The 72089-nt window shown below is 40.9% G+C and overlaps 2 protein-coding genes and 1 long non-coding RNA gene across 4 annotated transcripts in view; 1 reads left to right on the top strand and 2 right to left on the bottom strand.

Moving 5' to 3' along the window:
* LOC135565331 (uncharacterized) overlaps positions 1–2131 on the top strand; it is a 3694-nt gene extending 1563 nt beyond the window's left edge. For both annotated transcript variants that reach the window (XR_010461538.1, XR_010461537.1), the window contains exon 2: positions 1–2131. This exon is cut by the window's left edge and continues 289 nt beyond it. This is a non-coding gene — a long non-coding RNA (uncharacterized LOC135565331).
* A 32553-nt stretch (positions 2132–34684) lies between these two features.
* On the bottom strand, positions 34685–39966 carry LOC135565330 (gastrula zinc finger protein XlCGF17.1-like). Its single transcript, XM_065011766.1, has 2 exons — positions 39401–39966; positions 34685–37201 (listed from the first exon to the last, which is right to left on the bottom strand). Exons 1-2 carry the CDS (start codon positions 39666–39668, stop codon positions 36396–36398), a joined length of 1074 nt encoding a protein of 357 aa, XP_064867838.1. The 5' UTR covers positions 39669–39966; the 3' UTR covers positions 34685–36395.
* Positions 39967–49666: 9700 nt separating this feature from the next.
* Positions 49667–69935, bottom strand: LOC135565329 (gastrula zinc finger protein XlCGF17.1-like). Its single transcript, XM_065011765.1, has 2 exons — positions 69436–69935; positions 49667–53275 (listed from the first exon to the last, which is right to left on the bottom strand). The coding sequence occupies exons 1-2, from the start codon at positions 69701–69703 to the stop codon at positions 52389–52391; spliced, it is 1155 nt and encodes a 384-aa protein (XP_064867837.1). The 5' UTR covers positions 69704–69935; the 3' UTR covers positions 49667–52388.
* Between the last annotated feature and the right edge of the window lie 2154 nt (positions 69936–72089).

Raw genomic sequence — 72089 nt, 5'->3', positions numbered from 1 at the left:
GAGAGGGTGGGGCTTCACATGGAAGCTGTTCGTCTGAGCTGTCTTATCGTGGGTGACATATTCCTGATACAGCACGTCCTACTTGAGTATGCGGAGAGTGGTAATTTGACCCATGGTTTAGACGATGAGGATTTTGTTCCAAAATAAGCATAAGATCCCTAGATCTGGGTAGACAGGAAGTTAGAGTAGAGGTTGGGAAGGATCTCTCAATGGCGTTTTATGTAGACCAAAATGGGGTCTCTAACTACATGGCAGTCTAGGACTCTGAGCCATTATGGCATATATCGGTGCAGGTTCCCATATTGATCGTGGACACAGGTCATAGCTCATTTGGAGAGAGAGGGCTATATGAATCCACTCACCCAGTATGGAAGAAGGTAGAGTATAGTGAAGGTGAGAGTTTTTGATTGTAATCAGGAGAGAGGGATGTAATTGCATAAAGATACGCCTAACCCTTTAAACAGAAATGAAGGAGGATCTAGGGTTGTGGTATGGATATGACCAGGTCTTGGTCGACACCCTAGTACGGTTCTGGGTAGAGGAGTTTAGGCCGGTATGGTAAAGCTGTTCACGAAAGCAGGAATGCCAGATAATGACAGTTGTATTGATTTGCACTATTTATATCCCCAGGTTCCCCTTAAATCAAGACTTCCTCCCTTTACAGTGACCGGAGGAGATTATTACCGTTTGGCCCGGTACAGTACTCTTGGGAAATGATGTCAGGGCGAGGTTTTACCGACAGATTGGACAGGATTATGCTCCATTGTACATTTGAGAATGCATTTCACACTCATTCAACACCAAGACATGAAGTATAGCCAGATGGGAGAAAAGAGCTACTCCATCCGGGTCTCTTATTGACAAAGTATACATTGATAACATTGGGGTTCCACGGACGAGGACTGGATTAATTATATTTATTATAATCAACAGCGCTTTAACAATTATACCAGAGATGCTATTAAAGGTTTTGCAGAACAGACTGAAGCAACCAGCCGGATGGCTTGGCAGAATATAATTGCATTAGATATGTTAATGGCTGAAAAGGGAGAAGTATGCGTGATTATCGGGACCATGTTTGTGCTTACATCCCAAATAACACAGCTCCGGACGAATCAGTGCCCGAAGCCTCAGCTGGTTTGACCACCCTGGCTCACGGTTTGGCAGAAAACTCTGGGGTGGATACTTCTCTGACTAATTGGGTTTGATAGTATGTTCAGAAAATGGGAAAAAATATTATGATCACTGTATTATGGGCTACATTCACCTGTGTGACTGTTTAGTTTTATGGGGCTGTTGTCTAATTCCCTGTGTATGAGGCCTTATTTCCAGGACTCTGGAGAAATCTATGACAATAGATGGTGAGGTACCAGGGGATTCCAGGTTCAGACCCGCGGAGTGCTGATTGTATGTCTACAGGACAAGTGGACGAATCTGGATCCTTCAGTTGCTGGGAATTTATGTTTGAAGAGACCATTTTTGATGTTTAGGGAGGCTAGGTTGCATCCCATCTCAATATTAGACAGTTTTTTTATGAAGATTGTAACGAAAATCCTGATAAGAAGAGTTATGATTCTGATGTAGGCCTGAGAAACAGTTATGGCGAATGCAAGTATGGGGTTATGTTTAGGTGATGTTTTGATGACAAGAAATATCTCTAATAAAAATAGAAATAGGCTTTTTAATAATACAATATAACTTGTGATTGAATGTATAATATTTAATCAAAGGGTGGATATGTTAAGGGAATTTTTATCAATGATGACTAATTATGTATACATTTCAATCAGGACTGAATAATCTGAATACTGTTATGTCACTGTACATGTATGAATTTTCTCTCTTGCTCCCAGTATTGAATATAATGTAGTCAAGAGTTTAGAACAACGATGGCCTGTTCCTTGGTACAAATAAATGAACTGTCTCCAGACCGTCTAGAATGCTTATCTACACTGACTGACCTTGGCTCTAGGCGAGGAGGGAAGGCTTGAGATCTATAGAGCCTTTCTACCAGTGTCAAGAAGAGACGGAACATTTAGAAAACGCTGACGTCATTTTCAGTTTATAACCTGTGGTAAAATGTGTATGACTCAGTACTCTCTTGAATTAAAGGCTGTTACTTGACTTTTAAGACCGGGGCTCTGTCCATTCTTATAAAATAAGGGTCTTACAAACCCCTATGCATTGACATAGGGTTTAATTTTGATTGGGAATTAAAACAGAGGAATTAAATTCCTTCAACAGAATGCTGTCACCTCCAGGCAGGTGTTTGTCACCCTGTGTAATGAGGGTGTCAGGTTCTTGTCCGGTTCTGGCATTTAGGTCGCCACAGACTAGTACATGTCCCTGGGCCTGGAAATGATTGATTTCCCCCTCCAGGATGGAGAAGCTGTCTTCATTAAAGTATGGGGATTCTAGTGGGGGGATATAGGTAGCACACAGGAGGACATTTTTCTCTGTTAGGATCATTTCCTTTTGAATTTCTAGCCAAATGTAGAATGTTCCTGTTTTGATTAATTTAATGGAGTGAGTTAGGTCTGCTCTATACCAAATTAGCATACACCCTGAGTCCCTTCCCTGTTTCACACCTGGTAGTTTGGTGGATGGGACTACCAGCTCTCTGTAACCTGGAAGTCAACCAGTGGGTCAGTCTCCTCTATACCAGGTTTCTTGCAGGATGACAATGTCTGTATTACCGATTTCTTTGGTGAAGTCCGGGTTCCTGCTCTTTAGGCCAAAGGCAGATGACCTCAGGCCTGGGATATTCCAGGATGATTTGGTGAAGGCTTTTTGTTCCATAGAGTGTCCAATGTTGTTGGTCGTGGTTTGGCCTCAGGCCAGTAAGTGTGAGCAGAGCCTGCTGAGCATCTGGTACATGCCATTAGCTTGGGAGAGTGTGAGAGTGGGGGTTGGGACTGTTTGCCCGCTCACTACCTGGGCGTATGTGTGGCTTCCATGTTGAGGCCCTCTTGGCGGGGGTGGGGTGCATGGGGTGGGCAGGAGTGGCATAGGTCTGATCTGAGGGGGCCTAAATGGGGTGTGGGCATGGTTGACGTGGCGGGGTGTTGATTGGTGGGGGTGTAGATGTGTCTGGGGGTGCTGTGGTCTGGATGTAATTCCTCTTGGCGTGGGTCCTCTATGTGTAGGTCCAGGGGGGGGGGTACTGCAGGTCTGGGAGGGTGTCTCGCTAGTCTGGGTGGGGTGTCTATTGATCTGTTGCTCCTGTGTGAAGTGTTGGGGATACGTTTGAGAGCGATGTCCTTTAGAGTTCGGCAAAGGTGGGCACTGCTGCCTTGTAGAGGTGGACCTGGTCATAGAGGCTGTTCAAGTCCAGGGTGGTGGTGGGCCAGGAAAACATTTGGTTTTGAGGCACAGTCACGGGAAATACTTGCGTTTACCCACTGTATTGTGGCAGGGTGGAAGTCTTTTCGTGGTAGCAGGGTGGAGATAACCACTTGTGTGTTGGGGAAAGTAGAAGAAGCCTTTTCATTCACTCCCTTCAGTGCTGTGGCCACCCTTTCCTGCTGTGCTCTCAGGTCGTTTGTGCCTGTGTGTATTATTATGTAGCTAGGTGAGCCTAGTTGGTCCTCAGACAGAAGGTTGAGGGCGCGCTGGGTGTTTGGACACCAGAGTTTAGACACACTGTGTTTGGGGAAAAGTTTTTTTTCTTCTATATATTTCCCATTTGAGTCCATAAGTAGTACAATCTGTGTCTTGTGTTTGTCCTCAGTGGGTGTGGGGGGGTTGTCAGAAAGGCTATCAGGGTGGCTGACAGGGGGGGTGCTCAGAGGGGGTGAGAGCTGCTGGGCTTGGGGTTCTTGATTGGTCTGTTCTGCTGTGATGTCGACTCTATGGTCAGGGTCTGGTGTGGACTGTTCTGCTGTGGTGTCGAGACTTTTGTCGGGTGCTGAGGTGGGCAGTTCTGCTGGCTTCTCTGCAACCCCTCCTCCGTCCCCCTCACCCTCTCCTCCATCCCCCTCAACCTCTCCTCCACCAGCAGTCTGATCCTCTCCTCTAGTGCTCTGTTCTTCTCCCGATCCTGCTCTTTCCTGTTGAAGTTGTCTCACCACTGTCCAGAGTGCAGATATGTCTCTCTCCACCTCCAGCATTCCGGGTCTGGTTAAGGGGGTGAAGTGCTGGACTGTTGTCTGGGTCTGTGCTGACTGAAGTGTAATCACCTGCTGTTCCAGCTCCACCTGCCTTTACCTCCAGCTGGGTGAATTTGTCCTTCATTTCAATGAGGGAGTGGTAATCTGTGCTGGGAGGTTGACTCTCCGCTGGGGGTTGCTCGTCTGTGGGGTTACATAATGAAGAGGTCTGGTCTGACCCGCTTGGGGTGGAGGTATCAAGGGAGAGCTTCTCCTGCTGGGCTAATTCTTTGATTATATGAAAATCCAGCTGAAACTGTTTGGGGTTACCCTGTACCATTACTGTTCCGGACTTATATAGATATTTATATTACCTGACTCAGAGTCCTCGTTATCAAGTATTCTGAGTTTCCACCCCTCGTTAACCCCCCCTCTCTTAACAAAGGGGTAGTGTGCTAATATAGCACTGTGCCATGCCAGGGGATGGTTTGTGTGGAAGATAAGGTATACACACACATACACACATACATACATACATACATACATACATACATACATACATACATACATACATACATACATACATACATACATACATACATACATACATACATACATACATACATACACACACACATACATAAGTACGTACATACGTATACACATACATACATATATACACTCATACATACAATATACATACACATACATACATATATATATATATACATACATGCACATACACATATACACACATATACACACATACATACATACACACACACACATACACACACACCATTACATATAATAATTATTATAATACCGGTGTCAATACAATTAGGAATATTTGTAAACAAATTAATAAGAATGGAATAAGATTGCACATAAAATAAGTACAATGCAATCTGCAACCCTGTGTGTGTGTGTGTGTGTGTGTGTGTGCGTGCCAGTAGTCTGCATATTAGTTGCAGTAGTTGGCGCACCTCAACTATCTCTGATTGTTCTAGGGGTCTTCTGCCAGAGGTTACCTCAGCATATGTAGGCTGATGATCTGACTGATACATGGTGTGGACTGCATCATGTGGTCTACTTCCCTGAAGGGCAGTGTTCTGACCGACCCTGGAGTGGTGGTCAGAGCTGTGTTGTGATGGGCTGGGTCTAGTAGAGCTGTGTTGTGATGGGCCGGGTCTAGTAGAGCTGTGTTGTGATGGCCGGGTCTAGTAGAGCTGTGTTGTGATGGGCCGGGTCTATTAGAGCTATGTTGTGATGGGCCGGGTCTAGTAGAGCTGTGTTGTGATGGGCCGGGTCTAGTAGAGCTGTGTTGTGATGGGCCGGGTCTATTAGAGCTGTGTTGTGATGGGCTGGGTCTAGTAGAGCTGTGTTGTGATGGGACGGGTCTAGTTGTGCTGTCCTGAGGCGGGTCTGGTCTGGTAAATATGTGCTGTGTTGGGCATGGTCTAGTAGAGCTGTGCTGCAATAAGCCATGTCTGGCTCTTTTCTCCTTGGGATGGTGGAGGTACTGTTGTTTCAGAAGGTGGGGCGGGGGGTCCTTTGTTGCTGGGGTGATGGGTGTGTGGGTCCCTGCCAAGTGTTGCATCTTTTAGGTCCTTGGCAAAGGTTCTGATACTGTCCTGATCAAGATGTATATTATCATATAAGTGTTGACATGTCAGAGTGGGGTTGTGAGCCGTTCTGACGTTGAGCAGTGAGGCACAGTCCACAGTGATCTGTTGATTTATGTTGTCGATCAACTTTCCTGGGAAGTCTCTTCTTGGTAGGAGGGTGGACACAACTATATTGGTTGTTGGGAACATAGCCTGTGCCCGTTCTGCCACTCTTCTCACTGCCCCAGATACATTTTCACCTTTGGCATGAAGGTTGTTTGTGCCAGTGTGGATGATGATGTTGTCAGGGGTGTCAATCCTGGTCTGACTGAGTAGCTGCATTGCACTCTCAGTTGTAGGACACCAGAACTTATACACCTGTAATAGTCAGAAAAAAGTGTCTCTTGATTTTCCATAAGGAGCTTCATTTTGTAATATTTTCTTGCCTTATCATTCTTTACATGCACAGGGTACTGTATTTTAATTACCCCAGAACAGCGGGAGGGAGCTTCTAAGGCCTCTCCATTTGGTTGGGGTAGACTGTGTGACTCTCCTGCCATTGTTGGGCTAATGGGCTTTGACACCTCTCACTTCACACGTCAGTGCTGGTTGAAGCTGTATCCAGCTTGGCAGAATTATGTTAGAATTCAGTCCTTATAAAGTAATGTTGTGTATTTTTCTTCTTAGCTTTTGGAGATAAAATTTAGTTTGAGACTAAACATTACTCACTCAGTTCCAGGTTGGATGGTGTTTTCAGGTTTCTGTTGTTTTCCAGAGAATTTGCTGTATAGAGTAATAATCCTTGGTATAGTTGTGAACCTTCCAGGTGATTCCGTAATTCCGTCCAAAATCAGGTTGTAGGTTTTAAGTTTTGATTTGAAGTGGGGGTTATGTTGTAGAGGGTAGAATCCAGTATGTGTTCCTGACAAAAAATCCAAGTTGATCTATTCCTAATCTATCTTTTTAAAAGAAAATGCTGAAAAATGGAGGAGCTCATCTGGTGGTCTCTCTCTCTCTCTCTCTCTCTCTGTGTGTGTGTGTGTGTGTCTCTCTCTCTCTTTCTGTTGGTGTGGCTCTCTCTTTCTGTTGGTGTGGCTCTCTCTCTCTGTTGGTCTCTCTCTCTCTCTCTCTCTCTTTGTCTCTCTCTCTCTCTCTCTCTCTCCCTCTCTCTGTGTGTGTGTGTCTTTCCCTCTGTCTCTGTGTCTCTCTCTCTCTCTCTCTCTCTCTCTCTCTCTCTGTCTCTCTCTCTCCCTCTATATCTCTCTCTCTCTGTGTCATTCTCTCTGTGTCTCTCTCTGTGTGTGTCACTCTGTGTGTGTCTCTCTCTCTCGCTCTCTCTGTGTGTCTCTCTCTGTGTCTCTCTCTCTCTCTGTGTGTCTCTCTCTTTCATTTGGTGTCTCTCTCCATCTCTCTGTTGGTCTCTCTCTCTCTCTCTGTGTCTCTCTCTCTGTGTGTGTCTCTCTCTGTGTATCTGTGTGTGTGTGTGTGTCTGTGTCTCTCTCTTTCTGTTGGTGTGTGTCTCTCTCTCTCTCTCTCACTCTGTGTGTCTCTCTCACTGTGTATATCTCTCTCTGTGTGTGTCTCTCTCTCTCTCTGTGGGGTCTCTCTCTCTCTCTCTCTCTCTCTTTCTGTGTCTCTCTCTGTGTATCTCTCTCTGTGTGTGTGTGTCTCTCTCTTTCTGTTGGTGTGTCTCTCTTTCTCTCTCTCTCACTCTGTGTGTCTCTCTCACTGTGTATGTCTCTCTCTCTGTGTGCCTCTCTTGTGTGTGTGTCACTCTCTCTCTCTGTTTGTGTGTCTCTCTCTGTGTGTCTCTCTCTGTGTGTGTCTCTGTGTATGTCTCTCTCTCTCAATCTCTCTCTATGTGTCTCTCTGTGTGCGTGTGTCTCTCTCACTCTGTATCTCTCTCTCTCTCTGCGTGTCTCTCTCTCTCTCTCTGTTGGTCTCTCTCTGTGTGTGTCTCTCTCTCTCTCTCTCTGTGTGTCTCTCTCTGTGTCTCTCTCTCTCTGTGTGTCTCTCTCTCTCTCTGTGTGTGTCTCTCTCTCTCTCCTTCTGTTGGTGTGTCTCTCTCTCCTTCTGTTGGTGTGTGTCTCTCTCTCTCTGTTGGTGTCTCTCTCTGTGTCTCTCTCTGTGTCTCTCTCTCTCTGTGTTTGTCTCTCTCTCTCTGTTTGTGTGTCTCTCTCTGTCAATATTGCCAAAGCAACAATGTATACAATATACATTGTAACAAAATTATAAATGATAGCAAATAATAATATAAAATGGTAGTAAATAATAATACAAATTTCAATACAAAAATAATAACAATATAATGGTAACAGTCAATAGTAGAAATGTAATAAATATAAAATAAAATTATGGAAAATGAAACTATAACTAACTTATAACTAAATAACGGTCATCTTCTTCTTTATATCAGTACTACAACTACAATCATCATTACTACGACTACTACTACCATCACTAAACTGTTATCACTACCATTACCACCCATATTTGGAATGATAAACATTAATAATTATAGTCATAACAATAATAGTAATAATAAGTAAGTTACTGTTTACTATGCAGATGTTATTATTCAGTGTCCCTCAGGCTATGGCAGGAAAATACATATTTGGCTGCAAGAGGAGCCATTGCTCCTTCGCCCATGAGTATTCTTAGTTTTTCCTCTGGGTTCAATTTGTAAATATCTGGAATATATGTAGTCATTTCTGTGAATAATGAATCTCTTTGTGAGGAATATTTATCACAGTAAAGGAGAAAGTGCATCTCTGTCTCTACCTCCCCTGTCATGCAGTGACCACATGCACGCTCCTCTTTGGGTAGCCATGTCTTTTTATGTCTGCCGGTTTCTATTGCCAATCGGTGGTCACTCAGCCTGTACTTGGTAAGGATCTGTCTCTGCTTCGTATCTCTGACAGAGTAGAGATAATCAGCCAATTCATATTCTCTGTTTAGGGTCAGATAGCAATTTAGTCGGCTTTGGGATTTTGTTTAGTTTTTCCAGTATTGTAAATATGATTTCTTTGATTGGTTCATGATTTTGCTTATTGGAATTCTTTCTTTTGAAGCAGTGCTGGTGTCAGCTTGGTTGGTGAGGTCCAACACCAGCTGACTGAGAGGGCTCGTTTCTGGGCTCAGCTCTTGGGTTTGAAGTGCTTTAAATTGCAGACTCGAATTTGGACTTGAATTTAGATGTAGCCAAAATTTTAATGATCTTTTCTGTATCTTCATTATTACTGGAAAACGGCCCAATTCTGCCCTACATGCATTAGTTGGTGTATTTCTCTGGACTTGTAGGATTTTCCGACAGAATTCTGCATGTAGGGCTTCAATTGAATGTTTGTCCCACATTTTAAAATCCAGTTTATTGAGTGGACCCCAAACCTCACTTCCATAAAGTGCTATTGGTAGGATTACACTGTCAAATAATTTTAGTCCAAATTTTAATTGGAATGTTGATTTTGAATAATTTCATTTTTATTGCATACATTGCTCTGCGGGCTTTTTCTTTGAGTGCATTCACTGCCATATTAAAGTTTCCCGATGCAGATATGGTCAGACCAAGGTAGGTGTAATTTTTTGTGTGTTCAATTAAGGTGTTGTTCAGGGTGAATTTACATTTGTGTTTCTGACATCTCGGTTTTTTTTGGAAAATCATGATTTTAGTTTTTTGGAAATTTACTGCCAGGGCCAAATTATGGCAATATTGCTCCAGAATATTAATGTTTTGTTGAAGACCTTCTTTGGTTGGTGATAGAAGTACCAAGTCATCAGCATATAGCAGGTATTTCACCTCTGTGTCAAATAGTGTGAGTCCTGGGGCTGGAGATTGGTCCAACATGTCTGCTAATTCATTGATATAAATGTTGAAAAGATTTGGACTCAAATTGCAGCCTTGTCTCACACCTCGACATTGTGAAAATAATTATGTTCTTTGGTTTTTGATTTTTATTGCACACTTGTTTTCTGTGTACATACATTTTATTAAGTCATATACCTTACCACCAAGCCCACTTTGTAGAATTTTGTAGAATAGCCCTTCGTGCCAAATCGAATCAAATGCTTTTTTAAAGTCAATAAAGCAAGCAAAGATTTTGCCCTCTTTTTTTTGGTGGACGTGTTTATTAATTAGTGTGTGTAATGTGTATATATGGTCAGTAGTGCGATGGTTAGGGAGAAAGCCAATTTGACATTTACTTATTACTTTTTTTCTTGAAGAAAGGTTTGAATTCTTGAATTCAAAATGCTACAGAAAATCTTTCCCAAGTTACTGTTGACGCAAATTCCCCTGTAATTATTGGGGTCTGATTTGTCTCCACTTTCGTGGATAGGGGAGATGAGCCCCTGGTTCCAGACATCAGGGAAGCAGCCAGAAGTTAAAACCATGTTGAACAATTTAAGCATAGCATTTTGCAACTCAGGTGTGCTGTTTTTCAGCATTTCATTTCTGATGTTGTCTACACCACAAGCCTTTTTTGATTTAATAGATTTTAGCTTTTCATTTAGTTCATGTTGGGTTATTGGGTAATCTAATGGATTTTGGTTGTTTTTAATGACTGATTCAAGGATGTTCAATTTTTCTTTAATTTCTAATTGGTTCTGTTGTAAGTCTTTTTGTGGGATGTTTTTGTATAGATTATCAAAATATGTATGGCTAATTCTTGTGGCTTTGTTGTGCTTAAATTGTTCCACATGTCCCAGAACTGATTTTGGTCAATTGCGTTTTCAATTTCATCAAGTGTCTTGTTGGTATAATTCAATTTCTTGCATTTCAGTGTTTGTTTATACTGTTTCAGAGTTTCAAAGTATTCATATCGTAGCTCTGGGTTGTTTTGCTGCTTATGTTTTTTGTTTGACATTTGTCTTAGGTGTTTTCTAATTGTTTTACATTCATTATCAAACCATTTGTCAGAAACATTTTGATTTTTGCTTCTGATGTTGCATTGCTTTGGTTTTCTCAAATTTGCTTTGGATGCTGCTTTTTGGAATATGCAGTTGATGTTTTGGGTAGCTGAATTGACACCATCTTTATTGTTTTGGTACTGTGAGTTATTGAAAAACTGTATAGAGTTCATCATTTCATTTGAGTTCAATGTTTCAATGAATCTCTCTGCACTGTTTGGAGCCCATCTGTATGATTGGTTTATGTTGTAAAGTTTATTGGGCTGTTTTTTTGAATGAATATTGCCGGTTAATTTCTTCAGAAACACGTTGATCTGACTGTGATCTGACAATGGTGTCTGTGTCTGACAGTGAATGCACTAATGGAGGAGGGGTCAATGTCAGTGATGGCATAATCGACTACACTTGTCCCAAGAGCTGAGCAGTAAGTAAACTGACCTAAAGAGTCCCCTCTGATTCTACCATTAAGCATGTACAGGCCTAAGGCTCGACAGAGATGTACTAACTCTTTTCCATTTTTGTTCAGTATTTGGTCAGGACTGTTTCTATTATTTATAATAGGGCTACTGTATAAGGAGGGGTGTCCAATTATGTGGTGGTTACCTCCCGCATCAGTGTAGTCAGGCTCAGAACCTGTTCTTGCATTGAAATCTCCACAAAGAAGCACTTTACCCTGCGCCTGAAATGTAATGATTTCTGTCTGGAGATTGTCAAAAAACTGATCATCATAATATGATGAATCTGAAGGAGGAGCATAAGCTGCACATATGTATACATCATTGTCACAATAGATTGTACCTTTGTTAAGTTTTAGCCAAATGTGACTGGTACCTTTTTTCATTTCATTCAGTGCTAAGTCCTGCTTATGCCAAATAATGATTCCACCTGAGTCTCGGCCCCTTTTAACATTTTTATGTTTGATTGATGGTAGTAAACTTTCTCTATAGCCTGAGGGACACTGAGTATCTATGTCTCCACGACACCATGTTTCCAGTAGGATTATGATGTCCTGTCCCTTGATGTTTTTAATCAATTCTGGATTTGTTGTTTTATAACCAAAATGTGAAGAGTATAGGCCCTGGATATTCCAAGAGCTGATAGTTAATGATCTCATTTATAATAAGTGATATTCACTGGTTTGAGTAAAGTACATCGAAAAAAAAAACGGGGAAAAAAACCTATATATATATATATATACACACACACATAAACACATGCATACATACACATATGCATATATATATATATATATATATATATACACATATACATATATATACACATACATACATACACACATACACACATACACACACACACACACACACATATATACACACACATACATACAATATACATACACATACATATATATATACATATATACATATACACATATATACATATATATATATACATACATATACATACACATACATGCACATACACATATACACACATACATACATACACACATACACGCGCACACACCATTACATATAATAATTATTATAATACCGGTGTCAATACATTTAGGAATATTTGTAACCAAATTAATAAGAATGGATTAAGATTGCACATAAAATAAGTACAATGCAATCTGCAACCCTGTGTGTGTGTGTGTGCATGCCCGTGTGTGAATTAAAGGGACTGTCTAGCTCAGTAGTCTGCATATTAGTTGCAGTAGTTGGCGCACCTCTCCTATCTCTGATTGTTCTAGGGGTCTTCTGCCAGAGGTTACCTCAGCATATGTAGGCTGACGATCTGACTGATACATGGTGTGGACTGCATCATGTGGTCTACTTCCCTGAAGGGCAGTGTTCTGACCGACCCTGGAGTAGTGGTCAGAGCTGTGTTGTGATGGGCTGGGTCTAGTAGAGCTGTGTTGTGATGGGCCAGGTCTAGTAGAGCTGTGTTGTGATGGGCCGGGTCTAGTAGAGCTGTGTTGTGATGGGCCAGGTCTAGTAGAGCTGTGTTGTGATGGGCCGGGTCTAGTAGAGCTGTGTTGTGATGGGCCAGGTCTAGTAGAGCTGTGTTGTGATGGGCCAGGTCTAGTAGAGCTGTGTTGTGATGGGACGGGTCTAGTTGTGCTGTCCTGAGGCGGGTCTGGTCTGGTAAATATGTGCTGTGTTGGGCCTGGTCTAGTAGAGCTGTGCTGTAATAAGCCATGTCTGGCTCTTTTCTCCTCGGGATGGTGGAGGTACTGTTGTTTCAGAAGGTGGGGCGGGGGACCTTTGTTGCTGGGGTGATGGGTGTGTGTGTCCCTGCCAAGTGTTGCATCTTTTAGGTCCTTGGCAAAGGTTCTGATACTGTCCTGATCAAGATGTATATTATCATATAAGTGTTGACATGTCAGAGTGGGGTGGTGAGCCGTTCTGACGTTGAGCAGTGAGGCACAGTCCACAGTGATCTGTTGATTTATTTTGTCAATCAACTTTCTGGGAAGTCTTTTCTTGGTAGGAGGGTGGACACAACTATACAACTGGTTGTTGGGAACATAGCCTGTGCCCGTTCTGCCACTCTTCTCACTGCCCCAGATACATTTTCACCTTTGGCATGAAGGTCGTTTGTGCCAGTGTGGATGATGATGTTGTCAGGGGTGTCAATCCTGGTCTGACTGAGTAGCTGCATTGCACTCTCAGTTGTAGGACACCATAACTTATACACCTGGTGTCTAGGGAATAATCTTTCCTGGACTAAGAACTTCCCATTTGAATCAATTAGGATTGCAGTTGTGGGTGATTGTCTGGGTGGAGCAGACTGGGAGGCTGGTAATTCTGACCTGGGCTGGAGCAGACTGGGAGGCTGGTAGGTTGACCTGGGCTGGAGCAGACTGGGAGGCTGGTAGGTTGACCTGGGCTGGAGCAGACTGGTAGGCTGGTGCAGTGTCATCAGGCTGTGTGGTGGAGGCCATGCTGGTCTCAGGTTCTGCTTGTGTTGTACCAAGCTGGTGGACATGTTCTCTAGATGCAGAGGACACAATGACTCTGCCGGTTGAGGGTGTCAATGTACCTCTCTTTTTGTTCGAGCTCCTTTCTTGTTGTGCTCAGATGGTCTCTGAGGTCATCATTTGTCTGACTCAGCTCGTCCATTCTGCTTTCTAATTTAGCAATAGATGCTCTGCTCTCCTCCCTGAACTGTTTCATCTCTTCTTTTAGTTTCTGGACAGTGTCCTCCTCTTGAAGCTTGTTCTCTCTGAGTTCTATGACCTCTGCTTCGACTAGAGAGAGGGTGTTGTGGAAACGTTGCATAGCAGGTGTTCTTATTGAAATTGACATGTCCTTGACTTTGTCTGCTGCAGGTGAGGTAGGTAAAGGGACATTGAGGGATTCCTGCTGGGTCACAGAGACCATTGGGGTCTGCTTTTCTCCATCTCCCTCCTTGACTTTTTCCTCAGTTTCTGAGATGATGTCAGCGTCTGCTTTTAGGGTAGCAAACCTATTCTCAAAAGCCTGGAGGCTTGAGTCATTATTATATAAGTTTACTGTTTGATGTGTTGCTCTGGTCAGCTTCTTCAAAAATGCTGATCTGACATCCTTGGCTGATGCCCCTCTTTTTTGAGAAAGGGAAATGGTTGCAAATAACCTTTTTCCATATGTTCCCTCGATTGGTATTAAAAATTAAATTTGCTCTTGTTTTGTAACTGGTAAGATCTGCAAACAGGCATTCATGGTTCTGTCCCATCAACAAACCTTTGAAAATTTTCTTAGCTTTCTCTGTTTGGATGTCTGGTGGGTAAACAATTTCCATAGCAACGCTGGTGATGTTAGCTACAATGTTGCAATAGAAGTGCTGTTTCTTGTATTATGGTCTCTTGTTTCTTTAGAGGACTGTTTCACTTTGTTGTCCTTTTTCTTTTGTCCTTATTTTGTCCTTATTTTGTCTTCCTTTCTTCTGTTAATAACTAGATATTTTTTTTGTTATTCTTTGTAAGCTAGCTAGCTTCTTCCAGGAGAGTCCCTAGCAACTGCTTAGCAACAGGTAAACAATTCAGCTAGCAATTCAGCTAGCTAAGATAACTGTACAATTTTATGAAAAATAGTTACTTTTTCAAAAGCCTGTCTTTTTGGTTTGTTGCTTGTTTTGTCTTCTATTGAGTCTTCTATTGAGTCTTGCAGTTTTCTCTTGATTTTTTCGATGTACTTCACTCTAAAAAAAACATTTAAATCTCGATATATACAGGAGCTCATTTTTCAGCAGCTGCTCAATTTGGAACTCCAATTCTCTCTCTCTCTCTCTCTCTGTGTCTCTCTCACTGAGTATCTCTCTCTCTCTCTCTCTCTCTCTCTCTCTCTCTCTCTCTCTCTCTGTGTCTCTCCCTCTCTCTCTGTTGGTGTCTCTCTCTCTCTCTCTCTCCCTCTCTCTCTCTCTCTCTCTCTCTCTCTCTCTCTGTCTCTCTCTCTGTGTGTGTCTCTCCCACTGTGTATCTCTCTCTCTGTGTGTGTCTCTCTCCCTCTCTCTCTCTCTCTGTTGGTATCTATCTATCTATCTATCTATCTATCTATCTATCTATCTATCTATCTATCTATCTATTTTTTTCACCTTTATTTAACCAGGTAGGCTAGTTGAGAACAAGTTCTCATTTGCAACTGCGACCTGGCCAAGATAAAGCATAGCAGTGTGAACAGACAACACAGAGTTACACATGGAGTAAACAATTAACAAGTCAATAACACAGTAGAAAAAAAGGGGAGTCTATATACATTGTGTGCAAAAGGCATGAGGAGGTAGGCGAATAATTACAATTTTGCAGATTAACACTGGAGTGATAAATGATCAGATGGTCATGTACAGGTAGAGATATTGGTGTGCAAAAGAGCAGAAAAGTACATAAATAAAAACAGTATGGGGATGTGGTAGGTAAAAATGGGTGGGCTATTTACCGATAGACTATGTACAGCTACAGCGATCGGTTAGCTGCTCAGATAGCAGATGTTTGAAGTTGGTGAGGGAGATAAAAGTCTCCAACTTCAGCGATTTTTGCAATTCGTTCCAGTCACAGGCAGCAGAGAACTGGAATGAAAGGCGGCCAAATGAGGTGTTGGCTTTAGGGATGATCAGTGAGACACACCTGCTGGAGCGCGTGCTACGGATGGGTGTTGCCATCGTGACCAGTGAACTGAGATAAGGCGGACCTTTACCTAGCATCGACTTGTAGATGACCTGGAGCCAGTGGGTCTGGCGACAAATATGTAGCGAGGGCCAGCCGACTAGAGCATACAAGTCGCAGTTGTGGGTGGTATAAGGTGCTTTAGTGACAAAACGAATGGCACTGTGATAAACTGCATCCAGTTTGCTGAGTAGAGTGTTGGAAGCAATTTTGTAGATGACATCGCCGAAGTCGAGGATCGGTAGGATAGTCAGTTTTACTAGGGTAAGTTTGGCGGCGTGAGTGAAGGAGGCTTTGTTGCGGAATAGAAAGCCGACTCTTGATTTGATTTTCGATTGGAGATGTTTGATATGAGTCTGGAAGGAGAGTTTACAGTCTAGCCAGACACCTAGGTACTTATAGATGTCCACATATTCAAGGTCGGAACCATCCAGGGTGGTGATGCTGGTCAGGCGTGCGGGTGCAGGCAGCGAACGGTTGAAAAGCATGCATTTGGTTTTACTAGTGTTTAAGAGCAGTTGGAGGCCACGGAAGGAGTGTTGTATGGCATTGAAGCTCGTTTGGAGGTTAGATAGCACAGTGTCCAAGGACGGCCGGAAGTATATAGAATGGTGTCGTCTGCGTAGAGGTGGATCAGGGAATCGCCCGCAGCAAGAGCAACATCATTGATATATACAGAGAAAAGAGTCGGCCCGAGAATTGAACCCTGTGGCATCCCCATAGAGACTGCCAGAGGACTGGACAGCATGCCCTCCGATTTGACACACTGAACTCTGTCTGCAAAGTAATTGGTGAACCAGGCAAGGCAGTCATCCGAAAAACCGAGGCTACTGAGTCTGCCGATAAGAATATGGTGATTGACAGAGTCGAAAGCCTTGGCAAGGTCGATGAAGACGGCTGCACAGTACTGTCTTTTATCGATGGTGGTTATGATATCGTTTAGTACCTTGAGCGTGGCTGAGGTGCACCCGTGACCGGCTCGGAAACCAGATTGCACAGCGGAGAAGGTACGGTGGGATTCGAGATGGTCAGTGACCTGTTTGTTGACTTGGCTTTCGAAGACCTTAGATAGACAGGGCAGGATGGATATAGGTCTGTAACAGTTTGGGTCCAGAGTGTCTCCCCCTTTGAAGAGGGGGATGACTGCGGCAGCTTTCCAATCCTTGGGGATCTCAGACGATATGAAAGAGAGGTTGAACAGGCTGGTAATAGGGGCGGCGGATAGTTTCAGAAATAGAGGGTCCAGATTGTCAAGCCCAGCTGATTTGTACGGGTCCAGGTTTTGCAGCTCTTTCAGAACATCTGCTATCTGGATTTGGGTAAAGGAGAACCTGGAGAGGCTTGGGCGAGTAGCTGCGGTGGGGGGGGGGGGGCGGAGCTGTTGGCCGACGTTGGAGTAGCCAGGCGGAAGGCATGGCCAGCCGTTGAGAAATGCTTGTTGAAGTTTTCGATAATCATGGGTTTATCGGTGGTGACCGTGTTACCTAGCCTCAGTGCAGTGGGCAGCTGGGAGGAGGTGCTCTTGTTCTCCATGGACTTCACAGTGTCCCAGAACTTTTTGGAGTTGGAGCTACAGGATGCAAACTTCTGCCTGAAGAAGCTGGCCTTAGCTTTCCTGACTGACTGCGTGTATTGGTTCCTGACTTCCCTGAACAGTTGCATATCGCGGGGACTATTCAATGCTATTGCAGTCCGCCACAGGATGTTTTTGTGCTGGTCGAGGGCAGTCAGGTAAAAGATATGCGAAGAAAAATATGTTTAAAAAACGATATATACAAGGGACACGACACAACAAGACGTCTGACTGCTACGCCATCTATCTATCTATCTATCTATGTGTGTGTCTCTCTCTCTCTTTCTGTTGGTGTGTCTCTCTCTCTGTTGGTGTCTCTCTCTCTCTCTCTCTGTGTCTCTCTCTCTCTCTCTCTCTCTCTGTGTGTCTCTCTCTCTCTCTCTTTCTGTTGGTGTGTCTCTCTCTCTCTCTTTCTGTTGGTGTGTCTCTCTCTCTGTTGGTGTCTCTCTGTCTCTCTGTGTCTCTTTCTGTGTGTCTCTCTGTGTGTGTGTGTGTGTGTGTGTGTCTCTCTCTCTCTTTCTGTTGGTGTGTCTCTCTCTCTCCCTGTTGGTCTCACTCTCTCTCTCTGTGTATCTCTCTCACTGTGTCTCTCTCTCTCTGTGTGTCTCTCTCTCTCTCTCTCTGTTGGTCTCTCTCTCTCTCCCCCCCTCTCTCTCTCTGTCTGTCTCTCTCTCTCTGTGTTTGTCTCTATTTCTGTGTGTGTCTTTCTCTCTGTGTGTGTCTCTCTATCTGTGTTTGTCTCTGAGTGTGTTTGTCTCTCTCCCTCTGTGTCTCTCTCTCTTTGTGTCTCTGTGTGTATGTGTGTCTCTCTCAGTGTGTGTGTTTCTCACTCTGTGTGTGTGTGTGTGTGTCTCTCTCTCTGTGTATGTGTCTCCCTGTGTCTCTCTCTCTCTCTCTCTCTCTCTCTCTCTCTCTCTCTCTGTCACTCTGTGTGTATCTTTCTGTGTGTGTCTCTCTATTTGTGTGTGTCTCTCTGTGTGTGTGTCTCTCTCCCTCTGTGTGTCTCTCTCTCTCTTTGTGTCTCTCTGTGTGTGTGTCTTTGTGTGTGTGTGTGTGTGTGTGTCTCTCTCTCAGCGTGTGTGTTTCTCACTCTGTGTGTGTGTGTTTCTCACTCTGTGTGTGTCTCTCTCTCTGTGTATGTGTCTCCCTGTGTGTGTGTGTTTCTCCCTCTCTCTGTGTTTTTCTCTCTGTGTGTGTATCTCTCTCTCTCTTTGTCTTTCTTACTCTGTGTGTGTCTCTGTGTGTCTCTCTCTCTGTGTGTCTCTCTCTCTCTGTGTCTCTCTGTGTGTCTCTCTCTGTGTGTGTCTCTGTGTGTGTCTCTCTCTCTCTCTCTGTGCGTGTCTCTCTCTGTGTGTGTGTCTCTCTCACTATGTATCTCTCTCTCTCTCTCTGCGTGTGTCTCTCTCTCTCTCTGTTGGTGTCTCTCTCTCTCTGTGTGTCTCTCTCTCTCTCTGTCTCTCTCTCTCTCTCTCTCTGTGTCTCTCTCTCTCTTTGTGTCTCTGTGTGTCTCTCTCTCTCTTTGTGTCTCTGTGTGTCTTTCTCTCTCTCTCTGTGTGTCTCTCTCCCTGTTGGTCTCTCTCTCTCTCTCTCTCTCTCTCTCTCTCTCTCTCTCTCTCTGTGCGTGTCTCTCTGTGTGTGTGTGTGTGTGTCTCTCTCTGACTGTGTATCTCTCTCTCTCTGTGTGTGTGTCTCTCTCTCTCTGTTGGTGTTTCTCTATCTATATATATATATATATATATATATATATATATATATATATATATATATATATCTCTCTCTGTGTGTCACTCACTCTCTGTGTGTGTCTCTCTCCCTCTGTGTGTGTGTCTTTCTGTGTGTGTCTCTCTATCTCTGTGTGTCTCTCTGTGTGTGTGTCTCTCTCCCTCTGTGTGTCTCTCTCTCAATTCAATTCAATTCAATTCAAAGGATTTATTGGCATGGGAACATGTGTTAACATTGCCAAAGCAAGTGAGGTAGATAATATATAAAGTGAATATATAAAGTGAAATAAACAATATAAATTAACAGTAAACATTACACATACAGAAGTTTCAAAACAATAAAGACATTACAAATGTCATATTATATATATACAGTGTTTTAACAATGTACAAATGGTTAAGGTATACAAGGGAAAATAAATTAGCATAAATATCGGTTGTATTTACAATGGTGTTTGTTCTTCACTGGTTGCCCTTTTCTCATGGCAACAGGTCGCAAATCTTGCTGCTGTGATGGCACACTGTGGAATTTCACCCAGTAGATATGGGAGTTTATCAAAATTGGATTTGTTTTCGAATTCTTGGTGGATCTGTGTAATCTGAGGGAAATATGTCTCTCTAATATGGTCATACATTGGGCAGGAGGTTAGGAAGTGCAGCTCAGTTTCCACCTCATTTTGTGGGCAGTGAGCACATAGCCTGTCTTCTCTTGAGAGCCATGTCTGCCTACGGCGGCCTTTCTCAATAGCAAGGCTATGCTCACTGAGTCTGTACATAGTCAAAGCTTTCCTTAATTTTGGGTCAGTCACAGTGGTCAGGTATTCTGCCGCTGTGTACTCTCTGTGTAGGGCCAAATAGCATTCTAGTTTGCTCTGTTTTTTTGTAAATTCTTTCCAATGTGTCAAGTAATTATCTTTTTGTTTTCTCATGATTTGGTTGGGTCTAATTGTGCTGATGTCCTGGGGCTCTGTAGGGTGTGTTTGTGTTTGTGAACAGAGCCCCAGGACCAGCTTGCTTAGGGGACTCTTCTCCAGGTTCATCTCTCTGTAGGTGATGGCTTTGTTATGGAAGGTTTGGGAATCGCTTCCTTTTAGGTGGTTATAGAATTTAACGGCTCTTTTCTGGATTTTGATCATTAGTGGGTATCGGCCTAATTCTGCTCTGCATGCATTATTTGGTGTTCTACGTTGTACACGGGGGATATTTTTGCAGAATTCTGCGTGCAGAGTCTCAATTTGGTGTTTGTCCCATTTTGTGAAGTCTTGGTTGGTGAGCGGACCCCAGACCTCACAACCATAGAGGGCAATGGGCTCTATGACTGATTCAAGTATTTTTAGCCAAATCCTAATTGGTATGTTGAAATTTATGTTCCTTTTGATGGCATAGAATGCCCTTCTTGCCTTGTCTCTCAGATCGTTCACAGCTTTGTGGAAGTTACCTGTGGCGCTGATGTTTAGGCCAAGGTATGTATAGTTTTTTGTGTGCTCTAGGGCAGCAGTGTCTAGATGGAATTTGTATTTGTGGTCCTGGTGACTGGACCTTTTTTGGAACACCATTATTTTGGTATTACTGAGATTTACTGTCAGGGCCCAGGTCTGACAGAATCTGTGCATAAGATCTAGGTGCTGCTGTAGGCCCTCCTTGGTTGGTGATAGAAGCACCAGATCATCAGCAAACAGTAGACATTTGACTTCGGATTCTAGTAGGGTGAGGCCGGGTGCTGCAGACTTTTCTAGTGCCCGCGCCAATTCGTTAATATATATGTTGAAGAGGGTGGGGCTTAAGCTGCATCCCTGTCTCACCCACGACCCTGTGTGAAGAAATGTGTGTGTTTTTTTCCAATTTTAACCGCACACTTGTTGTTTGTGTACATGGATTTTATAATGTTGTATGTTTTACCCCCAACACCACTTTCCATCAGTTTGTATAGCAGACCCTCATGCCAAATTGAGTCTAAGGCTTTTTTTAAATCAACAAAGCATGAGAAGACTTTTCCTTTGTTTTGGTTTGTTTGGTTGTCAATTAGGGTGTGCAGGGTGAATACATGGTCTGTTGTACGGTAATTTGGTAAAAAGCCAATTTGACATTTGCTCAGTACATTGTTTTCATTGAGGAAATGTACGAGTCTGCTGTTAATGATAATGCAGAGGATTTTCCCAAGGTTACTGTTGACGCATATTCCACGGTAGTTATTGGGATCAAATTTGTCTCCACTTTTGTGGATTGGGGTGATCAGTCCTTGGTTCCAAATATTGGGGAAGATGCCAGAGCTAAGTATGATGTTAAAGAGTTTTAGTATAGCCAATTGGAATTTGTTGTCTGTATATTTGATCATTTCATTGAGGATACCATCAACACCACAGGCCTTTTTGGGTTGGAGGGTTTTTATTTTGTCCTGTAACTCATTCAATGTAATTTGAGAATCCAGTGGGTTCTGGTAGTCTTTAATAGTTGATTCTAAGATCTGTATTTGCAAAAATCAGAAACTTGATGCAGAAAAATTAATCCATGCTTTTGTCACTTCTAGGTTAGACTACTGCAATGCTCTACTTTCCGGCTACCCGGATAAAGCACTAAATAAACTTCAGTTGGTGCTAAATACGGCTGCTAGAATCCTGACTAGAACCAAAAAAATGTATCATATTACTCCAGTGCTAGCCTCTCTACACTGGCTTCCTGTCAAAGCGAGGGCTGATTTCAAGGTTTTACTGCTAACCTACAAAGCATTACATGGGCTTGCTCCTACCTATCTCTCTGATTTGGTCCTGCCGTACATACCTACACGTACGCTACGGTCACAAGACGCAGGCCTCCTAATTGTCCCTAGAATTTCTAAGCAAACAGCTGGAGGCAGGGCTTTCTCCTATAGAGCTCCATTTTTATGGAACGGTCTGCCTACCCATGTCAGAGACGCAAACTCGATCTCAACCTTTAAGTCTTTACTGAAGACTCATCTCTTCAGTGGGTCATATGATTGAGTGTAGTCTGGCCCAGGAGTGGGAAGGTAAACGGAAAGGCTCTGGAGCAACGAACCGCCCTTGCTGTCTCTGCCTGGCCGGTTCCCCTCTTTCCACTGGGATTCTCTGCCTCTAAACCTATTACAGGGTCACTGGCTTTACTGGGGCTCTCTCATGCCGTCCCTGGAAGGGGTGCATCACCTGAGTGGGTTGATTCACTGATGTGGTCATCCTGTCTGGGTTGGCGCCCCCCCTTGGGTTGTGCCATGGCGGAGATCTTTGTGGGCTATACTCAGCCTTGTCTCAGGATGGTAAGTTGGTGGTTGAAGATATCCCTCTAGTGGTGTGGGGGCTGTGCTTTGGCAAAGTGGGTGGGGTTATATCCTTCCTGTTTGGCCCTGTCCGGGGGTGTCCTCGGATGGGGCCACAGTGTCTCCTGACCCCTCCTGTCTCAGCCTCCAGTATTTATGCTGCAGTAGTTTATGTGTCGGGGGCTAGGGTCAGTTTGTTATATCTGGAGTACTTCTCCTGTCCTATTCGGTGTCCTGTGTGAATCTAAGTGTGCGTTCTCTAATTCTCTCCTTCTCTCTTTCTTTCTCTCTCTCTGAGGACCTGAGCCCTAGGACCATGCCCCAGGACTACCTGACATGATGACTCCTTGCTGTCCCCAGTCCACCTGGCCGTGCTGCTGCTCCAGTTTCAACTGTTCTGCCTTATTATTATTCGACCATGCTGGTCATTTATGAACATTTTAACATCTTGGCCATGTTCTGTTATATTCTCCACCCGGCACAGCCAGACTGGCCACCCCACATAGCCTGGTTCCTCTCTAGGTTTCTTCCTAGGTTTTTGCCTTTCTAGGGAGTTTTTCCTAGCCACCGTGCTTCTACACCTGCATTGCTTGCTGTTTGGGGTTTTAGGCTGGGTTTCTGTACAGCACTTTGAGATATCAACTGATGTACGAAGTGCTATACATTTGATTTGATTTGTTGCGGCTCCCCAGAGGATCCACGATAGTCGCATCTCTCTCCTGTGTGAACAACAAAGTCATACAGATGGTTAAATGCCCACAACAGCAGAAATCCACTGTTTTATTTGAGGTAAAAGGTGATGCCTAGAGCGTACCCATGCAGTTGTACAACAATTGACGTCTGTTAAATTATTTTACAATTGTCTTAAGACAGTCAAGCAGTGTGCCAGATGACTTTTGGTCTCCAAAAAAGGCCTCTTTCTGTGTTTCCTCAAATTGCGGCACGAGGGCAATGCACACTCAATTTAATTGCAGAAACACCTCCCTGCTAATGAGGAAACCGCTAGTTATGGATGCAGTATATCTGTTAATGAGGAAACCACTAGTTATGGATGTCGTACATCTGCTAATGAGGAAACCACTAGAGTTATGGATGTAGAATATCTGCCTGGAACAAAAATGGTGAACAAAGATTTTAGTTTTTCACAATGTATTCTGAATATTACAGCACACTATCATCGCAGATCAGGATGCTAAAATCAAGGAAACTCACATTAAGTTCTGTGTCGCTATTTACTAATTCACCACCACGGAGGAAAACTCAGGGGAGTTCTCATAGGCTGACAGCAAAAATGAGACAGCAAAAATGAGTGCATTTTACATTGCTTTGGATAACTGTAAGGCTCGTTTGAATGTCCTGATTAATATGTTTTTGTTTTTGTCGAAAATGTACTACTTTATATATTTAAAAACACTTCAATCAATACAATGCTCTTTGGCTCCATCAGCCGGACAATGAGGATTTGTACACTAAGTGTTAAACAAATTGACTCATAACTTGACCTAACAACAACATAGATCTAAACAAATTGCCAAAATGGTCTATAATCTAACCTAACAATAAAATAGACCTACTGTGGGACCCATAACTGCATCTAACAACATAGACCTACTGTAGGACCCATAACTTCACCTAACAATAACATGGACTATAAATCATTTAATATTTCAGGTGAAACATGGAAACTAAAAATGTCTTTGTCATGACAATTCATAACCTGATCCCCAGATAATTTTGTGAATAATCCCACTAGGCTACTCTGTAATGTGTTGTCATTCTAAATGTCCTGATAAAAGGAAAATAGCTCTGTGTGTGGTTCTATAGCCTATCCATAAAATAACCTTTCTCTACACATTATGAGCTAAGTATCTTTGTGTCCAAACAGATTGATGAGACCCTACTGTAAATCAAGCAGACAATAACACATTATAAACACCAATTTGTTAGGCATGTTGGATCCAACGTAGAGCACGGCATAACTGTCTATACCAGAGTAATGAATGAAGAAGCACTTTGGTTGTTGTTGCATGTCATGATGTTTGTCATGTGACTGTCATTCAGAAAATGATTTCCTGGATCAGCTGATGATAGTTGAACATGTGACTAACTAAATTGCTACAGTATTAAGAATGATGTGTAATTATTGAAGAACCGCGTTAATGACAGTATCCATATGGGTGTTGTCAATAATGTTAAGGTGACTCTTGGTTAGAACCACTGGATTTAGCAAACTCTGTAATTATTTAGGATTTCTGTGCACATGAAAACTGTTTTCCCAGCATAACATAATGAGCCACTAAATGTTACATGGTTCGAGTGGATTTTTTTTATTTAGAAATTGCACTGTAGAGCCTGTATGTCAGCATTTCACTGTTTCACCTGTTGTATTTGGCACACTTGACAAATACATTTTGATTTGATAGAAGTAGGACTTGTCTACCTGGCCTGCACACAAATGTAGACCTATAAATGTGCCCATTTGGGGATGTCTGATATGTCTGAGAGAGTATTTATGATTGTCTTAATGCACCACCACTAATGAGTTGTGGAGCTTCTCAAAGTATTTTTTTCTTTACCTCAATTAGCAAGTAAACAAAGTCTAATCAAAATCTATTGCGAATGACAATAGTTCCTCAAAGTATTTGTAAAATATTTCCAGCTCTCACACTTTCGATAACCACTCGGCATAGAAGGGAAAAATGTAATGCTCTGATGCAGTGGAAACGTCATAAAATACCTGATTACTTCTCATTCTTTGCACAAATAGCCGACAGCTGTATCTGTCCAGAACTCACTGGCCGGGAAATTGAGGCCCCAGAATATTTTATACAATGTTGCAAGCTTGCAATCTCGAGTTTTGGGCCAACCCAGTTGATAGTTGATACAATGTTTCAAGTTTGTTATAGACAGGCCATGTGCAGCAAATGTAAATGATAGGATATTTTTTTTTTTTTTTTTTTACCTGCAGGCTGGAATGTTTTTATTTGTTGGCTTTATGTAGACTATTTTTACATAGTTGGCAATGGCAATAAAAGTTACTTTTAGATTTGTATAATTTTCATTTAGATAGAATGTAGATTAATCACAGACAATAATTTTGAGATACTATTTTAAATTAAATGGATAAGGTTGCTGACCGCTGGTGTAGCCCATTATCGGAAACTTCAGGAGCATAACGGCAGAATTTCTGTCCTTCCGGTTAGATTATCTTGATCTCTGGCTCCCTCGAGTCATTTGTGTGTCTTAATAATTTGATCAAACAGCGTGCTTAAAGCATCAGACCAGTTCAGTACATTTTGTTGATTTCATTAAAACACAAAGGTGTGACTATATATGGAAAAATACACAATATTTCAACCAATCGAACAGATGACTCTTGGTTGACCAATATTTATTTTAGGTGGGAACAGCACTAGAACATGATTTTAGGGCTCCTGAGTGGCGCAGAAGTCTAAGACACTGCATCTCAGTGCTTGAGGCGTCACTACAGACACCCCGGTTCGAGTCCAGGCAATGTCACAACCGACTGTGATTGGGAGATAAATAAAGGTTACATTTTAAAAAATGAAATAAAACATAGTTTATTCAGAAAGTTCAGACCCCTTCCCTTGTTCCACATTTTGTAACGTTACAGGTTTATTTTAAAAATGGAGTAAGAAAATAGAATCCTCATTAATCTACACACAATAATGAAAAAGTGAAAACAGGTAAAAATCAGAAATACCATATTTACTTAAGTATTCAGACCCTTTGCTATGAGACTCAAAATTGCTTTCGGGTGCATCCTGTTTCCATTAATAATCCTTGAGATGTATCTACAACTTGTTCAGAGTCCACCTGTGGTAAATTCAATTGATTGGACATGATTTGGAAGGCACACACCTGTCTATATAAGGTCCCACAGTTGACAGTGGATGTCAGAGAAAAAAACAAGCAATGAGGTCGAAGGAATTGTCTGTAGAGCTCAAAGACAGGATTGTGTAGAGGCACAGATTGGCGAAAGGGTACCAAAAAAAAGTACGCAGCATTGAAGGTCCCCAAGAACACAGTGGCCTCCATCATTCTTAAATGGAATACTCTTCCTAGAGCTGGTCACCCGGCCAAACTGAGCGATTGGTGGAGAAGGGCCTTGGTCAGGGAGATGACAAAAAAAACATGATGGTAACTCTGACAGCGCTCCAGAGTTCCTATGTAGAGATGGGAGAACCTTCCAGAAGGACAAACATCTCTGCAGCACTCCAACAATCAGCAACAAACAATACTGAATGAACACTTATTTTAACTTAATATAATACATCAATAAAATCAATTTAGCCTCAAGTAAATAATGAAACATGTTCAATTTTGATTAAATAATGCAAAAACATAGTGTTGGAGAAGAAAGTAAAAGTGCAATGTGTGCTTTGTAAGAAAGCTAACGTTTCAGTTCCTTGCTCAGAACATGAGAAAGCTGGTGGTTCTTTTAACATGAGTCTTCAATATTCCCAGGTAAGAAGTTTTAGGTTGTAGTTATTATAGGAATTATAGGACTATTTCCCTCTATACCATTTGTATTTCATTAACTGTTGACCATTGGACTATTATAGTCACTTTAGTATTTCCAGTGTAACAGTATAGCTTCCGTCCCTCTCCTCGCTCCTCCCTGGGCTCGAACCAGCAACACAACGACAACAGCCACCACATCGAAGCAGGGTTACCCATGCAGAGCAAGGGAAACCACCACCCAAAGGCTCAGAGCGAGTGAAGTTTGAAACACTATTAGCTCGCGCTAACTAGCAGCCTCATCTCGGGAGTTGATAGGCTTGAAGTCATAAACAGCTCGATGCTTGACGCACAACAAAGAGCTGCTGGCAAAACGCACGAGAGTGCTGTTTGAATGAATGTTTACGCGCCTGCTTCTGCCTACCACCGCTCAGTCAGATACTTAGATACTTGTATGCTTGTATGCTCAGTCAGATACTTAGATACTTGTATGCTTGTATGCTCAGTCAGATTATATGCAACGCAGGACGTGTGTAGTTAACTAGTGATTATGATTGATTGTTTTTTATAAGTTTAATGCTAGCTAGCAACTTACCTTAGCTTACTGCATTTGCGTAATAGGCAGTCTCCTTGTGGAGTGCAACGAGAGAGAGGCAGGTCGTTATTGCGTTGGACTAGTTAACACCAAACATCAGTTCAACAACTGCTGAGTTTGTGCCTCTGTATTTAAGACTGTACTTACTAGTGTTAAAAACTTGTTGAATCTAGGGGTCATTTTTTTATTTTTGGAAAAATAACATTCCCAAAGTAAACGGGCTATTTTTCAGGACCAGAAAATAGAATATGCATATAATTGACAGCTTAGGATAGAAAACACTCTCAAGTTTCCAAAACTGTAAAGATATTGTCTGTGAGTATAACAGAACTGATATTGCAGGTAAAAGAATGAGAAAAATCCAATCAGGAACGCAGCGGTTTCTAAATAAGAGTCCCTTCCTATGGGATATCAACGAGATTCCTTTTTCTATGGCTTCCTTAATGTGTCTAGTATCACAAGACATAGTTTCAGGCTTTTATTTTGAAAAATGAGCCTGACATTGCGTCAGTGTCCACCTGATGGCTCTTTGTGTATTTCTCACGCAAAAGACAGAGGTAGCCATTTTTCCACCTGTCCGGTTGATATATTATAGATTAGATATTTGAAAAACACCTTGAGGATTGATTATAAACAAAGTTTGCCATGTTTCTGTCTATTATTATGGAGCTAATTTTGAATATTTTTCTGCATTGTCGTGACGGCAATTTCCGGTCATTTTCTCAGCCAAAGGTGAAGAACTAACTTTTGGCTACAAAAATAATTTTCTGGAAAAAAGGAACATTTGCTATCGAACTGGGAGTCTCGTGAGTGAAAGCATCCGAAGCTCATCAAAGGTAAACAATTTAATTTGATTGCTTTTCTGATTTTCGTGACCAGATTGCCTGCTGCTATCGATAAACTTACACAAATGCTCGTCTTGCTTTGGCTGTAAAGCATATTTTCAAAATCTGAGATGACAGGGTGATTAACAAAAGGCTAAGCTGAATATTTTCTAGTAAGATTTTTTGTCCGTTGCGTTATGCTACTTAGTGTCAGTTGATGACAATTCTCCCAGATCCGGGATGGGTAGTTACAAGAGTTAACCAGGGAACGGTTTCTCAAAGCCATCTTATGGCTAAATTCACCATTGGATGCCTTAAGATGCGTTTGGGAAACCGGGCCCAGATATCCTCTTCTTCTTCCTCTTCCTTTTTGGATGTGACAGTCATCTCCACCTCCTTCACTCCAAAAACTGCATCCTCTTCTTTCTCTACCTCCTCTTCTTTTACTGTAACTTTCTCCTCCTCTTTCACTCTGAACACGTCTTTCGCTTCTTTCACAGTAACGGCCTCACCCTCTACTTCTTGTTTTACTGTGATAACCTCCTCTTCTTTATCAGGAGGAGAGTAGCTTAGTGAACTCATGGTCGGGGATGTTAGCTAGGCTAATGCTAACTTAACCAGTCCGCTAGCTGACTAATAACAACAAATCGGGAAAAGGGTTTAAAACACAGTGGCTAATATACACTAAAGCGTCTAAAGAGCTTTATTGGTTTGGCTATTTTGTCTAGCAAGCTACCGAGGTGTCTGACTAACTGTTGCTGCTGTTGAAAGAAGCTAGAAGTCCACTAGATTTTACGTCACACTAGCAGCATTGCCTCAAGTCGCAAACCGCCATCTGCTGACTGGAGTGGGTAAGTCAGTTGAGTAGTGAAATGTATATATATTTTTCTGAAAAAAAGTTAAAGGGTAGGAATCATTGACGTCGCTAGGCCTAAAATATTAATTTGCCCCCCCTGAATAAATCAATATAGTCAATATAGTCAATATATTTTTTATGTGATTAATTTTTTTCATCAACCGTTCCATCGCATCTTAAACTTCCTACCGATACGGCACTAGGACCAGGGGAGGCTGCTGCTTCACTAGTGACTGTTGGACTTTCTTCAGCAAAGATGATGGACAGAAAAACTAGGAGAGAGTGGTACCCCTACCCAGAACTGAAGTGGATCTAAGATGGTGGACAGAAATACTAGGAGAGAGGGGTACCTCTCCGCAGAACTGAATTGGATCAAAGATGGTGGACAGAAATACTAGGAGAGAGGGGTACCCCTCCACAGAACTGAACTGGATCAAAGATGGCAGAGAGAAATACCAGGAGAGAGGGGTTCCCCTACACAGAACTGAACTGGATCAAAGATGACGGACAGAAATACTAGGATGGAAACAAATGTAAGGGATAACTAATCATGCAAAAAACATGTACAGTTGACGGGAATGTTAGTTAATGTAGAGACAAACGATTATGCATTTTTTTAAATCATAGTTCATTTACGAAAATCGTGATTTAGCCAGCTAGCTGACTAGCTAACATTAGCCAGCTAGCTTTATGGGTGTTGTGACATGAGTATGAAATTGTAATTCTGGTTGTTTTAGGGACTCCAGAAACAACCAGCAAACCAGGCTGTCGTTTTGTGAAACAGTGGATGTATAGAATCTAGCTAGCTGAAGAATTTACTGCAAATTGAATGTACAATTTTGTAAGCTTTCCTTGCTGATATTTGCAATGCAGATAGATGACATCACGTAGCTAGTTATGTTCTTGCTTATTGTGCAGTGGATGATTAAAATCCCTGTATGCCTATCTAGCCGATCTGTGTATGGACCCAAACGTTTGGCATACATATTAGTTAAGAACCTAGCTATGAACCTCAGCTATCATAGCCAGTTGTATCAACTTCAAATCAGCCTGAATGACATTAATGAAGCCTATGGATTGAGTAGAATATAATATCATGTTGTACCAAGGATGCAAGTCGTATATACATGTAGTTGTTACCATGGATGAGATCCCCACATTGTTGCCTGTACATTTAATATATTCCCTGATCATGTACTCTACTTTGGCAAATAAAGGTGCAATTTAGGTATGCATGTCTTGGAGATTATTTTATTCATATTACATCAAATTCCAGTCTTTGAATGACGCTGTGTCTGCATGTATGTATTACAATTATACACTTCAACAGTGTTTACTAATTTTGGTCCTGGGACATCAATGGTTACACATTGTAACTAATAGACTAGAAACAGGATTTAACTAGTTAATTCATATATACAGAAATATGTTAAAACAGTACACTAAACTTCCTATGCATCATGTAAATACTCTAACACTGGTTCATCTCAATATCTAATGTCCTTCATCTGCATTGATCTGGTAAACACAGGATAGGTGGAGTATTTCATCACATTACACTTCATTTCAACCAGTAGAGAATGTGAAACGCTTTATTGAAAAGCTCATTATCCAAGTGTTATAAATACACGTTCAATCTGTCCTTCAATGCACATCTGTTGTGCATTATAAAAACAGAGGAAGAAAGAGGAGGTGGTGGAAGAGGTGTAAAAGACAAAGGGAAAGATGTAAGCACATAAGAGCAGGGAAGGCAGCACATGATTAATGAATCACAGTGCTACATAAATATTCTCTCAGTTCATCACAATTACATAAAAGTGTCTAGTCGGCCCAAAGGTCATCTTAAAAGCAGGTGAGGTGGCGATGATGGGACTGGGGGTTGGCTTCCTCTCACATCAAAACATACCTGCAGAGGAGAGACAGATGGAGAGAGAGAGCATGTTTAAGCCTTGTGTTTTTATTTTTTATTCTAACATTGTTAGTCATCAATCAGAAGGTGAAATGCAAAACTGACCTTGGATCATTAACTCTGGGACTACTGCATCTCTATCTGTATTTCAATGTAAAGCATCTGTTTAATAATACTTCCTGTATAATATAAACTGACCTGGGATCATTAACTCTTGGACTACTGCATCTCTATCTGTATTTCAATGTAAAGCATCTCTTTAATAATACTTCCTGTTGTCCTGAACAAGTGACATCTCACCTCTGATCATGCGGTGCCCTCTATGTAGCCAGTTCAGATGCGGGAGGGGTTCACCGACACAGCTGATATAACCTAGAGGATTTAGGGAGAACAGGAGTGACGTGAAGGAGACAGACAGTTATTGAGAAAATAAGGTAGTTAAAGCCAACAGGAATCTGTGTGTGGCCTCACCTGGTGTCCACACCACACTAAGTGGCTGCAGAGGACTTTATGCTGAAAAACATGAACGGACAAACAATCTAGCATAGTTCTAGAAATAATGAAGTGTCTTACTATTCTCCATGTCTGGCCCTCTTGTCTGTTCTTTGATGGTGGAAGGAGCCACAGTTATACACCTGAGCCTGCTTACTGCACAACATAATCCATCAATCAGATTGATACATGAGTGTGTAGGTGTGGGTTATATGGTGTCTAATTGTTCTACATTTTTTCAATATGGGTGATTTAAAATAGCCTGTTTTGTTTTTGCACAGACATCACACCCTTACCTAAACATAACATTGGATTGATAGATGCATGGGCACACATGTGCATGTGTAGCATGTGACAATAACAGGATCATATCAAGGATGGCATCACAAATGAATAAATAAATACCACTTGAAGCTTGATGATGATGAGTTGATCATTTGAATCAGCTGTGCAGTGCTGAGGCAAAAACAACAATGTGCTTCTCTTTGAGTCCCCAGGACTGAGAACTACTGCTCTCCATTGGGACCTCTTCATATGTAGACTGGCTTTCATAGCGCTCTTTATCTGAGGACAGAAAACCTCACAATAAACAGACTTCATTATAGTCAAATTACACCACACCGAATATTATGTTACTATTATCTCCGTCCTCACTTCTAGGGACAGGAACAACACAAAAGGTGCCGCTTAGGCTGCCCGTTGTGACTCCGTCAAGAATTCAGCAGAGCAAGTTTGTATGAAGGTCTGGTTATTAAATGGGTACATAGTTCAATAGTAATATCCTCTAAAACACTCTGGTGACAAACTTTACTGCCCTGTTTCCAGTTGTCCACATGGCTGGGAGAACCTATTCAAGTAAGTAAGTAAATAGATTTTGAAAATGAATATATAAATAAAAAAACGATGTATTATTAGCTAACTCGCTACAGTGCAGGCTGACTCAAATGAGCTGCTAAATGAGCTATCTAGCCAACTTCAAATACTGTATAGATAGATAGCTAAGTGAATTAAATATCACCCCTTACCTAACTTCATATTAGCTATCTTGATCTATTTACCACTGTAAAAAACTCAATCCAAATACATTTGTTGGTAGCTAGCTAACAGCCATGGAGGAGGGTGAAAGGACAGCAGCCCCAACTGTCAGTGAGAGAGGAGGCTATTCTGGATAGGGCAGTCCATCTGCTGACTGGACGCAGTTGAGTACAATGTATATTTCATTTTCAGACATGAAGTTAAAGGGTCGGAGTCATGAGTTTTTACTTACCAGTGTAACAATACAGTGCGGTTAAAGATTTAGTAACTTAGATGTAGTCACGATCTGGTTCCATATAAGTACAAACAGTTTGTTTAATAGTTACAAAATTAAAATTACATTTTAAATGTTTTCTTTACTCAAGTATGAAAATTGGGTACTTTTTCCACCACTATATTTTTATAACGATCCCTTGTGTCATGCAGTCTGGGTAACCCCGCTGTCTGAAACGTTCATCCAGACAATTGGTCTTGTTTGTCATAGTCACTCTGTGTACTACAAATCCTGTGTATGCGACTGTATTGGCTGATGGGGAGGATCTTTTTTAGGGGTGTAGTTTGTTTCATGCTCATCAAAGGTGAGGGTGAATTTCAGATGTTCACTGCTTGTATTGATGAAGGAGTGGAATCGATTAAGTTCCTCTGCTGTCCCCTAGAATAGAAGGAACACGTCATCAATGAAGCATTTTTCAGAGCCTGATGTGCTATAATGGATTGTTAGGGCTGACAATCACATTATTCTCTAACAACCCCACATACAGATTGGCATAATTAGATGCTATTTTTTTTTTTAACTACAATGAGCATAATGACCTGAGCGCCTACTTGTCTCGTCTGTGTTTCCTTTACACCTGCTACGTAAAAGAGACCGAAGAATGTGTAACAGTATAGCTTCCGTCCCTCTCCTCGCCCCTACCTTGGCTCGAACCAGGGACCCTCTGCACACATCGACAACTGACACCTACGAACCATCGTTACCCATCGCTATTAGCACGCACCCCGCTAACTAGCTAGCCATTTCACATCGGTTACAAATGCACAATGATCAATGCTATCTGGGATCCTTGGGACATCCCTACCCTAAACCCTAACCCTTTTAAATGTCAACTTCAATGGGCTAGGGACATCCCAAGGATGTATCTCTACCTGAAAATACATGATCTAAGTGTTTGATTGTTGGTATTCAGCAGTCATAAAGTCTTATTTACTTTAATGAACTACTAAATTTTGTCAGACAACAGCTCTACACTTTATTGACTGACTGATCCATTCATCCTTCCATCCCTCCTCAGCCTTCCTCTCCTCTGAAGACCCAGTGAGGGTGGAGCTCAGTCAGAGAGCTGTTGAGGGACTGGTTAGGAAGAACACTTCTACAGCCAGAGAGGTGAGAGGTCACACATGGTTTAGATGGTAAATATGTTTGTCCCCTTAGCGGCTCATCACGTCAGCAAATGGGAATATGTTCCACCTATGTTTATTTACATGAGTGCAAATTGTCCACTGATATTGGTGTAATTTCTCACCCCTTTTGGCCGTATGAAAGTTAATTTCCCCTCAGGCAAACACATTTGTTCTTTGTTATTATGATGGTAATTTGTGTCAAATGTTCTTTTCCCCACTCATCCACCCTGCTTATTTATATTCAGTAGCCTGGCATCACATAGACTGTCAAAGGCTCATCCTGGTAGATCTGAACCTAATGCAGTTTGGAGGTGATCAGATGACAGAAGTTCCATTTAGGTGTCAGGTGTAACTGAGGCTGTAGATGCTCCATATCCATTACTTTGAGTGTTTTTATATAACAAGACTGATGTGTTTATTTCTGTGTTGCAGGGGAAGTCAAGAAATGGAACTGCAAGTCTGCAGAGCTGTGGGAGACCACCTCAAGCCCCTGGTTGAGCCGGGGGTGGTGTTAACCTCTCCACCAAGCATTCAGCAGGCTGGAAAACTGGGATTGATCTGTTTGATCCATTTATTTGTTTCAGTTTTCAGTAGTTGAATCCTTTGACGTTTTGTTGATTTCAAAACATTTCCATTTCAACAAATGAACTGGGTTGGTTGAAAAGTGATACTAAACGTACATACAATGCACTATTTTAACATAATGGAAGATATACTGTTTTTCATACTAAGATATGTGTTGCTTTTGCACATATTTGTTCATTGGTTTTGTTAGTCTGTTGATTGTCAGTCATTGGGTTAATTTGTCTTACAATATGTTCAAATCAAGCTTTATTTATACAACACAACGGATTCACAGGAAAAAACAATGAAAATAAAAAATATTTAGTCCACAAACAATAATAACTGAAAGACTAATGAGCATTCTTAGGAAATGCCATTGATTAAAATATAAATTGGACACTATATCCAACCCCAAAATATAAGCTTGTTTTTTAGGAAGGGCTCTGAAAGACACTATGGGGGATTCCACTGAAAGTTGACTAGTAACAACAACTGGGACCTAAAAGACACCCACCATGAGACCCACTAAATCTGCCCAAGAAGAGGCAAACAAAAGAAAAACCCAAACCTAACTTAGACAGGAAGAAAACCAAAAGTATTGACTCTCCACATCTATCAAGACAACTGGAACACTGGGCCAGACACTCTTAAATAGAACCTGGACCAGCTCAGGTGAAACACCTTTCCACTAACGAGATGGACAAGCCAGCACAGGTGTAACACATACTGACTAACGGGGTGACACCAATCTGTGTGCCGAAGACACATTTCAGCTGAACAACTGACTAAAAAACAACTTCCATTTCACATTATAATCAACTACAACACTTCACCTTCTACAATATAAACATGGTGTCTACTGGCTGTCAACAACTAAAAACAAGAAAAAGCACCTACTTCTAAATAATAATATACAATCGCATTTTTTTCTCCTTTTCTTTCAATAGAATCCTAAAACTCACTAGCTTCTAGAACTCTCGTCCCAAAACTCAAATCAAATCGTATTATTCACGTATTAGCTGAATACATGTGTAGACCTTTACAGTGAAATGCTTACTTACGAGCCCCGAACCAACAGTGCAGTTTTTTTTTAAATACAGAAAAAAATAGATAAAATCTCATCTCCAATAAGGAAAAACATGTCAAAATAAATTGTGATCCATGGTAACACACTGGCTAAATGCAAAACACATGTTTTACTGTCCACCCTTGAGACAACCAGCAACCAAGTTGTCCTTACCACAGACCTGTCTGATTTCAAGAGGAAACTCCTGCAATATCTATAGTAACTTTCCAACTCACTGCAGAGCTTATCTCTCTTTTCAGGGTTCACTAATAGGCATGTTGTTGGATCGGGGCCCAGTCCCCAATGTCATGCTCTAGTAGATTTGGGTTGGCACATCTAAGAATGAACCCTGATATTCTAAAAGCAGAGCAACAGTGATGCATTTAAATTTAGGGGTCGCCAAACAAAGGAACGCAACACTTATTTGTCATCACTCATCAATATCATGTTGAAATCAATTGTGCGAGAGCGGGGAGATGAGGTTGCACGTTCTGTTAAAACTAACAGTTCAAAAACCACATGGAATCTGGGAATAATGTGTACATCCCTGGTTAGAGGACAATTTGTAGAAAACACATTTTGAAGTGTTATATTTTGATTGAAGTGTGTAACCACTTGGTAAGTGGAACACAACTCTTTTTTTTGTTAGTAAATGTTTGATAAATCACATAAATAGTAACTCTTTCAATTCAGAGCCTGGATCTTTCCACTGAGGCTAAGATCAATTGAACAAGAGGTAAACATTTAGGGTTCTACATTCTGATATTCAATCAAATACTCCTACAATGTAAAAACATTTTACATTGTGACATTAATTCATTGATATCATGAAACAACCCCATGTATTTTCTGATGTTTAATCAGATATCTTTTATCAGTGTGACATTAATTCATTGATATCATGAAACAACCCCATGTATTTTCTGATGTTTAATCAGATATCTTTTATCAGTGTATCTCTTCCCACATTGATCACAGCTTTGAGATTTCTCCCCTGTGTGTGTTCTCTGGTGTACAGTCAGCTGGCTAGATGTAGAAAAACTCTTCCCACATTGACTACAGCTATATGGTTTCTCTCCTGTGTGTGTTCTTTGGTGTGAAGTCAGCTTGCTAGATGTATAAAAACTCTTCCCACATTGAGCACAGCCATAGGATTTCTCTCCTGTGTGTGTCCTATGGTGTATAGTTAGATAGCTAGATGTAGAAAAACTCTTCCCACATTGATTACAGCTATAGGATTTCTCTCCTGTGTGTGTTCTCTGGTGTAAAGTCAGCTTGCTATATGTACAAAAACTCTTCCCACACTGATCACAGCCATAGGGTTTCTCTCCTGTGTGTGTTCTATGGTGTATAGTTACATGGCTTGATTTAGAAAATCTCTTCCCACATTGATTACAGCTATATGACTTCTCTCCTGTGTGTGTTCTCTGATGCAAAGTCAGATGGGTAGATGTAGTAAAACTCTTCCCACACTGATCACAGCCATAAGGTTTCTCTCCAGTGTGAATTCTTTGATGTATTTTAAGGTCGACTGAAGAGCTGAATCTTTTCCCACAGTCAGAGCAGCAGATATATTTCTCTCCTGTGTGTACTCGCTGGTGTTTCTTGAGGAGTTCTGATCTGGAGAGACTCTTTTCTGCCTCATCAGCATCATCATGATGTTGTTGAGGATCCCCAGAGGATCCACGATAGTCACGTCTCTCTCCTGTGTGAACGACAAAGTCAGACAGATGGTTAAATGCCCACAACAGCAGAAATCCATTGTTTATTTGAGGTGAAAGGTGATGCCCAGAGTGTACCCATGAAGTTCTACAACAATTGACATCTGTAAAATTATTTGATCCTTAGACAGTCAAGTTAGCAACAATCATATCAGAATCAGAAAAAAGTTATTAAAGTTGTTGAATTCCTAAGCAGTGTGCCAGACGACTTTTGGTCTCCAATATAGGCCTCTTTCTGTGTTTAATAAAATTGCGGCATGAGGGCGATGCACATGCGATTTGATTACAGAAACTCCTCCCTGCTAATGAGGATGTAGTATATCTTCCTGGAGCAAAAATGGTGAGCAAAGATTTTAGTTTTTCACAATGTATTCTGAATATTAGAGTGCAAGATCAGGAGTGCTACTGAAGGAAACTCACATTAAGCTCTGTGTCGTCTATTCACTAATTAACCACCATGGGGGAAAACTCAGGGGAGTTCTCATAGGCTGACAGCAAAAATAGCCTCCATTTACAGGTTGCTTATGAGTGAATTTCACACTACTTTTGGATTATAATTGTAAGGCTCGCTTGAATCTCCTGCTTAATATGTTTGTATTGTCACAAAATCAACTGTTTTACACTTAAAAAACACTTCAACCAGTAAAATGCTCTTTGGCTAGCTTTGCCATCAGCCTGACAATAAGGGTTTGTACACTAAGTGTTTAACAAATTGGCCCATAACTTCACCAAACAACATAGACCTACTGTAGGACCCATAACTTCACCTAACAAAAACACAGACCTACTGTAGGACCCATAACTTCACCTAACAACAACATAGACCTACTGTAGGACCCATAACTTCACCTAACAACAACATAGACCTACTGTAGGACCCATAACTTCACCTAACAATAACATAGACCTAGGACTATAAATCATTTAAAATTTCAGGTGAAACATGGAAACTAAAATGTCTTTGTCATGACATTTCATAACCTGATCCCCAGATAATTTTGTGAATAATCCCACTAGGTTACTCTGTAATGTGTTGTCATTCTAAATGTCCTGAATAAAGGAAAATAGCTCTTTGTGTTGTACAATAGCCTATCCATAAAGGAACCGTTCTCTACACGTGTCCAAACAGACTAACGAGATCCTACAGTAAATCAAGCAGACAATAACACATTATAAACACCACTTTGATAGGGATGTTGGATCCAAAGTAGAGCACAGCATAATTGTCTTTACCAGAGTAATGAATGAAGAAGCACTTCGGTTGTTGTTGCATGTCGTGATGTTTGTCATTCGATTGTCATCCAGAAAATGATTTCCTGGATCAGCTGATGATAGTTGAACATGTGACTGTAACTAAACAGCTACAATATTAAGTATTATGTGTAATTTTTGAAAAACCACATTAATGACAGTATCCATTTGGGTGTTGTCAATAGAGTTAAGGTGACTCAGGTTAGAACCATTGGATTTAGCAAATTCTGATATGATTTAGGATTTCTGTTTTCCCAGCGTAATATAAGGAGACACTAAATGTTACGTAGGTAGAGTGCATTACAGAGATCTGAAAAAAAAAACTGTACTAACAAGACAATAACCTAAACCACAAGGCCAAATCTACACTGGAGGAGCTTACCAAGATGACATTGACATCCTGAGTGGCCTAGTTACAGTTTGGACTTAAATCGTCTTGAAAGTCTATGGCACTTGAAAATGAAACTTGAAAATGGCTTTCTAGCAATGATCAACAACCAACTTAACAGAACAGGAAAGATTTTTAAAAGAATAATGAATATGAATATTTACATGAATATCAGTCCCTATTGGATGACATCACGACTTCCCATCAAGCCAACTCCTTGAATGCCTTACATCACTCACTCCTTCTTGTTTGCAGTAAAAAAAACACTATTTTGCTCAAAACATTTATTTGTTTCCCTTTAGTGTGTTTATACTTTACTGTATTTATGTCACTTTTCAACAGGAAACGTTTTTTAAAAATCACTGGAGGACGTCATGAAGATTTCATACAGTACAAAAACATATTCAAGTGTAGAACGCCTTTTTAAAAATCACACATTAGTTCAACAACTGCAGAGTTTTTGCTCCTGTTTTATAAGATAGTACTCATTGTAGTTACTGGTGATAATCAGATCAATGTCCCTGTTTTATAAGATAGTACTCACTGTATTTACTGGTGTTAATCAGTTCTCCAGTCTTCTCTTCTTCGTCCTCCTCTAATGTGACAGTGATCTCCCCTTCTTCATCCTTCATTCCAAAAACGTATTTCTCTTCTTCTTTCACTGTAACAGCCTCACCCTCTATTTCTTGTTTTACTGTGACATCCTCCTCTTCCTTCTCCTCTTTCACGACAATGTTCAGCCCCACAGCTTCTTTCTCCGTCCAGCATACCTCCTCTTCTTTAACAGGAGGGGAGTAACTTAGGGAGCTCATGTTCTGGGATGTTAGCTAGCTAGATATCATTAGCGACTAGACTAGTGCTAACTTAACCAGCCAGCTACTATAGCTGACTAATAAAAAATAACGTAATATTATATTAAATAGGTTAACAAGAAGATAAGACAGAAGTGTGTCTAAAACACAGTAGCTAATATACACCGAAAGCGTATAAATAGCTTGAATCTTTCGGCTATGTTGGCTAACAAGCTACCGAGGTGGTTGACGAGCTGTTTCTAAAGAACCATCAACTAGATAATACGTCACGCTGGCAGCGTCGCCTGAAAGACGCACATCGCCGTCTGCTGACGGTAGGGGAAACGCAGCTGAGGATCATATTTTATTTTCCGACAAAGATTATTTGAAATGGATTTAATTTAAAAAATATATTATATTGACAGAGACAGTAATGTGTTGATTGATTTAGTGCGAATATATCATTTTTTTTACTACAGAACATTTAAGACAGTTCCATTAAGTCAAACTACATTTAACTACGTAGCCAGCTACTGTAGGTCTATACTGCTCCTACATGGTGTAACAATACATCATGTAGATGTATATAATGAACAGACTAGGTCTATACTGCTCCTACATGGTGTAACAATATGTAGATGTAGATGTATGTAGATGTATACTACTGTTCAAAAGTTTGTGGTCACTTAGAAATGTCCTTGTTTTTAAAGAAAGCACCTTTTTTGTCCATTATAATAACATAAAATTGATCAGAAATACAGTGTAGACATTGTTAATGTTGTAAATGTATATATTTTTTAAATAAATTGCTTTATTTAACCAGATGGCCATGATGTCATAATGATAGTTTAACCAGGTGGCCAGTTGAGAACAAGTTTACAACTGCTACCTGGCCAAGTTAAAGCAAAGCAGTGAGACCCAAACAACAACTTGTTCTTTAACAAAGCTTTTGTAAACAGTGTGCGGGTCTTCTTGTTCTTTAACAAAGGATTTGTAAACAGTGTGCGGGTCTTCTTGTTCTTCAACAAAGGATTTGTAAACAGTGTTGTTGTATAACAATCAGGCAGTAGAACAACAATAATCATCACCCTCTTGACCAATCTTCCCTCCCATTGGGTTTGATTCAGACCCTGCCAGTTTACCAGGTGGACATTGGGTTTGATTCAGACCCTGCCAGCATGGCCAGAAATGTATTCCATGGTCAGAAAATTATAACCACAGAACCACCCCAGACCTTTCATGCATGACTAAAAACACCTAAGAAATGAGATTTACTGTCATAGTCTAGTTTGTCACTGGATAATTCCAGTGCAGTACATGTGTAGAGGGATAATTCCAGTGCAGTACATGGTGTAGAGGGATAATTCCAGTACAGTACATGTGTAGAGGGATAATTCCAGTGCAGTACATGGTGTAGAGGGATAATTCCAGTACAGTAAATGTGTAGAGGGATAATTCCAGTACATGTGTAGAGGGATAATTCCAGTGCAGTACATGTGTAGAGGGATAATTCCAGTACAGTACAAGTGTAGAGGGATAATTCCAGTACAGTACAAGTGTAGAGGGATAATTCCAGTACAGTACATGTGTAGAGGGATCATTCCAGTGCAGTACATGTGTAGAGGGATAATTCCAGTACAGTACATGTGTAGAGGGATAATTCCAGTACAGTACAAGTGTAGAGGGATAATTCCAGTACAGTACAAGTGTAGAGGGATAATTCCAGTACAGTACATGTGTAGAGGGATAATTCCAGTGCAGTACATGTGTAGAGGGATAATTCCAGTACAGTACATGTGTAAAGGGTGTTGAGGGATAACTGGTTATTGACTGGAGAGAGAGAGTGACAACAACATAGCTGCTTGTTAAAGAAGAGATGGAGAGAGAGAGAAAGGTATAACCAAATACATTACACATGGACCTTAAGAAATCCTGAATGTACTGAAATGCCTGGAGGGGGTGGGTTAATTCATAACCCATCATTTATACCTGTTAGTTCATAACCCATCATTAATATATTTTAATTCACAACCCATTATTTACACCTTTTGCTCGAAAGGGGAGGTTCAGGCAGGCTGGCACACTCCCTGACCTTACTTCTTTACTAGGCAGGAACTAATTGGGATCCATCATAAACCCTAGGAAGAGTAGCTGCTGCCTTGACAGGAAGTAATGGGGATCCATCATAAACCCCAGGAAGAGTAGCTGCTGCCTTGGCAGGAACTAATGGGGATCCATAATAAACCCCAGGTAGAGTAGCTGCTGCCTTGGCAGGAACTAATGGGATCCGTAGCTGCTGCCTTGTCAGGAATTAATGGCCGATCCATCCTAAACCCCAGGAAGAGTAGCTGCTGCCTTGGCTGGAACTAATGTGGGATCCATAGTAAATACAAATACTTGTATCAATATATTTGTGTCTCTTTACTCTCAGATTCTTAAATGCTAATTAGCATCAAAGAAGACGACATGCAAGACTACAAATCCCTGCAAGCTCCTGCATGTCATCTCTAGCCAACACCTTTCACAGAACAGTTCACAGAATTGTCCATTGAAATCAATCTTGACAATTTAATCATTGCTACATTAAGGCCTGATTGGTGGAGTGCTGCAGAGATGGTTGTCCTTCTGGAAGGTTCTCCCATCTCCACAGAGGAACTCTGGAGCTCTGTCAGAGTGAACATCGGGTTCATGTTCACCTCCCTGACCAAAGCCTTTCTCCGCCGATTTCTCAGTTTGGCCAGGCGGCCAGCTCTAAGAAGAGTCTTGGTGGTTCCAAACTTCTTCCATTTAAGAATGATGGAGGCCACTGTGTTTTGTGGGACCTTCAATGCTGAAGACATTTTTTGGTGCCTTTCCCCAGATCTGTGCTTCGACACTATCCTGTCTCAGAGCTCTATGGACAATTTCTTTGACCTTATGGCTTGGTTTTTGCTCTGACATGCACTGTCAACTGTGTGTGTGCCTTTCCAAATCATGTCTAATCAATTGAATTTACCACAGGTGGACTCCAATCAAGTTATAGAAACATCTCAAGGATGATCAATTTCGAGTCTCATAGCAAAGGGTCTGAATACCTAAGTAAATACATTGGCAAAAATCTCTTTATGGGGCATTGTGTGCATAATGGGAGTCCCATAGGGCAGAACAGTTGAAACTGGAGCAGTAGCACGGCCAGGTGGACTGGGGACAGCAAGGAGTCATCATGCCAGGTAGTCCTGAGGCATGGTCCTAGGGCTCAGGTCCTCAGAGAGAGAGAAAGAAAGAGATAATTAGAGAGAGCATACTTAAATTCACCCAGGACACCACATAAGACAGGAGAAATACTCCAGATATAACAAACTGACCCCGACACATAAACTACTGCAGCATAAATACTGGAGACTGAGACAGGAGGGGTCAGGAGACCATGATACCCACTGACAGGGCCAAACAGGAAGGATATAACCCCACCCACTTTTCCAAAGCACAGCCCCCACAACCACCAACTTACCCTCCTGAGACAAGGCCGAGTATAGCCCACAAAGATCTCTGCCACGGCAGAGTGCTTTATCCGGGTAGCCGGAAAGTAGAGCATTGCAGTAGTCTAACCTAGAAGTAACAAAAGCATGGATTAATTTTTCTGCATCATTTTTGGACAGAAAGTTTCTGCTTTTTTCAATGTTACGTAGATGGAAAAAAGCTGTTATTGAAACAATCTTGATATGTTCATCAAAAGAGAGATCAGGGTCCATAGTAACGCCGAGGTCCTACACAGTTTTATTTGAGACGACTGTACAACCATTAAAGATTAATTGTCAGATTCAACAGAAGATCTCTTTGTTTCTTGGGACCTAGAACAAGCATCTCTCTTTGTCCGAGTTTTAAAGTAGAACGTTGGCAGCCATCCACTTCCTTATGTCTGAAATACAGGCTTCTAGCGAGGGCAATTTTGGGGCTTCACCATGTTTCATTGAAATGAAGAGCTGTGTGTCATCCGCATAGCAGTATTTAATATGATGTACAATATTCCATGATGTTTCTATATGATAACAATAGCGTAATATATTTAATATGATGTACAATATTCCATGATGTTTCTATATGACAACAATAGCGTAATATATTTAATATGATAACAATAGCATAATATATTTAATATGATAACAATAGCATAATATATTTAATATGCCATATACTATTTTTTAACAGTTTCACTAATTCATTTTAATTAACTTACTCATTATGATTCAACGTCAGTTTACCGTCTCACCTCATACTGTATTGGAGCAGCAGCAGCTAACTTGATCGTTGATGTTAATCATCATGTTGAATCAGAGAGTAAATAGAGCCGACTACAACTCTAAAAAGTAAGGGTTCAACTGGAGTTGTTCTCAGATCCCCTAAGAACCGTAGGGTTCTTGGTCAATGAAAAACAGCCCCAAAAGGTTCTTCAAAGAACTTGTTAGAAGGTGGTTTCATCGAGGAACCTCCGTTGTTGCTGGACTTCTTCCGGGAACTTTGCAATTACGACTGAAAACGATGGTGACAAGTTTGGATGAGACAACAAGTTAAAAAGGTTAAGTTGGGTTGATGTTTGGCTCTGAATATATATCAAAATAATTTATAATTCTAATATAACATACTAATAATGAATAACGAAGACAATGATGGTTTTCTGTGAATATCTTCCATAACGTTACTCTAGTTAATTACCGTAAATATTAGAAAGCCGGGTTTAACCGTCGGCGTTGTATGAGCTACAGTACAGTACCGTTATCTAGCTAAATAAAGTTATGTCCTAACTTGGCAGAACTAGGTTTGGATTATTTCCCTCAACTATATTCTTCCCCATCTATTGTATATCGTTTCCATAAAGCCAACATGGCTTTACACTCATTAACGTAAGTTTCCAATCTAGAGCAGTTCTCACTTTTGTGATAATGAACTACTAACGTTAACTAACAAACTAACTAACTACGGACGGTGACCTGTCCAGACGAGATGTTACAATGAACTGAATCGTCAATGGAGGTCTTCATCTTTGTATAGCCTGCTACAGCATGCAATACTATTAACTCACAAGGGGGCATAACATTACATGTACAATACTATCCCATTTTGGAAACGTTACATGTACAATACTATCCCATTTTGGAAACGTTACATGGACAATACTATCCCATTTTGGAAACGTTACATGGACAATACTATCCCATCTTGGAAACGTTACATGTACAATACTATCCCATTTTGGAAAGTTACATGGACAATACTATCCCATTTTGGAAACGTTACATGGACAATACTATCCCATTTTGGAAACCGTTACATGGTCAATACTATCCCATTTTGGAAACGTTACAAGTACAATACTATCCCATTTTGGAAACAATACATGTACAATACTATCCCATTTTGGAAATGTTACATGTACAATACTATCCCATTTTGGAAATGTTACATGTACAATACTATCCCATTTTGGAAATGTTACATGTACAATACTATCCCATTTTGGAAACGTTACATGGACAATACTATCCCAATTTGGAAACGTTCCATGGACAATACTATCCCATTTTGGAAACGTTAAATGGTCAATACTATCCCATTTTGGAAACGTTACATGTACAATACTATCCCATTTTGGAAATGTTACATGTACAATACTATCCCATTTTGGAAACGTTACATGGACAATGCTATCCCATTTTGGTAACGTTCCATGGACAATACTATCCCATTTTGGAAACGTTACATGGATAATACTATCCCTTCAGAATCCAAACATTATTGCCACACAGCAAAATGTTGTGTATAATATTTAAAGTCAGCCTGATAAAATATTGAACAATTTGTGTCCAAAGATATCTTGAAATGTGATATTAGGGCTGTATGGCAGTACTGTTACTGTATGGCAGTACTGAATTGGCTAGTGCTTTCTCCAATATGTTCTTCTATTTTACATTCAATTGTATGTCGATGCCATTTATGTTTCAACATTTATATTTCAATATTTATTTTATATATATGTCAAGGGAGGAAAAGGTGCTTGGGAGAGCAGAGACAGGGACCTCGCGTTGACCAGTACTTCTTACGAAGCAGCCAGTCAAATCAGTCGAATGAAGCACAGCGACAGGACGCAAACCAAAGTTCGCAGAGCATCAGCACCCCTGTAACCGAGGAGGATAACACAAGCACAGAAATGCCGGTGGGTGAACTCACCCAACCACAGAGACCTCTAAAAGAGGAAAAGATCAAAGGGCACAGACCGAGTGTGAAGTGGCCCAAAGCTGTTGAAAAGAGAGAGTGGGAAACAATCAACAATGACCTGACAAAAATCTTGGCTTAATTGGGCATGGGACACAAGCTATGGCTTGATCACCCTTTAGCTGGCCACCTTTGATGAGGGTGTTTAGTGATTAAAGGCCGAAACACCCACTGATTCGAAGGCACACTACTGAGGATGTGTCCCAAAATTTACATCTTAACCCAGTCTAAGAAATAAACCTCCCATGCAAATTTGGACAAATGTGTCCAAATGATATTTTCAGATCTTCTCAGAAATGAATCAAGTCCATTGAATGGATATAGACAAAAATATCATTCAAGTACTATCAGAGGTAGAGAGGCGAGACAGAGGTGAGGACATCATCCTGCTATTTTGACAGTCCCTGAAGAGGTATTTGCTCTTATTCCTTCCCTTTCTCTAACGTATTTTGTAATAAAATTAGCAAGTGTAGTAAGATCATTGCTTTACTAGGACTGGAGACCACAGCAGCGATTCTGCTCTTGCCCAACCTCTTCAATTGAGGACCCGAGTGGCCTTCATGTCCGTGACAAGGTATGCCTTTGCACCAATCATCTGTTTCTTCAAAAACATAGGTGTGCATGCTTATATAAAACTACAGCTGAACATTTGTTCTGTTCTTTGTTCTTTGTATGTATATGAATCTTTTCTAACTTTTGTTGACACAGATTTCACCGCTTTTCACTCCTTTACTGCACATCAGTGGAAATCCATTTCACCATGAGTGAAAACCCGCTGGCCTTTGATGGGGAGAACATCCACGCCCTCTCGAGGACGTCCCCATGGGACTTGGGGCTCTGCAAGGTCTGTATTTTTTACTTTCCCTTAAATTTCCTCAAAATGTCAGTAAAACACTTATGTTGTTAATAAGTTACTGTGTTCTGGGGATAAGAGAAGTTGGGGTGAAGTTACCAGGGCCGGTCATAAAGATGACAAACTTCCTAACATAACTAAGTGGATACGATATACACACTAAAGCTGAAAAATCTGTATTTAGCATCAAGTCGACAATGTTGTTAGTTTACCTATGATTCATTTTTAATGTAAGTTGTTTTTATTGTACACCGTTATTTTATATTTTTTAAATGTCATGAAAAGCACTATACAAAATAAATCTATTATTTATTATGGTCTGACATGTCTGCAGAAATGTTGCAATTTTGTAATGTGTTTTGTTTGATAGATTGTTTTGTAAATATTCATTCACATTTGTGGTGCCACTAAAAAAACAATGAATTATTTAAATCAATATTGTCAATATTGTTATTAAAATATTTTTTATAATGAAGGAAGGGTGGACAGGGAGTTTAAAAAAGGAACCCCAAAAAGTTCTTTAGAGGAACCATGATAAAGGGGTTCTTCAAATAACTTTTAGGGGTTCACCCACAGTTTCAATTTGAAGAACCCTTACAGGATACTCCAGGAACCTTTCATTTTTAGAGTGGATATTGATAAAAGTCACCTTGTCCGAGAGACATTTACATAGTTTTCACATGCCAATTTGGGATGACTATTTTGAGGCGAAATAGCGGCCACAACAGACAGACCTGATATCGCCCCATAATTCAACGTCCTTGGACATCACGTGCTGAGTGGGTATGACCAAAGTTAGCTACACTTTGTAGTACATTTTTACATGATAATAAATGTTTCTAATGCCACATCACCCGTTTTCAAAGGGAGTCATTGGTTTTTAGGGGCAGTCGCTTTTTAGCTTTTTGTCTGAAAGTATTTTCTCAACTGCGATACCAACTCCAGTCAGGAGATGGAGATGGGCGTCTTTCAGGTGATTTTGCCACTGTGACGTATAATCTAGTGGACGGGACACTTCTTCAACATCAACAGTTAGTCAGCCACCTTGGTTCTCTCTAACTTTATGGAAAAAGGTTTATTCAATAAATATAGTATAACCGATATGAAATGGCTAGCTAGTTAGCATTTCAATCGGTGACGTCACTCGCTCTGAGATCTTGAAGTTGTTGCTCTGCAAAGGCCGCGGCTTTTGTGGAGCGATGGGTAACGATGCCTCGAGGTTGGCTGTTGTCGATGTGTGCAGAGGGTCCCTGGTAGGGGCAAGGAGAGGAACGGAAGCTATACTGTTACAATAGCAACTCCTCTCATACTGTGAAGACACCTCCCCGAATTTTCGGTCCTTAAGGGCAGTTTTATTTCATTTGTAGTACCCGGACAGAGAAAATCCAGTAAGCATTTTATAGTTACATCGTTAGGGTAACTTACCCTAAAGTGGACACACTCCCATCAGTTTCGGAGACAACTGCCCAGACTTTGTAGACTGTTTAATAATGCTTAAACCTCATCTTTATCAAATTATCCATTAAAGATACCAACTCAAAACCTACGTATGTCTACATATGGGTTGTTTAAATTGTATCTAATTATAATCCCAGTATTACTTTATCAAATCTCTAGTAATCATTATACACACATACAATTCATCATAATTTCAAATATTCACAGAATCCATATAAAATGTGAGAAATTCTGAGGTACTCACAACAACCATTCCATTTGCTTTTTCAAGGACTCTCCATAGCTACGAAGCAACTCTCCAAACTCCCAGCGGAACCAAAAATAAACTTTTGTTTCCCGGACAATGATCATGGGATCGTCAACGGTTCTCTAACCTCCCAGAGACCACGGCAAAATCAAGCCTCCCAGGAACTATTTCTAAAATATCATCCCGCTTATTATCCAAATGTCAATCATCTGATTAAGCATATTTCTATATGTTACTATCCAAACGTCAGATTAAGACTAATTTCCATATTCACACAACTCTCATATCAGTCACACAATGCTATTCCCAAACATACCTAATCAATTAGTTTTTCAACAATATTTTAACCTGCAGGAATATTTTCACATTTCTATCTCATGGTTAGTTCCAAGGATAATGCAACTCATACATTGACACTCTGTAACGGCGTTCTTCGTTTGTAGAAAGAGAGTCGGACCGAAATGCAGCGTGGTGGTTACTCATGTTACTTTAATGAAGAAAAACGTGATACATGAAATAACTATACAATACAAAACAACAAACGGAACGTGAAACTTATTACAGCCTATCTGGTGATACTACACAGAGACAGGAACAATCACCCACGAAATACAACGTGAACACAGGCTACCTAAATACGGTTCCCAATCCGAGACAACGAGAATCACCTGACTGATTGGGAATCGCCTCAGGCAGCCAATCCTATACCACACCCCTAATCAGCCGCGATCCCAAATAATACAAACCCCAATACGACAACAACATATAAACCCATGTCACACCCTGGCCTACCCAAACATATAACAAAAACACAAAATACAATGACCAAGGCGTGACACACTCAGAACCTCCTGTCGGGGCCCTGTTTACCCCTCCAAGGTGCCCCCCTCACACAGGAATACACACTCAGAGCCTATGAGGCTTTTCTAAAAACTCCACTTGTTTTGCTCATTTTCTTTTCTTTAAAAAAAAACTACATTCGAGATGTGGTATCCACTCGGCTCGCTGCCTCTCAGATCATAGGTGGGTCCATCTGCTCCGTTCCCGAAGTCTGGTCTCCCTGAGATTCCAAGTTTGAGGGATCCCTAGTGCACGATTTACCCAGGTCGTCAGGAGCGGTCACCAAGTCAAAATTCACATCCCCCATTGCCAAATGTGGTGGTTAATTTCTTTAATATCAAATGAGAAACAAACTTATCACACAAGTCAGAGTTATTCTTAAACTAAATCTTTATTCACTTAATAATAAGGAAGCAGGTCAATACAACACACACATATAAAGTGAATCAATTGAGTGCTCTACGATAATTATGGCTGGTCGACAAATCACCCCTAGATGATTCGTTGAGAGCCCAGATACAAAAGTACAAAGGTCTTTTACAGCCAAGTTACACCCCTTTCAATCTACATGACGAACAACCAATGTATAGAATGGGTCACAAGATTAAGATTTGTATGGAAGATATTTATCATTCTCAGCAGACAGTATCTGCTGTAAAAACAGTACTCTTTGTGTAGAGACCAGGGTCTGGCCCTGGGGTCATCTCTCCCTGGTACCACATAGAACAGAAACATTAACTCATAATCTGGAATGTGGTCTCTTCATGTTTTATCACCCAAAAGACATTGTAAATCTCCTGTCAGTGTTATCTCCCAGAGGCCCATCCTCAGTAGAACACACAGACACAATAGTTCTAAGAATCCTCTATTCTGTTGCATAAAACAACCATTTGATGCAATAAAAGTATAATAACATAATCTTGCAAATTTTGCTCTCACAGTGTCCACTGAAAGTTGACTAGTAACAACAACTGGGACCTAAAAGACACCCACCATGAGACCCATTAAATCTGCCCAAGAAGAGGCAAACAAAAGAAAACCCCACAACTAACTTAAAAACAGGAAGCAAACCAAAGCGGTAGCGCAACTAAAGGTGTTGATTTGTCACATCTATCAAGACAACTGGAGCACTAGGCCAGACACTCTTAAATAGAACCTGGACCAGCTCAGGTGAAACACCTTCCCACTAACGAGATGGACAAGCCAGCAAAGGTGGAACACATATTGACTAACGAGGTGACACCAAACAGTGCGTCCTACGTGCTAACGTTCAACCTCAAAACATAAATGGAAAAACTAAAGTCTAACACCTTCCTCCTTAAGACAAATATATCCTATGTTTATGTTGGACAAGTTTGCTTACCACCAAGAGAAAACAACTTCCATTTCACATTATAATCTACTATAATGCTTCACCTTCTACAATATAAAACATGGTGTCTACTGGCTGTCAACAATTAAAAACAAGAAAAAACATTTCTAAACAATATATACAATCATATTATTGTTATATCCCTTTTCTTACTATAAAACTCATCTTCCTAAAACTCACTAGCTTCTAGAACTCTCGTCTTCCCAAAACTCACTAGCTTCTGGAACTCTCATCCCCTTGGAACGAGCTAAAACAAAACTCATCTCCAATACAGAAAAACATGCAATAAACTGTGATCCATGGCAACGCACTGGCTAAACGTAAACACAACTTTTTGACTACCCACCCTTGAGACAATCAGCAACCAAGTTGTCCTTACCACAGACATGTCTGATTTCAAGAGGAAACTTCTGCAATACCCGTAGTAACTTTCCACCTCACTGTGGAGCTTCTCTCTTTTTCCAGGGTTCACTAGATAGGCATGTTGTTGGATCCGGGCCCAGTCCCCAATGTCATGCTCTAGAACATTTGGTTTGGCACATCTGAGAATGTTACCCTGCTTTTAGAATATCAGGGATCAATGTCAATATAATTGTACCCAAAAATTGTCAGTTGGTTGCATAAATAATTATGATTACTAAATGTTACATGAATTGTAAATATGAAATATCAAAACCAAATGTACACCCCTTTGTTAATATGTATTAGCAATAATTAACTAAATGGAAATATTTGTAGGTGATTTGAGTCATGCTTCTTCAGTATTGGAATAAAGACATTATTTAGCACTTGAATGTTGTAAATAAATACTGTGATGTAGGATTGTTCATAAAATTGATTACAGACCAATTTATTATACTGCGACCATGTGTATAGGCTGCAAGTACGTTGAAATTAAAATCGTTTTCTTTTCAACTTTCACTTTCAACTAAAACCTAACTTATATTGTATGTTTTCAACGACATTTTGCTAGGTGGATAGCCCCAATGTCACAGTTTTAACGTGTCCAAATCAATAGTCCAAATGCAGAAAACGTTTATGATAAATTGAAATCCTTAACATAAAATGTACTATCTACACAAACATCTGCCACAATAATCACATTACTTGTATTTACTTATAAACTGCACAAGCACCAAAAGCGAAAACTTGAAACACAACTAAAAAAAACACATGAAAAAAGGAAATATCTTTCACCTCACTGGTTAGAGGACAACCTGCAGAAGACAGTCAGCTACATTTTGGAGAGATGCATTTAAGTTTAGGGGTCGCTAAATAAAGGAACGCAACACTTATTTGTCATCACTCATCGATTACATGTTGAAATCAATTGTGCGAGACAAGGGAGATGAGGTTGCACCGTCCTGTTAAAACTAACAGCTCAAAAACCACACGGAATCTGTGAATAATGTGTACATCCCTGGTTAGAGGACAATTTGTAGAAAACAAATCGCTACATTTTGAAGTGTTGCGTTTTGATTCAAGAGCGTCACCAATGTGGTAAGTGTAACAACTCTTTTCTTGTTAGTCACTTTTTGTTAAATCTCATAAATAGTACTCTCTCAGTTCAGAGCCTGGATTTTCCCCCTGAGGCTAATATCCATATCATGCTGAAATCAATTGATAAGGGGGCAAACATTTAGGGTTCTACATTGTGACATCATTAAAATACTCCTACTACAATGTGTTAATATTTTACATTGTGACATTAATTCATTGATATCATGAAACAATTCCATGTATTTTCTGATGTTTAGTCAGAGATCTTTTATGAGAGTATCTCTTCCCACATTGATTACAGCTATGAGATTTCTTTACTGTGTGTGTTCTCTGGTGTGCAGTTAGATGGCTAGATGTAGCAAAACTCTTCCCACATTGAACACAGCTATGAGGTTTCTCTCCTGTGTGTGTTCTCTGGTGTGCCTTCAGCTGACTAGACATAGTAAAACTCTTCCCACATTGATTACAGCTATAAGATTTCTTTACTGTGTGTGTTCTCTGGTGTGCAGTTAGATGGCTAGATGTAGCAAAACTCTTCCCACATTGAACACAGCTATGAGGTTTCTCTCCTGTGTGTGTTCTATGGTGTGCCTTCAGCTGACTAGACATAATAAAACTCTTCCCACATTGAGCACAGCTATAAGGTTTCTCTCCTGTGTGTATTCTCTGGTGTACAGTCAGAGTTCCAGATGAAGATAAACTCTTCCCACATTGGTTACAGATATACGATTTCTCTCCTGTGTGTTTTCTCTGGTGTGATATCAGGTTGAGTACCAGAGGAAAACTCTTCTCACATTGATCACAGCTATAAGATTTCTCTCTTGTGTGTGTTCTCTGGTGTGATATCATGCGGGTTGACAGAGTAAAACTCTTCCCACAGTAAGAGCAGCAATAAGCTTTCTCTCCGGTGTGATTTCTCAGGTGTATTCTAAATTCGGATGAAGATTTAAAACATTTCCCACAATCAGAGCAGCAGTGAAATCTCTTCCTTGTGGATCTCCGCAGGTGTTTATTGAGGTGTTCTGATGTGGAGAGACTCTTCTCTGCCCTGTCAGCATCATGATGTTGTCGAGGCTCCCCAGAGGATCCACGGTAGTTCTGTCTCTCTCCTGCGTGAACAACAAAGTCAGACAGATGGTTAAAGGCCCACAACAGAAAAAATCCACTGTAAAAGTGATGCCAACAGTGTAGTGATGATGTTGGACAACAATTGACGCCTGTAATAAATGTAATGATTATTTGACATTTGTCTTAAAATGAGCAAGAACAGTCATATTGTCTTGTTTTCACATTAGTAGTAACATCTAAGATTGTAGACTAGAAATAAGTTATTCATGTTGTTGAAACTCTAAGCAGTGTGCCAGACGACTTTTGGTCTCCAATATAGGTCCCTTTCTGTGTTTAATAAAATCACGGCATGAGGGCGATAAACACAATTTGATTGTAGAAACACCTTCCTGCTAATGAGGAAACTGATAGTTATGGATGTAGTATATCTGCCTGGAGCAAAGACGGTGAGAAAAGATTTTAGTTTTTCACAATGTATTCTGAATGTGAATGGGGAAAAACTCTGGGGAGTAAACCTCCATTTCCAGGTTGCTTATGAGTACATTTCACACTACTTTAGATTATAATTGTAAGGCTTGTTTGAATGTCCTGCTTAATATAATGTTTGTGTCAACATCGCAAATCAACTGCTTTGTACTTTTTTTTTTAAACACTTCAACCAGTAAAATGCTCTTTGGCTAGCTTTTCCATCAGCCTGACAATGAGGGATTGTACACGGTTTGCAAAATTGGCCCATAACTTCACCTAACAACAAATAAAGGAAAATAGCCTATCCATCAAGGAACAGTTCTCTACACATTATGACCAAAGTAGGGATGTTGGATCCAAGGTGGAGCACAGCATAACTGTCTTGACCAGAGTAAAGAATGAAGAAGCACTTTGGTTGTCGTGATGTTTGTCATGTGACTGTCATTCAGAAAATGATTTCCTGGATCAGCTGATGATAGTTGAACATGTGACTAAAATAAGGTTAGGATATTTTTTTCACCTTTATTTAACCAGGTAGGCAAGTTGAGAAAAAGTTCTCATTTACAAATGCGACCTGGCCAAGATAAAGCAGTGTGACAAAAACAACAGAGTTACACGTGGGAAAAACAAACGAACAGTCAATAACACAATAGAAAAATCTATATAGTGTGTGCAAATGGAGTATGGAGGTAAGGCAAAAAAATAGGCCATAGTAGCGAAGTAATTCCAATTTGTAAGTCGCTCTGGATAAGAGCGTCTGCTAAATGACTTAAATGTAAATGTTAAATGTAGTAAATTAACACTGGAGAGATAGATGTGCAGATGATGATGTGCAAGTAGAAATACTGGTGTGCAAAAGAGCAAAAAAATAAAAACATGGGGATGAGGTAGGAAATTGGACGGGCTATTTACAGATGGGCTGTGTACAGCTGCAGCGATCGGTAAGCTGCTCAGATAGCTGATGCTTAAAGTTAGTGAGGGAGATATAAGTCTCCAACTTCAGCGATTTTTGAGTTCCAGTCATTGGCAGCAGAGAACTGTAAGGAAAGGCGGCCAAAGGAGGTGTTGGCTTTGGGGATGACCAGTGAGATATACCTCCTGGAGCGCGTGCTATGGGTGGGTGTTGCTATGGTTACCAGTGAGCTGAGTTAAGGAGGAGCTTTACCTAGCAAAGACTTATAGATGACCTGGGGCCAGTGGGTTTGGTGACGAATATGTAGCGAGGGCCAGCAGACAAGAGCATACAGGTCGCAGTAGTGGGTGGTATATGGGGCTTTAGTGACAAAACGGATGGCACTGTGATAGACTGCATCCAGTTTGCTGAGTAGAGCGTTGGAGGCTATTTTGTAAATGACATCACCGAAGTTAAGGATCGGTAGGATAGTCAAGTTTTACCAGGGTATGTTTGGTAGCGTGAGTGAAGGAGGCTTTGTTGCGAAATAGGAATCCGGTTCTAGATTTAATTTTGGATTGGAGATGCTAAATATTAGACTGGAAGGAGAGTTTATAGTCTAACCAGACACCTATGTATTGTAGTTGTCCACATATTCTAAGTCAGAACCGTCCAGAGTAGTGATGCTAGTCGGGCGGGTGTGGGCAGCGATCGGTTGTTGATTGATCGGTTGTTATTATCGGCTGTTGAGTCTGCCGATAAGAATACAGTGATTGACAGAGTCGAAAGCCTTGGCCAGGTCGATGAAGACGGCTGCACAGTACTGTCTTTTATCGATGGCGGTTATGATATCGTTTAATACCTTGAGAGTGGCCGAGGTGCACCCGTGGCCAGCTCGAACACCGGATTGCACAGCGGAGAAGGTACGGTGGGATTTGAAATGGTCAGTGATCTGTTTGTTAACATGGCTTTCGAAGACTTTAGAAAGGCAGGGCAGGATGGATATAGGTCTGTAACAGTTTGGGTCTAGAGTGTCACCCCTTTGAAGAGTGGGATGACCACGGATGACCACGGCAGCTTTCCAATCTTTAGGAATTCGGAAGATAGGAAAGAGAGGTTGAACAGACTAGTAATAGGGGTTGCCACAATGGCGGCAGATCATTTTAGAAACAGAGGGTCCAGATTGTCTAGCCCAGCTGATTTGTACAGGTCCAGGTTTTGCAGCTCTTTCAGAACATCAGCTATCTGGATTTGGGTGAAGGAGAAGCTGGGGAGGCTTGGGCAAGTAGCTGCGGGAGTGTGGAGCATTTGGCCAGGGTTGGGGTAGCCAGCTGGTCCAGGTTCTATTTAAGAGTCTCTGGTCAGCCGTAGAGAAATGCTTCTTGAAATTAGTTATCGGTGGTGACAGTGTTTCCTAGCCTCAGTGCAGTGGGCAACTGGGATGAGATGCTCTTCTTCTCCATGGACTTTACAATGTCCCAGAACTTTTTGAAGTTAGAGCTACAGGATGTACATTTCTGTTCGAAAAAGCTAGCCTTTGCTTTCCTAACTGACTGTGTGTATTGGTTCCTGACTTGTCTGAAAAGATGCATATCACACCAGACTATTTGATGCTAGTGCAGTACGCCACAGGATGTTTTTGTGCTGGTCGAGGACAGTCAGGTCTGGAGTGAACCAAGGGCTATATCTGTTCTTAGAAAGGGCCATGCTTATTTAAGATGGTCAGGAAATGACTTTTAAAGAACAACCAGGCATCCTCTACTGACGGGATGAGGTAAAAATCCTTCCAGGATACCCGGGCCAGGTCGATTAGAAAGACCTGTTTGCAGAAGTGTTTTAGGGAGCGTTTGACAGTGATGAGGGGTGGTCTATTGACCGCGGACCCATATCGGATGCAGGCAACGATCGCTGAGATCCTGATTGAAAACAGCAGAGGTGTATTTGGAGGGCAAGTTGGTCAGGATAATATCTATGAGGGTGCCCATGTTTATGGATTTAGGGTTGTACCTGGTGGGTTCCTTGATCATTTGTGTGAGATTGAGGGCATCTAGCTTGGATTGTAGGATGGCCGGGGTGTTACGCATATCCCTGGTTAGGTCACTTAATAGAATAGAACGAACGCTGAAGATAGATAGGGGGCAATCAATTCACATATGGTGTCCAGGCCACCGCTGGGAGCCGAGGGGGGTCTATAACAGGCGGCAACAGTGAGACTTATTTCTGGAGAGATTCATTTTTTAAATTGGAAGCTCGAACTGTTTGGGCATGAACATGGAAAGTATGACAGAACTTTGCAGGCCATCTCTGCAGTAGATTGCAACTCCTCTCTTTTTGACAGTTCTATCTTGACGGAAAATGTTGTGGTTGAGGATGGAAATTTCAGAATGTTTGGTTGCCTTCCTAAGCCAGGATTCAGACACGGCAAGGCCATTAAGGTAGGCGGAGTGTGCTAAAGCAGTGAATAAAACAAACTTAGAGAGGAGGCTTCTGATCTTAACATGCATGAAACCAAGGCTTTTTGATTACAGAAGTTAATAAATGAGAGTGCCTGGGGACACACAGGTCCTGGGTTAACCTCTACATCAAGCAAGGAACAGAGGAGTAGGATGAGGGTACGGCTAAAGGCTATCAGGACTGGTCGTCTAGTGCGTTTGGAACAGAGAATAAAATGAGGAGATTTCTGGGCGTGGTAGGATAGATTCAAGGCATAATGTACAGACAGGGGTATGGTAGGGTGTGGGTACAGTGGAGGTAAACCTAGGCATTGAGTGATGATAAGAGAGGTTGCTTCTCTGGAGGCACTAGTGCTGCTAGGTGAGGTCACTGCATGTGTGGGAGGTGGGACAAAAGAGATCTCTGAGCCATGTTGAGTGGGACTAGGGGCTCCGCAGTAAAATAAAACAATGATAACTACCATAAACAACAGTATACAAGGCATGTTGACATTAGAGAGAGACATAAAGCGAGGCATAAAGCAATCACAGGTGTTGATTGGGAGAGCTAGCTAAGACAACAACAGTTAATTAGCTACGACAACAGGTAAACTGGCAATGAATGGGCAGAGAGGGTCAGTTAACTACACACAGAGCCTGAGTTTGAGGCTGGGGCCGACAGATAAACAAAATGGAGACCCGTGATTAATGAACAATCCAGCATGCATCAGCTATGTAGCTAAGTGATCGTAGGGTCCAGTCAACAGGAATATATGAACCAGGGAAGCCGTTAGGTAGTCATTACTACGCTAGCCGGGAGATGTGCCTGGCTCGAGGCTAACTGGTGCTAGCTTCGGGACAAGGTCTTCACCAATGTCCTGCAAAGGCCGGTTGAGGGCATACCGGATGGAATTACGTCGGCAGACCAGTCTTGATGGATCGGCGGGGCTCCGTGTTGACAAAAGGGTCCAGGGCAATTGGCAAAAGAGTTATTGGAGCTGGAGTAATTTTGTTTGCTAGCCTGGAGATGGACCTGGCTCGAGGCTAACTGGTGCTAGCTTCGGGACAAGGGCGTTAGCCACTATAGCCAATCCGGTGCAAAGGTCCAGAGCTTACGGCAGGAATCCGGTGAAGTAGTGGCTTCTAGCCGTCTTAGTGAAGAGTCTTGGAGGCATCAGCTGTGTAGCCGAGTGATCATAGGGTCCACTGAGCAGGCTGGGAGATGGGCCTGGCTCAAGGCTAGCTTCGAGGCTGGGCCACTAGGTGGCAGCTAGCTAGCTGCGATTATCCGGTGTAATGGTCCAGAGCGGGAATACGGCAAGAATACGGTGATGTAGTGGAGAAAAACAGTCTGACATGCTCAGGGTTGATATTGCGCTGTGCAGACTGGTATTATCCAGGCTAAAAGCAGCTGGTGTCTGAGCTATAAAGGTAAAGGCCACAATGACTAAATAGCTAGTAGCTAGTTAGCTGGTTAGCTTCTGATGGCTAGCTGCTGATGGAGGTTCTAGCTATAAGGTCTAAAAAATAGCAGATCCGTATATTTAATTTAAACATGGAAAAAGAGATTGAAATATTTGGCAATATATACAAAAAATTACAAAAAAAACATAACATTTACAACAGCAAACACGTCACACTGCTACGCCATCTTGGATTGCAAGATGACTCAGTTAAAAACCATTGGACATAGCAAACTCTGAAATTATTAATATTTCTGTGCCCAGAAATGTTTCCCCAGCGTAACATAAGGAGCCACTAAATGATACGTAGTTCGAGTGCATTTCCGAATACAAAAAAACTGTCCCACGGCAAGATCCCTTATTTAAGTTGAAGTTCATATGACAAGCATAACGTTATGACTATAACTACTGTTCCCTGTTGGAGGGAAACTAGGTACAACATACTATTGAATTCAGGTGATGAGCGCGAGGCTCGGGTTTATTCCTTACATTTAATACCGCTTCACCGACCCAGGAAGGAGTGGGGCCAAACATGTTTTGCAAATAGTTTCTCTCCTTCAGGGAACAGTAATTATAGTGTTAGGTTCGAATTTTTCAGAGTATGTAACTCACGGACACTAGAGAAGCTTAACCAAATTCAATTCTTCCCAAAGGGTCGTTACAGCCGTAGTTCAGACAAAAACATGTTCTCACTATCACAAGTGTATATACCACACTTTGGACACGCCTCCTTCTCTTCAATCTTTACATCTTCTGGGTCGACAGGAAGAGGGTAACATGATACTAAACCCTTATTACTCCCTTCAGGGGATCTGACCTGACTTCAACCCCTCCTTCGCCTAATCCACAGATGTCCATCCGCTTCCCCTATAGCAATCCTGTGATCTCCTCCCGTCCACCCAGCACATTCCACAGCCACTCTGTCTTTCTACAGATCTCACTCCTTTATATACTCTGCGTCAGATCTATCATGTCTTTAATATCTCAATGTTCAGCCCGAATCCAGTCATAAAGTTACACTCCCTTTCAGTCGGTCAACTTCGTTAAAACATACTATGGGATAATACAATCATTCCCCATGCCGAACTAAATGGATACTAAATGAAATGGCCTCTGGTAGACTACCCAGACCTTACTTCGCAAGATTTGTGAATTTATTAATTGTATTTTGTTTGAACCACTCCTGTCAATGTTGAGTAAGGAGGCACACCTAATTATGCATATAGTAGTAGGATTAATGTATCTGACCTGAGGGCAAATGTAGACCTATAAATGTGCACATTTGGGAATGTCTGATAGTATTTCTGATTGTCTTAATGCACCACCACTAATGAGTTGTGGAGCTTCTCAAAGTAATGCTTTATTCACCTCAAACAGCAAATAATCAAAGTCTAATCAAAATCATCTGCAAATGCGAATAGTTCCTCAAAGTATTTGAAAAATATTTCCAGCTCTCGCCCTTTCGATAACCACTCGGCACGAAAGGGAAAAACGTAATGCACTGATCCAGTGGAAAAGTCCAAATACCTGATTACTTCTCATCCTTTTCACAAATAGCCTACAGCTGCGTCGGTCGAGAACTCACTGGCGCAGGAAACTGAGGGCCCAGAATATTTTATACAATCTTGCTATCTCGAGTTTTGGGCCGACCCAGTTGATAGTTGATCCGATGTTTCCAGTTCATTGCAGACAGGCCATGTGTAGCCAATGAGATTTACATGATATTTATTTATCAGGATATTTTATACATGCAGGCTGCAATGTTAGCATTTTTGAGCTTCAAGTAGGTTATTTTTTTTAAACTTAGCAACGGCAATAAAAATGTTTATCATTTTAATTTAAATAGAATGTAGATTAACCACAGAGAATGATGTTGAGATAAAGACTATAATAATTCTTATTACAATTATAAATTAAATTAAACTGTTCCAATAAAATGTGAATATGAAAATCACCAGACTGGCACCAGATCAGTAAAAATGGTCAGATAACTTGGCACCAAATGGAAAAGGTTGCTGACTGCTGGTGTAGTCTATTACCAGAAACTATAGGAGCATAACGACTGCTGGTGTAGTCTATTACCAGAAACTATAGTAGCATAACGACTGCTGGTGTAGTCTATTATCAGAAACTTTAGGAGCATAACGACTGCTGGTGTAGTCTATTATCAGAAACTTTAGGAGCATAACATCAGAATTTACGAAGGCCAGCAGCAACGGGAGGAGGAAGAGTTTTTTTCTGATGGTTAGGCTATCTTGATCTCTGGCTCCCGAGTCATTTGTGTGTCTTAATTATTTAATCAAACAGAATCCTTAAAGCATCAGACCAGTTCAGTACATATAGTTGATTTAATTAAAAACACATGTGTCTTTATATGGAAAAATACACATTTCTACCAATCGGTTGGTAGAAAGAAAAGACTCTTGGTTGACACAAGATCTTTGAAGTTGGGGCCCTAGTACATTCATTAAGTTCAGACCGCTTCCCTTTTTACACTTTTTGTTATGTTACTGAATTTTAAATTAGATTTTTTTTAAAGAATTAAATGAAAATGTTAAATGCTTGAGACTCATTTAAATCAATTAATCATGCTTTGTGGATATAAAGTGTTTGTTTACATTTACTGATAAACATTGGAGTAAAAACAGCTTACATTTTGGGTTCTGGTGGGGTACAACAGTTGAACTAAGCTCATGAGGCTGCTGATAAATAAGTGATTTATTCAAGAAACAATGGGTACATATCATTCATTTATAAGTCCCAAAATGGATGTAACAACTGCTGATTGCCCCTCTAAGAGAACATCTTGGGCTAATCTAATAAGAGATATTGAGGACTACAGTATTTCAGGCATTGTCATTGGATGCATTTGATCAATTATAAGGTTTTGTTGATGGTCCATTCTTGACGTTCTACACGTTACAGTGTAGCTTCAGCCATTCCTACAGAACAACATTAAAGTGTAGAACCCCTTTACTGCATATTGGTTCAACGACTGCAGAGACGGTACTTACTGGTGTTAAACAGATCTCCAACCTCTTCTTTTTCCTCCAATGTGACAGTCATCTCCCCTTCCTTCTCTTTCACTCCAAAGACTGCATCCTCCTCTGGCTTTTTTATGGCGGTTTTGAAACTGTGGCTTCTTCCTTACTAAGCGGCCCTTTAGGTTATGTCAATATAGGACTAGTTTTCCTGTGGATATAGATACTTTTGTATCTGTTTCCTCCATCTTCACAAGGTCCTTTGCTGTTGTTCTGGGATTGATTTGCGCTTTTCGACACCAAAGTACGTTCATCTCTAGGAGACAGAATATGTCTCCTTCCTGAGCGGTATGACGGCTGCATGGTCCAATGCTGTTTATACTCGCGTACTATTGTTTGTACACATGAACGTGGTACCTTCAGGCATTTGGAAATTGCTCCCAAGGATGAACCAGACTCGTGGAGGTCTACACATTTTTTTTTACGAGGTCTTGGCTGATTTCTTTTGATTTTCCCATGATGTCAAGCAAAGAGGCACTGCGTTTGAAGGCAGGCCTTGAAATACATCTACAGGTACACCTCCAATTGACTAAAAGTATGTAAATTAGGCTATCAGAAGCTTCTAAAGCCATGACATAATTTTCTGGAATTTTCCAAGCTGTTTAAAGGCACAGTTTGACGGTAAGACAATTTTGTGGAGTGGTTGAAAAACTAGTTTTAATGACTCCAACCTAAGTGTATGTAAACTTCTGACTTCAACTTCATATCAAAGCCCCATCCTGGTAGATCTGAACCTAATGCAACTTGGAGTGATCGGATGACATTCAGGTGCCAGGTGGAACTGAGACATGGGGACTGAAAGGACCTCTTGTGACATGTCCAGAACAGACTATGGGAGGCACACAGTACTACATAGATCCATGACTACATGGAACTCTATTCCACATAAAGTAACTGATGCAGCAGTAAAATTAGATTTAAAAAAAGAAGAAGAAAAAACACCTGCACAGACATGCATACTCACACTCGATAAAATACACACTATATATACATACACAGCATTTTGTACTATAGATATGTGGTAGTGGTGGAATAGAGACCTGAGGGCACACAGTGTGTTGTGAAATCTGTGAATGTATTGTAATGTTTTTTAAATTGTATTAACTGCCATAATTTTGCTGGACCCCAGGAAGAGTTGCTGCTGCCTGGGCAGGAACTAATGGGGATCCATAATAAACCCCCAGGAAGAGTAGCTGCTGCCTTGGCAGGAACTAATGGGGATCCATAATAAACCCCAGGAAGAGTAGCTGCTGCCTTGGCAGGATCTAATGGGGATTCATAATAAACCCCAGGAAGAGTAGCTGCTGCCTTGGCAGGAACTAATGGGGATCCATAATAAACCCCAGGAAGAGTAGCTGCTGCCTTGGCAGGATCTAATGGGGATTCATAATAAACCCCAGGAAGAATAGCTGCTGCCTTGATAACATGAAAACAGCCTAACAACAATGTGCTGCTGGCAACAATTTCAACGGGTGTTGAGCTTTATTAAATTCATCAGTTATTCTGTGCTCTAATCAAGTCAATAAACATTGGGTAGTTAGTTAGAATATAGTTACTATACTGGCAAGTTTGATGTATAAGTAGCCAACTAACGTTAGGTAGCTAGCTCACATACTGGTACATACTGCTGTAAAGATATGCTATGCGTTTTGTAAGGATAGTGTAGTTAACATAACGTGTAACGTAACTTATTTGAAAAGTCATTACTTTATTACATTGCTCAACATTTGCCATAATTATTTAACCTCTTGCCTCTATTCGGGACGCTTGCGTCCCAACTAGAGCTCTGGAAATGCAAATGCACTACGCTAAATGCTAATAGTATTAGTTAAAACTCAAACGTTCATTAAAATACACATGCAGGGTATTGAATTAAAGCTACACTCGTTGTGAATCCAGGCAACAAGTCAGATTTTTAAAATGCTTTTCGGCGAAAGCATGAGAAGCTATTATCTGATAGCATGTAACACCACAAAAGACCCGCAGGGGACGTAAACAAAATAATTAGCATTTCGGCGTTACACAAACCGCACAATAAAATAGAAAACATTCATTACCTTTCACCATCTTCTTTGTTGGCACTCCTAGATGTCCCATAAACACTATTGGGTCTTTATTTCGATTAAATCGGTCCATATATAGCCTAGATATCATTATATGTAGACTGTGTGATCAACGGAAAAAAGAGTGTTTCTTAACGTAACGTAATTTTTTTAAATTCAAAAAGTCGACGATAAACTTTCACAAAACACTTCGAAATACTTTTGTAATGCAACTTTAGGTATTAGTACACGTTAATACGCGATAAAATTCATCAGGAGGCGATGTAAAAATCATTAGCTGTCGTCTTGGAAAAAATTTCAGGAGAGAGCTCTTCCAAATGATCTGGGCGGAGACTGGAGGTAAGTGGTTCCCTTGATTCGGTTCAACCAAGAATCAAAGCTGATTCAATTCACAAGACTCTAGACAACATGGGGATGCGTTGGGAGTTGAAACCTCGGTCTTATGTAATTCGGTTCACTGTGAACAATTGCTGGAAGTGGCGCAAGGATATTTATTTCCATTTTCTGTGATCAGGTTTTCCTGCGCTTTCCGATGTAACGCACGTTATGTTATTACATTTACATTTAAGTCATTTAGCAGACGCTCTTATCCAGAGCGACTTACAAATTGGTGCATTCACCTTATGACATCCAGTGGAACAGTAGTGCATCTAAATCTTTTAAGGGGGGGGGGGGGGGGGTGAGAGGGATTTAACCAGTTTTAGAAACGTCTGAGTGTTTTCTATCCACACAGACTAAGCAAATGCATATACTATATTCCTGGCATGAGTAGCAGGGCGCTGAAATGTTGCGCGATTTTTAACAGAATGTTCAAAAAAGTAGAGGGTAGGAGCAACAGGTTAAAGCAGTTCATTTGTATCCGCGCTCTCGTTGGACTTCGGCTGCATATTTTCCTCCATTTTCTTCAAATCTGAAAACGATGTGAAGCCATGCCCATTTCCTGAAGAATTACATTATGGGCCCTAAAGTACTGTAAGTATGTACCAGTATGTGAGCTAGCTACCTAAACGTCTGACATGTTTCTGTGGACATTATGGATATAATTTGACATTTTTGTCTGTGTTGTCCTGACCGCTATTTCTGGGCATAAATCACCAAACTAATGGAGGTATTTGGATATAAAAAATATCTTTATGGAACATTTGTTGTCTAACTGGGAGTCTCGTGAGTGAAAACATCCGAAGATCATCAAAGGTAAACGATTAATTTGATTGCTTTTCTGATTTTCGTGACCAAGTTACCTGATGCTAGGTGTATTTATTGTTTTGTCGAGCAATCGATAAACTTACAAACGCTTGTATTGCTTTCGCTGTGAAGCATAATTTCAAAATCTGAGACGACAGGGTGATTAACAAAAGGCTAAACTGTGTTTCGCTGTATTGCACTTGTGATTTCATGAATATGAATATTTTCTAGTAATATTATTTGACTGTTGTGCTATGCTATTCAGCGTTGCTGATGACAAATATACCGGATCCGGGATGGGTGGTTCAAAGAGGTTAAAGGTGAAAGATTGTCTTTTCTTAGCAAGGTGTTGCTCAAATAATGTTAGCTGCTAATCGCTAGTTAGCGGGCTAGCTAGATTGCTAAATGTATTAAAAGTCAGAGCAATCGTAGCTAGCTAATACTGCCTGGTACCAGTGCTGATGTAGGCATCGATAAGCATGTTTGTGCAGGGGTATCTTATCAGAAAGGAGTAAGTGAAGTATGAATATGTTGGCTAGCTAGCCAGCAACATGAAGTAAGAAAACAACATGTAATGTAACATCTAATTAGGGTCAACTGGAAACACTGACGAACACTTTGGTTCCTACCATGTCTTCTTCTCTGAGGTTAATTGTTAGACTCCACATCAGGTGTATTGCTGCTACCTACTGTACGGGGTTGTAAAAAAATAACCAGAACGCAAAAAGAATTGGGATTAACAAATCATACTAATTACGTAAAATAACAAATAAACACAAACCAAATTCACTCCATACCCTGAATTTCAAACAAAAATGGTACTACTCAGATTCCTACACAGGTTCAGGAACCTGTGTAGTAAAACCTTCCAGTAAAACAGTAAAACCTTCCATCTATCATTCATTTTAATCAACGTGCGTCTACCTGAAATGTTTAACCTAAACCACACAAAGCATTCTCCTTTTGCGCTGTTGACACACAATCAGTATCATACCACTCCCGGTCACACGAACCGATTCCACTTTACCCAATTCATCCTTCACCATCTTTGAGACCGTTAAACGGGTCACCCACAAAAACATCCTTGCTGATAATTCCCACTCCGACACTAAACTGCTGTTCATTACCAACTTTAGCCTTTTTCACTCCACTGTTCTTCACCATTGTCCACTCAGTCTCACCAACTGTACTCACGCCAAGAGAATCCCACAATGCTTCCTCCATTGCTCCTCCAGTCATGCCCATCATTGAAAATAAGAATTTGTTCTTAACTGACTTGCCTGGTTAAATAAAGGTTAAATAAATAAAATAGACTCCCTCACTCTGCTGTGAAAGATGTGAGAGTTTGTGTTCTCAAAGTAGCATCTATATTGTTCTCATTCCATCTGTATTGTTCTCATTCCAGCACATCTGTTGCTTCACCAACTTGTTATCCCTTTTGTCTGCACTGCTTGCTGTCATTTCCCTTCCTGATTTCCCTCTCTTGGTTGTCTCCACCATGCTCCTACTCTGTCAGCAATTCCTCCCTGGTTTATTAATTGGTAGTCAAACAACAATATATTCAAGGTGCTGCACATTCTATTCCAAATCTAGAATTTGAATCGTCATTATGTTTGCATGATTTCAACACTTCACCAGTTAAGTAGGCCTATAAAGTGGACACCAAGGATGTGGATACCAAGGAACTTGAAGCTTTCAACTGCTCCACTACAACCCCTTCGATGAGAATGGGGGCGTGCTCAGTGTTTAGTCCCAGGTTCCTTAGCTTAGTGATGAGCTTTGAGGGTACTATGATGTTGAATGCTGAGCTGTCGTCAAAGAATAGAATTCTCACATGGGTGTTCCTTTTGTCCAGGTGGGAAAGTGCAGTGTTATAGAGATTGCATCATCTGATGGATCTGTTGGGGCGGTATGCAAATTGGAGTGGGTCTAGGGTTTTTGGGATAATGGTGTTGATGTGAGCCACAACCAGCCTTTCAAAGCACTTCATGGCTACAGACATGAGTGCTACGGGTCGGTAGTCATTTAGGCAGGTTACCTTAGTGTTCTTGGTCACAGGGACTATGGTGGTCTGCTTGAAACATCTTGGTATTACAGACTCAGACAGGGGATGAAAACGTCAGTGAAGACACTTGCCAGTTGGTCAGCACATGCTTGGAGTCCTCTTGGTCTGTGGCCTTGTGAATGTTAACCTGTTTAAAGGTCTCACTCACATCGGCTGCGGAGAGCGGGATTACAAAGTCGTCCGGAACGGCTGATGCTGTCATAAATGTTTCAGTGTTACTTTCCTTGAAGCGAGCATAGAAGTAATTTAGCTCGCCTGGTAGGCTCGTGTCACTGGGCAGCTATCGGCTGTGCTTCCCTTTGTAGTCTGATGTGGCAAGCTCTGCCACATCCGACGAAGGTCGGAACCGGTGTTCAAGGGGTATATCAATCTCCCCAGGGTAGCAGTAATACGTTGAGAGATTTGTCCACAAAGGGTTACCCATCCCATAGGTGGCTCATTATTGGGATTCATTGCTGATTCCTACCTGTAGCTCACTATGAAGTTTCTAGTGATACAGGTTAAGGGCCCTGTTGGACATTGTGGATGGTAGTGGAGTCGAGGGAGCAAGCAGGGTTGGACACGGCCATGTTATTATCCCACACAGTCTCTGTGGTTCATTTGAACCCCGTTCCTGGGAATTAAATTTGATTACAAATCGTCCCAGTCTGTTACCACACAAGGTGTCCGTTTGTCCCATTTCCAGCAAGGTTACGAGGCGCTTTGTCATTTCCAGAGTCAGTTTATTTTGGTACTGTCCATATGTAGCTTGTTTTTGGTCACAGAATGGCTGAATAAGTGCAACGTTTTACCAGGAGCTAACTATGCAGAGCATAGCACATGTCAAATGACTTTAGCTTCCCTCCAGGTCTGAGGGCACACGCTCTCTAGTAGGCTTAAATTAAAGATACAGAAAATAGGAGTCGCAATGTAGTCCGCTATTATCCTCAGTAATTTTCCATCTAGATTGTAAGACCCCAGTGGCTTGATAAACATTTTTTTCACCTCTTCCACACTGACTTTACGGAATTCTACATTTACAATGCTTGGCTCTCATAATTTGGTCAGATATACTTGGATGTGGAGTGTCGGCGTTTGCTAATCTTGCCAATGAAGAAAATCATAAAAGTAGTGGGCTTTAAAAACTTTTCAACCAGTAAAATGCTCTTTGGCTAGCTTTGCAATCAGCCTGACAATGAGGGTTTGTACACATTAGCCCATAACTTCACTTAACAATAACATAGACCTACTGTAGGACCCATAACTTCACCTACTGCAGGACCCATAACTTCACCTAACAACAACATAGACCTAGGACTATAAATAATTTAACATTTCAGGTGAAACATGGAAACTAAAATGTCTTTGTCATGACATTTCATAACCTGATCCCCAGATAATTTTGTGAATAATCCCACTATAGGTTACTCTGTAATGAGTTGTCATTCTAAATGTCCTGAATAAAGGAAAATAGCTATTTGTGTTGTACAATAGCCTATCCATCAAGGATCAGTTCTCTACACATACTGAGCTAAGTATCTCTGTGTCCAAACAAACAAACGAGATCTTACAGTAAATCAAGCAGACAATAACATTATAAACACCATTTTGTTAGGGATGTTGGATCCAAAGTAGAGCACAGCATAACTGTCTTTACCAGAGTAATGAATGAAGAAGCACTTTGGTTGTTGTTGCATGTCGTGATGTTTGTCATTTGACTGGCATTCAGAAAATGATTTCCTGGATCAGCTGATGATTGTTGAACATGTGACTGTAACTAAACAGCTACAATATTAAGTATAGTGTGTAATTATTGAAAAATGACAGTATCAATTTGGGTGTTGTCAATAAAGTTAAGGTGACTCTCGGTTAGAACCATTGGATTTTGCAAACTCTTACATGATTTAGGATTTCTGTGCCCATGAAAACTGTTTTCCCAGCATAATATAAGGAGCCACTAAATGTTACATAGGAAGAGTGCATTTCAGAGATCTGAATACAAAAAAAAAACTGTACTAACATGACAATAACCTAAACCACAAGGCCAAATCTACACTGGAAGAGCTTACCAAGATGACATTGAATGTTCCTGAGTGGCCTAGTTACAGTTTGGACTTAAATCGTCTTGAAAGTCTATGGCAAAACTTGAAAATGGCTTTCTAGCAATGATCAACAACCAATGTAACAGAACAGGAAAGATTTTTAAAAGAATAATGAATATTCACATGAAGGTCAGTTGCCCATTGGATGACATCACGACTTACCATTAGCCAACTCATTGAATGCCTTAACTAAGACATCACTCACTCCTTGTTTGCAGTTGTCTAAAAAAAAAAAACTATTTTGCTCAAAACATTTATTTGTTTCCCTTTAGTGTGTTTATACTTTACTGTATATATATATAGGACACTTTTCAACAGGAAAAGTTTTTTTTTTAAATCACTGGAGGACGTCATACAGTACAAAAATATATTCAAGTGTAGAACGCCTTTTTAAAAATCACACATTAGTTCAACAACTGCAGAGTTTTTGCCCCTGTTTTATAAGATAGTACTCATTGTAGTTACTGGTGATAATCAGATCAATGTCCCTGTTTTATAAGATAGTACTCACTGTATTTACTGGTGTTAATCAGTTCTCCAGTCTTCTCTTCTTTGACCTCCTCTAATGTGACAGTGATCTCCCCTTCTTCATCCTTCATTCCAAAAACGTATTTCTCTTCTTCTTTCACTGTAACAGCCTCACCCTCTACTTCTTGTTTTACTGTGACATCCTCCTCTTCCTTCTCCTCTTTCACGACAATGTTCAGACCCACAGCTTCTTTCTCCGTCCAGCATACCTCCTCTTCTTTAACAGGAGGGGAGAAACTTAGGGAGCTCATGTTCGGGGATGTTAGCTAGCTAGATATCATTAGCGACTAGACTAGTGCTAACTTAACCAGCCAGCTACTATAGCTGACTAATAAAAAATAACGTAATATTATATTAAATCGGTTAAGAAGAACATAAGAGAGAAGTGTGTCTAAAACACAGTAGGTAATACACACCGAAAGCGTATAAATAGCTTGAATCTTTCGGCTATGTTGGCTAACAAGCTACCGAGGTGGTTGACGAGCTGTTTCTGAAGAACCGTCCACTAGATATTACGTCACGCTGGCAGCGTCGTCTGAAAGACGCACATCGCCGTCTGCTGACTGGAGGGGAAACGCAGCTGAGGATCATGTTGTATTTTCAGACAAAGATTATTTGAAATGGATTTAATAAAATAAAACTATTATATTGAGACATACAAAGACAGGAATGTGTTCATTGATTAGTGCGAATAAAAGGCAGTTTCCTTAAGTCAAACTAAATCTCAATAAGTAGCCAGCTACTGTAGGTCAATACTGCTCTGACATGGAGTAACAATACATCATGTAGATGTATATAATGAACAGACTAGGTCTATACTGCTCCTACATGGTGTAACAATACATCATGCAGATGTATATAATGAACAGACTAGGTCTATACAGCTCCTACATGGTGTAACAATACATCATGTAGATGTACATATTGAACAGACTAGGTCTATACTGCTCCTACATGGTGTAACAATACATCATGTAGATGTATATAATGAACAGACTAGGTCTATACTGCTCCTACATGGTGTAACAATATGTAGATGTATGTAGATGTATACTACTGTTCAAAAGTTTGTGGTCACTTAGAAATGTCCTTGTTTTTAAAGAAAGCACTTTTTTGTCCATTATAATAATATAAAATTGATCAGAAATACAGTGTAGATGTTACGCCCCTGAAAACAGGGGAGAAATAATCACGAGAGTGATACGGTGTTGTATTCTCAAGTCAACATTTAGTTCAATGAGAAAAAGACCCCAGGAATATGGGTGGAGACCAGAGCAATCGATCTCCGGCTCATAGATTAAAAGCATTTCGTAGATCACAGATTAACACTTTTAGGCACCACAAAATAAAGTAATCAATATAACGTTTACACATTACTCTCACAATTCGTACCCTTTGACAGATTTGAACTTTAACACAATTATATGAATGTTATCAATCTCTATCAACTAATACTGAATGCATATTTTAACCTTAGATGTTTTAAGATCCTCACATACTATGAACTTACTCATACTTTTCAATGTATAACAGGCTATGAATATGTCCTTTAACCTGTCACACTCTCCCCGACAAAATAAATGTTGTCCCAACATTACCAACATTGTCTTCTTCAACAGTTCGTATGCACTGGACCTAGAAAATCCTCTTCTGTAAGGTAGTACTTGAGCAGAAGTCACGGGTCACAGTTCAAATATAACTAACAAGTTATATTCACAGTCCATATCTGTTGACCAGCTATATAACATAAGCAGTATTTTCTCATACTATTGATCAACAGTCCATCAATTTTAATGATCTATATGCATAGTCTGTAAATTGTCTCTTTTGACAGTCTGTGAAATCTGACAGTAGTCCATGGTCAAACATGTCAACTCTGTAGCCTCATGTTTGCTGAAGCCCATACATGTAAGGTGGCTGAAAGTAACATTGATGTAGTGATGGCAGCCATGGAACCAGTCCTGGTGCAGAGTAGACAGGGAACAACTGTGGCTGTGGCTGTATACTGTAGCAGGAAGGGATACCAAGCTGATCATAGGTGATACGTCTTGGAGGGTGTCTCTCTCTTTGTGGCAGCTGGTAGGCTGGTTCCTCAGGTTCAGCAGCATCAGTATATGAAGGAAAGGCACTTGGTGGACGATCATCAGGCAAATTTTCAGCAGGCAAGTTAATCTCCTCAGCAGGTAGGTCTTTAACTGTTGTCTCCTCCAGCCGCTTTTCAACAAGAGGCTGTGCTGGTAGTGTATAAGGGACTGGCACTGCAACTGTCTGTTTCACTGTTGGGGGTCTGTGTTCCCACTCTCTCGCTGGTTCAGCATTCCTCTCCTCAGGTACTGTAGGAGATGTGGGAACCTGTAGCGGATCATGATGAAGGTCATATTCATCCCCACTGTCTTCATCAGAATCTAGAGTCTGTGATGCAGGCTGGTGTCTCCTCGTTTTCTGACTTTTGTCCACTTTGGTCATTTCTGGTTGTGTCTCAAAAGGTAAGTGGTCACAGGACATGAGCAGATTTCTGTGCAGGACCCTGGAGCGTCCCCTACCCTTTTCTGGTCTCAATTCATAAATCGGCAGGTCTGAACCCATTTGTCTCACCACTGTGTGAATTGTATCTTCCCAATAGTTACGGAGTTTTCC

Source organism: Oncorhynchus nerka, linkage group LG27 (genome assembly GCF_034236695.1).
Source record: "Oncorhynchus nerka isolate Pitt River linkage group LG27, Oner_Uvic_2.0, whole genome shotgun sequence".
In the NCBI taxonomy this organism is placed as follows: domain Eukaryota; kingdom Metazoa; phylum Chordata; class Actinopteri; order Salmoniformes; family Salmonidae; genus Oncorhynchus; species Oncorhynchus nerka.
The sequence above is the reverse complement of the archived record's forward strand: the minus strand, read 5'-3'. Positions and strand labels throughout refer to the sequence as shown.

Coding starts and splice junctions, on each gene's coding strand:
- LOC135565330 (XM_065011766.1), bottom strand. CDS start 39,668: ATGAGCTCCCTAAGTTACTCCCCTCCTGTTAAAGAAGAGGAGGTATGC. Junction 37,202..39,400: donor GATTAACACCAGTAAATACA/GTGAGTACTATC, acceptor TCGTTCACACAG/GAGAGAGACGTGACTATCGT.
- LOC135565329 (XM_065011765.1), bottom strand. CDS start 69,703: ATGAGCTCCCTAAGTTTCTCCCCTCCTGTTAAAGAAGAGGAGGTATGC. Junction 53,276..69,435: donor GATTAACACCAGTAAATACA/GTGAGTACTATC, acceptor TTGTTCACGCAG/GAGAGAGACAGAACTACCGT.